Source organism: Perca fluviatilis, chromosome 24, assembly GCF_010015445.1.
Source record: "Perca fluviatilis chromosome 24, GENO_Pfluv_1.0, whole genome shotgun sequence".
Lineage (NCBI taxonomy): Eukaryota > Metazoa > Chordata > Actinopteri > Perciformes > Percidae > Perca > Perca fluviatilis.
The window spans coordinates 16,879,588-16,951,676 of NC_053135.1; the positions used below are offsets into that span (position 1 = coordinate 16,879,588).

The 72,089-nt window shown below is 40.9% G+C and overlaps 2 protein-coding genes, 1 long non-coding RNA gene and 4 other non-coding genes across 9 annotated transcripts; 2 read left to right on the forward strand and 5 right to left on the reverse strand.

Moving 5' to 3' along the window:
* Nucleotides 1-5,721: 5,721 nt before the first annotated feature.
* LOC120553998 (gastrula zinc finger protein XlCGF57.1-like) lies at nucleotides 5,722-24,942 on the reverse strand. Its single transcript, XM_039792547.1, has 4 exons — nucleotides 24,857-24,942; nucleotides 22,622-22,770; nucleotides 22,412-22,483; nucleotides 5,722-8,318 (listed from the first exon to the last, which is right to left on the reverse strand). Exons 1-4 carry the CDS (start codon nucleotides 24,940-24,942, stop codon nucleotides 6,895-6,897), a joined length of 1,731 nt encoding a protein of 576 aa, XP_039648481.1. The 3' UTR covers nucleotides 5,722-6,894.
* Nucleotides 24,943-27,825: 2,883 nt separating this feature from the next.
* Nucleotides 27,826-27,898, reverse strand: trnat-cgu. Its single transcript has one exon. It is a non-coding gene; the product is annotated as a tRNA-Thr (tRNA).
* Nucleotides 27,899-28,162: 264 nt separating this feature from the next.
* Nucleotides 28,163-28,235, reverse strand: trnat-cgu. The gene has a single exon. It is a non-coding gene; the product is annotated as a tRNA-Thr (tRNA).
* Nucleotides 28,236-28,757: 522 nt separating this feature from the next.
* trnat-agu lies at nucleotides 28,758-28,831 on the reverse strand. The gene has a single exon. It is a non-coding gene; the product is annotated as a tRNA-Thr (tRNA).
* Nucleotides 28,832-34,010: 5,179 nt separating this feature from the next.
* Nucleotides 34,011-37,112, reverse strand: LOC120554268. Its single transcript, XR_005638338.1, has 4 exons — nucleotides 36,518-37,112; nucleotides 36,039-36,076; nucleotides 34,554-34,646; nucleotides 34,011-34,195 (listed from the first exon to the last, which is right to left on the reverse strand). It is a non-coding gene; the product is annotated as an uncharacterized LOC120554268 (long non-coding RNA).
* Nucleotides 37,113-38,374: 1,262 nt separating this feature from the next.
* LOC120554243 (zinc finger protein 135-like) lies at nucleotides 38,375-53,019 on the forward strand. 3 transcript variants are annotated; one of them, XM_039793018.1, is made up of 3 exons: nucleotides 38,375-38,607; nucleotides 49,193-49,621; nucleotides 50,772-53,019. In XM_039793018.1, the coding sequence occupies exons 1-3, from the start codon at nucleotides 38,544-38,546 to the stop codon at nucleotides 50,831-50,833; spliced, it is 555 nt and encodes a 184-aa protein (XP_039648952.1). In that variant the 5' UTR covers nucleotides 38,375-38,543; the 3' UTR covers nucleotides 50,834-53,019. The 3 variants fall into 3 exon arrangements, with proteins under 3 accessions (XP_039648952.1, XP_039648953.1, XP_039648951.1); XM_039793019.1 differs by having other exon boundaries at nucleotides 50,775-53,019; XM_039793017.1 differs by having other exon boundaries at nucleotides 38,376-38,607; nucleotides 49,193-53,019.
* A 17,814-nt stretch (nucleotides 53,020-70,833) lies between these two features.
* trnat-agu lies at nucleotides 70,834-70,907 on the forward strand. The gene has a single exon. It is a non-coding gene; the product is annotated as a tRNA-Thr (tRNA).
* The last annotated feature ends 1,182 nt before the right edge of the window (nucleotides 70,908-72,089 follow it).

The following is a 72,089-nucleotide window of genomic DNA, read 5'->3' on the forward strand; positions in this document are numbered from 1 at the left end:
CATTGGTCAACATGTCAGGGATCAGGTCACATGACCAACTGCAGTTAAAGGTTGCTATGACGACTCTTGTCTCAGAGAGGCCTTCTCACAGAAACAAGGCTCTGATGCACCTTTGATAGTCCTGCTCCTAGCTCAAAAACCCTAACTCCTATCTCTTAATGTTTAATACTGTGAGAGACATAACAGCCTGCTGATCATCCTGTCCAAGAATGGTGTGTGGTGTAAGAAATGTGAGGACAGCAGCTGTCTGAAAAGGACCTGTTTCTCTTCTCCTCCTGGCATTTCTGATAGGATTTAGTACAGGAGGCAGTGCGGCAGTTGGTGGAGATGGCTTCACTTGGAAGCTCATTGTGCCTCGTGTGAAAGTCATATTGCCTCCCTGAGCAGAATGTTAGAAAGGGCACAAGATTTCCTACATTTTGATGTAAATTAAATGTATGAGGAGTTAAAACTGTGGATGGTAGTGCAAGGTAAAGAAAATTTAGCTCATGCCTCTTTCCACTCTGTCAGTTGGGCCCTGCCCTCTGAGTCCGAACATTCCATCCCATACACACCAATGTAAAAATGGCAGAAAGACATTAGTTCTAAGCTTCAAAGAAGACAGATTATTTTAAAAAGTACTAATGGGATTTGAAAGTTGAATACCAACGCTGAATGTATGAAAGATGGGGAACGTTTTAAAGTTTGAATGGAGTTTCTCGGTGAATGTATGAATGAGTAGCTAGCAGTTGAAAATGTATGAAAATGTGTAAACTTTGAACATTTTGTCCATCCGCTTTAATGGGGAAAAATGTCCGCTAAACATTGAAAATCTCGGAAATTATAAATGTTATGAATAATACAAATACTAGCACGCCATTCTGAATCAAGCCGAACGTTTTGATGTATGAATGAAGTTTCTATGTTGAAAAATGTGGAAGGAGTTATGAGCAAAAATCCGGCGGAATAGCCGTAGTAGAATAATAGATATGTGAATGCCTCCAGCATTCACACCAATAAATAAATTTTATCGGTGTAGAATATAGATGTGAATGCCTCCAGCATTCACAACAATAAATAAATAAATAAATTTTATCGGTGTAGAATATAGATGTGAATGCCTCCAGCATTCACACCAATAAATAAATTTTATCGGTGTAGAATATAGATGTGAATGCCTCCAGCATTCACAACAATAATAAGTATGAGAAACAATAGTCATTGTGCCGATTGCTGCTATGCAGCACATCGGCACACTGAATAAGTATGAGAAACAATAGTCATTGTGCCGATTGCTGCTATTGCAGCACATCGGCACACTGAATTATCTTTTTGGTTGTAAATGGGAATTAATATTTTGGGGCAAGCTCTTTCTTGCCATAGTTGGGAAATTGAGGAGAGGGTTAAATGAAATGGGTAGAAGAGTTAGAGTGTTGTCGTGGTGGTTTATTTCCATTCCTGGCTGAGTGGTTAGGACGTCGGATTGCAAGACAAGGTAAGGCAGCTTTATTTATATAGCACATTTCAGCAACAGGGCAGTTCAAAGTGCTTTACATAAAACATGAACGAGCAGTTAGAACACAATTAAAAACAATTTAAAAGACAAGAATACATTTTACAGTGCAGTATAAGAATTTAAAGAACTGAGAGATAAAATACTTGAATAAACGCAGATAAAATAGGTTAATTTAAGAAAGGACCAATATGTCAGACATCTCAAGCAGTTCGGTCAGTATTTCTGGTTCATCTCACCAACAATGGGTCCAGATGCTTCACATGGAGGTTTCATTCCCCATAGTTACAGAAGCTTTAGTATACTCTTTTTCTTTTTCAATGCAGTCGTCACCACAAGGCTTAGTTCTTTTCTTCGGCAAATCTTGCAAAACCCGGAACGGTCTTCAGACCGTCTCTAATAGTCAGGAAACGTGCAAGTTTCGTAGACTATTTATTTTATTCTTAATTTAATAGTTTCTCAGACTATTTCTGTTCAATTGTAATTGTTTTGGTCTTCAGACCCTTTTGTTAGTTATCAAACTAACTTTGTTGACAGTCCACAGCCTGTCTCTTCTGTAATCTATTGTCACACCCGTATCAAAGAAATAATCAGAAATATGTCAGTTTCTGCAAAATCTCACTGGAATAATCATAAATTCAATTCTATTAATTGATCTAACTAGAACCCCAAAGAACTGAGGGATAAAATATGTGAATAAAAGTTACAGGGCAGTATAAGAAATTAAACATTGAAGAGCAGTTATAGATTGTCATACAGTGTCAACTTCAGTATAAAAAAAGATAACAATTTAAAGAAAGAGCAGTTATAAAAGCAGATAAAATAGGTTATTTAAAGAAAGGCAACATCAAAAAGATAGGTCTTCAGCCTTGATTTAAAAGAACTGAGAGTTGCAGCGGACCTGCAGTTTTCTGGGAGTTTGTTCCAGATATGTGGAGCATAAAAACTGAACGCTGCTTCCCCCTGTTTAGTTCTGACTCTGGGGACAACAAGTAGACCTGTCCCAGACGACCTGAGAGGTCTGGGTGGGTCATAGTGTAGTAGCAGATCAGAAATGTATTTTGGCCCTAAACCGTTTAGTGATTTATAAACCAGCAAAAGTATTTTGAAATCAATTCTTTGAGGCACTGGAAGCCAGTGTAGAGACTTCAGAACTGGGGTGTTGTGATCCTCTTGGTCTTAGTGAGGACTCGGGCAGCAGCGTTCTGAATCAGCTGCAGCTGTCTGATAGATTTTTTTAGGGAGACCTGTAAAGACACCGTTGCAGTAGTCAAGTCTACTGAAGATAAAAGCATGGACAAGTTTTTCCAAATCCTGCTGAGACATAAGTCCTTTAACCCTTGATATATTTTTAAGGTGATAATAGGCTGATTTTGTAATTGTCTTAATGTAGCTTTTAAAATTCAGGTCTGAGTCCATGACTACATCAAGATTTCTGGCTTTGTCTGTTGTTTTTAACATTGTCGTTTGAAGCTGAGCGCTGACTTTTAATCGTTCCTCTTTAGCTCCAAAAACAACCACTTCAGTTTTTTCTTCATTTAATTTAATAAAGTTCTGGCACATCCAGTTAATTTGTTCAATGCACATATTCAGTGGTTGTATTGGGCTATAGTTCCCTGGCGATAAGGTTATGTAAATTTGTTTCATCCGCATAATTATGGTAACTTATTTTGTTGTTTTCCATAATCTGAGCCAGTGGAAGCATGTAGATAATGAACAGAAGAGGCCCCAGAACTGAGCCTTGGGGAACTCCACACGTCCTATTTGTATGCTCAGATGTATAATTACCTATAGACACAAAGTACTCCCTATTCTTTAAATAGGATTGAAACCACTTTAGTACTGAGCCAGAAAGACCAACCCAGTTTTCCAATCGGTCAAGTAATATGTCATGGTCGACCGTATCAAATGCAGCACTGAGATCAAGTAATACTAAGACTGAAATTTTGCCACTATCTGTGTTTAAGTGGATGTCATTAAAGACTTTAACAAGAGCCTCAGTGCTGTGGTGTGGTCGAAAACCAGACTGAAAACCTGACTGAAAGGCTGGAATCCAATCGGGTCTCTCTGCCTAGGTTTTACCCCTGCTGACAGCGACTAACTTCAACAACATCATACTGTACAGGGCTTGAAATAAGGATTATGATCATCTTTATTCGTAGAGCACTTTTCAAAATCCACGCTGCAAACTGCTTTACAAAACAGCAACATAACGCACGACATGACTGAGAAGTCATAAAAACATCAGGATAAAAAAAAAAAGACTATTAGGTGTATAAAGCCCTGTACAATGTAAGGGAGTGTAGTAAAAACTATTTAAAATAACAAAAATAGACAGTTCAAATCAATAGACTTTATAATCACTAGCAAGAATAAAACCAGACATTTTATTAAGTTTGCTGTAAAAGTTTTCAACTCGATCAAGAGTTTTTTGAATGACTGAAATCTGTTCAAATGAGATCTTGAGTGCAACATGGACACATGTAACATTATGGTACAAAAAAAGCCTGTTCATTAGGATGCTAACCCTTTTAAAACCATACAATGATCCTTAAACTAAATTAACAAAATGTAACTTTGGATTGGCCTAATTTGATTAAACAGGAGTTACCGAGGAGACATGCTGTGCATGCAATGTTGAGATTCATAATAAAATGTTACTTTCTGTATAGATCACACTGTGGTTTTAAACTTCAATTGTTAATAGCCTAATGTTACATACAACTTTTCGGATATGGGAAATCAGGTATGAAGTTTGTTGCCCTTGTTGAAAATAAAGAGGCAAACACTGTGTTTAGATAATTAACCGATAATCAAGCACGGCTGGGATTTGAACCCAGGAGCACTTTAACATAAATTATAGAGTGTGGTCTAGACCTATTCTATGATGCACATGGTAGAGTAGCATACATGCCCCTGTATTGTTAAAGAATACAAAAGAAATAAATCGACTGAAATAACGAAAGGTCTATTGGTCTCTGACCAGTCTGGCATTGTTAGAACCACTATAGAAACACACATGTATAGGACTTTATATATTGCCCTTCATCACGGACTTCATTCAAAACAAAATTTGCAACTTTATCAGCCTTTTTTTAAGCATCTCAACAACTGCCATAATATATTAATCAAACCCCTACAACAATATGAACCGCTATTTTCATACAGCAATATAACAGCAACAATGGCTGTCACATGCATAATTATAAAAAATAATAGAATAGAATTTGCGTGGGAGAAAACTGCTGCTAGAGTAAATGCGTATATTCTAATTTAGTATATATCATATTTAATCATAAGTATAGCCTAATATTACTGGTGAAATGGTATTGAACCTATAATCTATTTTATTTAGGTGCAACACTGCGGGCGAAAAAGTAGGCCTACTAATCCCATTCTGAGGTTGCAGCACCATCATTAACAGAATTATAATTCATAATCTTTTATTTCAAAGGGTTTACATCATTCACCTGCAATACTGTGGCACTCCTTTTTAATGGCTCTTACTGGTTTGTGTCCAGGGAACGCTACAAACACGTTTAAAACACGTTTCAGAGCGAGTCACACTGACGGCGCTTTGCTATAGTGTTTTTACTAATACGCTCCGCATCACCAATGTCGTAAAGAAAACTGCCGTTTGCAAAAAAAACACAATGTGCCCCAAAGAATCTGCTGGGATGTAGAGCATGTCCACGATGGGTGACGTTTGTGATATGAGGACGGATAAGGTTATGTAGGCTACCTGACTCATAGACTGGGAAGAAAAACGATAACGCTCAAATAGGTAGTTCTCTGGAAATTAAAATGTCGGGGTTTCAATATCATCTCCTGAAATATAACACCCTGCGAAGTAAAGCTTCATCAGCGGGATCGTCGACAAAAGGAAATGCCATGTTTTTAGAAAAAAAAAACATTTTATCGTCTGCCTAACATGGTTAATAAACCAACCCTGTTTTTTTTTTATTCATGCAGATAAACTGCACTAAAATGCGCCTGATACTGACTGAATGAATGAATGAATAAATGAAAGAGCAAGGGCGTCAGCGAGCGTCCACAAACCGTAGCTCCTATGGAGCCACTTTTTGCAAACAAGCCAGCATCCCATTGACTGCCATTCATTTTGGCGCAACTTTGACAGCGAATAACTTTAAATCTGAAGCGTTTAAAGACTCCATTTGTCCATTGGTTATTTCTAAAGAAACACAACAATGTATAAAAGGCTCCATTACCTTGTATCTCACGTTATGGCTGTATTACTTCACAGAGAGTTTACTTGGGGAGATGATACGGAGTCCCGACTATAGATGCATCTTCATTTCGAGATAACCAATTTGAGAGGTATTTTCTTCACAGTCGATCAGATATGTAGATACCTTATCCGTCCTCATGTCACTAACATCCACCATTGTGGACATGCTTTTATATCCCAGCAGATTCTATGTGTCGCATTATGTTTTTTTCAAACGGCAGTTTGAAAAAAAATTAAAGGATTAGAAATGATATTTCTGTTAATGATCATGGTGCTGCAGGCTCAGAATGGGATTAGTAGTAGGCTAGTTTACTTTTTCACCTGCAGGATTGCAACTAAATGAAATTATAGGTGTAATACCATTCCAGTTTTCACCAGCAATATTATAGGTTACCGGTGATTAAATATGAAATGAATACACTGTAAGTGTATTGACTGGAGCTGGAATTTTCTCCCACACCAATTCTCTCTCTTTAACTTGCTGTTTTAATTTATACATGTTCAGACTCGCTGTATGTGCGCATGAGTAGTTCCGCCGACCACTTTGTTTGTAGTTGGGAAATCCCGGCTGAATCCCTTATCTTTGTTTTGAAATGATTTATTAGTTATCTCTAACAACAATGTTGCAAAAGAAAACAAAATTAAAACACGTGCAGAATTTATCAAAGAAAAAAAAATGTTCGAAAAGGAGCAGGTGGAAGCATGCAGCTCATTAGGTCGTCCTACATCACAGTATCATGTTATTACAAAACACTGATACAGCATAGAAAATATAAAAATATGGTTTAACAAAAATGGTAAAATAAGCATGTAGTACAGAATATATAGTGTATTCTGGTTCAATATTTATCTAGTTTTGTTCAATATAACAATACTCCTGGCCAACTTCATGCACAGATATTTAATGCGGGGCTTCTAGCACAGTTTGTGGTCAAATACAACAACCAGAAATTAATTTTCATAGGCTCGTTCAATTATTTCATTGTCAATTACTATTTATACATCTGTACTTATAGTACAATATCCAAATATCATGAATTTAGTTCCAAATATCATCTTGGTTTTGTGCCGTACCCCTCAGACCTCAATTCCCCCCCCTTAAATAAATACACTGGTGCACAGCTATTCAGTCTGAAAGAGTCCCCGGCCTTCCTTAAGTACAGGGGGCGGAGCCAACCACTAACACCTGAGTAGACAGACAGACAGGGATAGAGACAGGGAGAATAAAAACAACGGGGGAGCTCGTAACTCTCGTGTGCTGGGTTCTCTTGTGCATCTCTAATTGTTCACTCCGCGCAAAACATTTCTTACAGATTGAGCAGCTAAACGATTCGTCTCCTTTGTGGAATCTCATGTGTTTCTTTAAACTTCTACTCTCTGTAAAATCTTTCTTACAGACTGAGCAGCTAAATGGTTTCTCTCCTGTGTGGGTTCTCATGTGTTGCTTTAAAGTTGAATTCACTGCAAAAGCTTTCTTACAGACAGAGCAGACACATGGTTTCTCTCCTGTGTGGGTTCTCATGTGTGCCCGTAATTCTCCACTCCCTTTAAACGCTTTCTTACAGACTGAGCAGCTAAATGGTTTCTCTCCTGTGTGGATTCTCACGTGTGTCTGAAAATTTCCATAATCTCTAAAAGCTTTATTACAGACAGAGCAGCTAAATGGTTTCTCTCCTGTGTGGATTCTCATGTGTTTCTTTAAATCAGCATTCACTCTAAAAGCTTTCTTACAGACAGAGCAGCTAAATGGTTTCTCTCCTGTATGGATTCTCATGTGTGCCTTTAAATGTCCTCTCTCTGTAAAAACTTTCTTACAGACTGAGCAACTAAATGCCTTCTCTCCTGCGTGGCTTCTCATGTGTGTCTGTAAATGTCCATTCTCTGTAAAGCCTTTCTTACAGACCGAGCAGCTAAATGGTTTCTTTGTATGATATCTCATGTGCCTTGACAAATATCCATCGGTGCCAAATCTTTTCCCACACTCAGAGCAGCTAAATGGTTTCTCGCCTTCATGAGTTCTCATGTGTCTCTTTAGATTTATTCTGGTGCCAAATCTTTCCCCACAAACAGAGCAGCTAAATGCTTTCTCATCAGTAGTACATCTTGAAGCACTAACAGGGAATGTATCATTATTCAGAGAGTTTGAACCTGACTGAGGTTCTCTGGTCTCTTTCCAATCAGCACTGTCATCAGTCTCAGGTTCAGAAGAGTCTCTAGTCTCATCATCAGTATCTGGTTGTGAATGTGTATCTGGATCTGATTTCATGGCTGGTTCTGGTCCTCCACACTCCTCTCCATCAGCTTCTGTTTTTATCTCTTCAGTTTGTCTTTGATGAAGCTGTGAGAACATAGGTTTCTCTTCATCATCTTCACTCTTCACAGGGACAGGAGTGAATGTGATCTTGGTGATATCAGCCTCCTCCGGCCCTTGAAGCTGCTCTTCATCCTGACTGATCCGGAGTTCCTCCTGTTCTTCTTTAATGTGTGGGGGCTTTGTGTCCTCCTGGTCCAGACTGGAGCTCCACTCCTGCTGATGTTCTTCACCAACAATCACTTTCTGGACATCTGAAGGTAAAGCTGAAACATAAAATAGCAGCTATTAATGTAAATATAATATAAATATCAGGATTTTCAATTCAATCTTCAATTGAAAGATTTTTTTTCTAGCACTGACGCTCACAATAACAAGGGGGACATGAATGCAATATGAGTTTACAGAGGGTCAGCTGAATGCACCATGAAGTCCAGTCGGAGCCAACAAGCTTTAACAATTGGTTGTTAACATAACTCACAGGGGAAGGTAAAATGCCGTCACACTGGTAGCTCAAAAGAAGCATGAGGATTGTCCAGGTCTGTTGTTTTCTAGGGATGCAACAATTTTAGACTTTGTTATAATAAAATAATCAGTTTGCCTTTTGAAAGAGAAATAACTAACAGTTTTAAATGTTTTGAAAATGATTATATGATCAACCTTTTTATTTAAATGTATAAGAAAAGATTAGAGACTAGAGGTAAATCAGTCACACCACCACCAAAGGCCAAGTTGGCAACAACAGTGTTGTCCTTAAGAAGAAGTCAGACCTTTTTTATGGCTAGAAATGGCCCTGCTAGCTGGTGTGTCTAAAAGTTGGAGGAGCTGCTAGACAAGATGCACCACTCATGGGGAGATTAGCAGCATGTTGCCAATGCTGGATAAGCAATCATAAGTTTAACGTTATACCTTCGATAATGGCCATACTTTCTGTTCAGCCTAGACTTTAGACATTACCAGGAGTGTAAATGCAGTGAGACCGTTGTTACTTTGTGTTTATTTACATGAGGCATTACAACTAGCGTTACCCTGGGTTAGTTGCTTGCTAATATGCTATAATGTTAAGACCTAACAATAAATGTTTTTTGTGCAAAAGCTTTTTTTGATGTGAGGAGACCCAGGTTGAAGCAGTGGATGTTGAACATAAGGAGTATGAAGCGTTAGAATCACTACTAGGAAATGGTCTTTATTCACAGTTTTAATAAATCAAAACATAATAATGAAGCTAAATAAGAGAGCTGTGTCAAACACATGAAATATGCCAGTGTACAGTATGGGTATGTACAGTATAAATATCTAAGTCTACACACATAAGGGTCCTCCATCCACCTGGTCTGACAAGCTGTTGACACATTGCCATCATTCAAGTTATTAAAGTGTCTTGCTTTAACAGAACGGTATCCTGAGGGTGACAACTTTATGATAGCATACAGTACAAAACCTGATGTGTTGACTCCATCTGCATCCATCTGCACGCGGAGCGAGAGACCATATCGGCATCTTTCTCTGTTCTTAAACCTTATTAATATGATGCTTGGGATTAACAGGGTCTAGATTAGGATAAAGCTCTTACTGGCCAACTAGCTGTTCATTTTTGTGCATCTCTCTTGTAATAGATATGTACTATTGTTACTATGTACATCTTATCCTAGGGTATTTTTGTGAATGTACGTGAGTCAAACTTTAGTTTAAGGCATATTTGACCATTTGACCCAAAAACGAGAATACGGTCAATCTTAAAAGTGGCGATTCGGTCCTAAATATGCTTTTAAACTAAAGTTTGACTCACGTACATTCACAAAAATACCCTAGGATGCATTTTGGTGAGAGTTACGCTTTAAGATTATATCCAGGGTTCGAATTATGATTTCATTATTGTAGGGGTCTCTTAAAAAAAAATGTCTCATTTAAGTGTACACTATATTTAGAATATTTTTACCGCTTTACCTTGCCATCAGACAGCCCTCTCTCTCTTTCAGACGTTCAGTCTCCCGCTGCAAAAGTTATTCTGTATTCCCATGTTCAAAAAAGGTAAACTTCGTCATTGCGGTCATAATTACTAAATTTTTATTGTCTTGTATTTGTTTAAAAGGTCCCATGACATGGTGCTCTTTGAATGCTTCTATATAGACCTTAGTGGTCCCCTAATACTGTATCTGAAGTCTCTTTTATATAGACCTTAGTGGTCCCCTAATGCTGTATCTGAAGTCTCTTTCCCTAAATTCAGCCTTGGTGCAGAATTACAGCCACTAGAGCCAGTCCCACAATGCGCTTTCCTTAGTATGTCATTTCTGTGTCTGTAGCTATTGAGGAGGAGAGAGGGAGGGGCAAGGTGGAGGGTGGGGGTGTGGCCTTGACCAACTGCCATGATGTCTCTCTCTCTCTCTCTCATGGGTAGGCCAAATTCTCTGGGCGGGCAAAGCAGAGAAAGGGGAGGTAACCTTGCTCCTTATGACCTCATAAGGAGAAGATTCCAGATCGGCCCATCTGAGCTTTCATTTTCTCAAAGGCAGAGCAGGATACCCAGGGCTCGGTTTACACCTATCACCATTTCTAGCCACTGGGGGAACTCATATGAATGTTACAAAACCACATAACAGGGCTCCAGACTAACTTTTTGCCTTGGTTGCACTGGTGCACCTAACTTTTTTATTTAGGTGCACCAGGACAAAATTTGGGTGCAGCCAAATTTTTCCTCGCATCGCCGTTAACGCTGAATGGCGATACACGATATATAGCTCTGTATTTTTTTACAAAGTGGGCTAAATGTTCAGTTTTAAGTCAAAGCCACTTTTCAAACTCTTTTATTAAAAGACAATATACAGCTGTGTTAATAACCATTAAAACTGTAGACAAATGTCAGCATGTGGACCGGCGGCGCTGTCTCTCGCCATGTTGCAGGGGAGCTGTGTGTGTGGGTGTGGGTGTGTGTGGGTGTGGGTGTGTGTGGGTTTGTGTGTGTGTGTGAATGGGGGCGGGGCTGCGCCGAGGAGAGATCCAAACACAGGCACGACTTTCCAGAAGGAATGGGTCATGGAACGCAACATTAAACCATATCGATATAAACGACATCGCTTCGTTCGTGGGGAGGCAGCGGATGCGAGGACGTTAGGTGCACCGGTGCGACCTAGGAAAAATCTTAGTCGCACCCTTACAAATTTTGGTCGCATTTGCGACCACATTGGTCGCACTCTAGAGCCCTGCATAAAGTGGTGAAAAAATTACAGATATAGACTACACTTTAAGTGATATTGATTTGCTTAGGTGAGCCTTTTATTAGGTGGCGTAACATTTTTGCTGCTGTTTTGCTCTTGAACCTGTCCACTGCAATTTCCTGCCTGCTTCTCAAAACAAGCGCATTGCTAACAGTCAACTACCGAAGGTAATAAACTGGCTATCGATACCTATAGCATACAAACTCACTTCATAAAGGCGAACTATCCCTTTAAGGCACTTAGCAATACTATGTTAAAATAGCCCAAGTTCCAAACCTTATGTGATGGGGATGTAAAAAGCTGGTACTTAAATAGTGATGAAATGTAGCCATCACACCGGTCACAAACTGGCTGGCCTCGTCTGTCTCGCCTGGACTGGCAGCAGCTGTTCCCTGCATTACTGGGTGAGGCAGGTAATTAAATTAAATTAAATTTTATTTACAGTATCAAATCATAACTAGAAATGCAAGCAGTTTTATGCCAGGGTCCAAGCCCCCGTGCCCAAAGTCGCCTCGATCCCCGAGTGCGCGAGCCGGGGACCCAAACCGCGCGCGTTGGGGAGGCAAACGTCAGTAAATATCAAGAGATGTGAACCGCAAGGTCTGCGGTACATTGCCGTTGCAAATGTAGTGGTTAACAGTTCATCTCCATGCATATACAGACTACCTTTAGCAATTCTCTACAATAAACAAACTTCTTAACCCCCTTCCTGACCACAGGGGACAGCAGAGAGAAATGAGAGAGTGACTGAGAGAGTGGAGGGGGGAAGGCAGGTGTGGTTGAAGGGGCAGGGCAGGTGGTCAAGTTGTTGTAAATGGTGTTGATTTTGGATTGAAAAAGTGAGAGAAAACTCTTTTCTCTCACTTTTTCAATGCATTTGTCCACTGTGAAGGTTTTAGAAACTTTGTCAGGGTGGTTAAGAAGTTTGTTTATTGTAGAGAACCAGGGGGCGCACGCGAAAAGCAAGATGAGGAGGTAAATATTGAGATGTTTGAGCTGCAAGGTCTGTGGTACATTCTCATTGCAAATATCCCATTAACATTGATTGAGTAAAAGGGCCAAAACTCGTCTACGTTGATTATAGCGCTCCCCTAATGGCCGATCTTCGCCAAATTTGGTACAGAGCCTCAGATTGGCATGCCGAACGAGCATCACAATTTTCGCCTTGATAGCAATTACTACGGCAGAGAAAACTACAATAAATCGCAAATGTCCCATTTGCATGCACACTAAGAAATATCTGTATATTAACAGTTGTATGACTGTATATTTCAACAAAAATTGTCCTTAGTATAGGATTCACAGGTGTATTTCTGTTATTTTACACTTCGAATTGCATTATGGGAACTTGACATCTCTGCCAAATCAGTTTCTGGCGCAGTATAGTTTAGCAGAATTAGTTTTGAAATGCTGTATTGTCTGTTTTGGTAGCATTTAATTGTTAATTTTCAATGGTTAATGCTAATAACGTTAGCTAATATTAACGTTGTGTTCACAACGGCATTACCGTGTGCCATTAATCAGCACTTTTGGGATTTGGAGATTAAAAAATTGATTTTTTACAAACTGAGCAGCTTTATAGGAGGTATTTTTTTGTAACGTTAGGTCAAATAAGCACCCATTATGCCCCGCTTCAACATTATTTGTGGGTCCTTATCGTCCGGATTTATTATCCGAGCGGGACTTTTGCGGCTCATGAAACATTAACGTTTCCCTCACTTTGACCCTCCCCCCCGCTCCACTGTGTGTGTCTGTCAACCACTGTGTGAACAAGCAAAAGTTTAACGTTAATCTCCTCCAGCTCCGCTTTGTGTAAAAGGTAATTATTTCATGGAAATTTAGAAGAATATGATTAATTTTGTTGGTATTGTGAGTTTACGTTTTGTTTGGTAGTGGTCAGACAGGCTAACGTTAATGTTAATATATTGCAGCGTGACAGTGGTTCATACTGAATTGTCTAGCTAATCTACAGTTCATTTCGTTAACGCTGTAAGTTACATGGGGTCTGGCTTGTCTCCGTTTGGCAGTTACGTTAACTCTATGAGGAGGCGAGACAGAGCGAGGCTGTTAACGTTACATGACACATTACACATTATCATATAATAGGCACTCATTCTAAATTTAATATCTTGTCTCCCGAGCCCCGATCCTGATGTTGTCTTTGATAGTATTATAACATGTTTAATTTTTTCCGACTGAAATCAGAACAAATATAGCACCTATACCGAGAGAACATTTATATTATCAAGCAAATTCACTTGTCTGTACCCCATTTCCGGTTTAGCATTGTAGCCTTTCAAATAAAAGCTGAGACTCAACGTAAACTTTTGAAGGCTTTTCCGTTACTGTGTTCGCCAGTGCTAATGTTTTGATAGCGCGTCAAGTCGATTGAGTGAGTTCAGGATAAAGACATTTAGTAACGTTTTGAGAGCAAGTAAAAAATGAATATTTTTGGGGATATTTTGTTGACTGAACAGGCTACAGGATTACATGCATATTTTAACATTGGTGTTGGCTAGTTATTTCTTCTGGAGTGAGTTCTAGGCTAGTTCGTGTGACGTTACAGAAGCTAACGTTAGCTAGCCATATTCCCAGCTGTCTGTCTCCTTTGCCCCAGAAATCATTACTCCTCACTTTACTTTTCTTTGCAGACAGGCACAACTTGATAAAATATTTGTGTGTAATAATCGCCTTTAACTCATAAAGTATGTTGTCCACATATGAAGGAAAATATGTTGCAAAATGATTCAATATGCATACACATTTGAGCTGATAAAATGGGAGCTTGTAGAAATTTGCTCTTACCGAAATTTTTACTCACAGAATATATTTACACACCCAAGACCCAAGATTGTGGACATGTTTTAACAGACGGGATAATACATTGCATTTGGTACGGTTTATACAGGGTACCCCCAGGATTCTTCAAGTTAAATTTAAGACTTTTTAAAAGACCCTTTTAATACCACCTAGGATGAAATTTAACACCAACTTCACAGCCATATAATGAAAAATCAGGGTGGATTTTAGGCCTGAGAAAATAATGATTTATCAGGTAAATAACATATTAAAATACTCAACAATCATATTTAGTTCACAATAGCTTTGTAAGGCATGTTTGTAATCTAATAACATCAAATAATAAAGTATTTGTTGCATTTATCGCTCTTATGCTATGAAACGATGATAAAAAATAAAATTTGTGCATTATGGAGATGTCACAATTTGTTCCACCATGGCTAGATAAGACAATATATAATGTAATATAATATGCCAATGTAAATGCCAATTGCTTCAGTGATTGTTTCATCCCGTCCTGCTATGCGTCTAACGTCTGCTGCAGCGGATCGGTTTTTTTTTTTTCTCACCCCGGTGATCGGCACTTCTGGGTGACACTGTCAAATGTGCGTTAGCGTGTTGGCTGCGTTTCAAAACATACCCTACCAAAAGGTGGAGCACCGCCGACACCGTCATCGTCTTATTCGCAACCCTCTCTCCGTTGCTAGCTGATTAGGAACCGGCAGGCGGGTCTTCCAGCTCCCCCCGTTTCATAAGCGCTAGACTGCCTCGCACGCCGATCCGCTTGTTGTGCTAACCTCAGCCCCACTGCTCTCAGCCTCGTCCGCCAGCTGGTCCGCATCTCTGGCCAGACCCTCCGACCCCAACCCCCTCTAACCGGCGAGCTAACGTTAGCTTGTTAGTAGCACAGTGCGAGACGTTTTGTTTTCTGTCTTTGCGCCCGAGCTTAGGGCCAGAGCTTTCTCACCATGTCCAGAGATTTAAGATAAAACACCAAGTAACGCCGTTATTATTCTTATAACCTAGCTACACCCCGCGTCCGCGCCATGATCCGTGCACACTCCATGGTCAAGAGCTTAAAGAGGTGATAGAATGATTATATAGGGTATTTTACACTGTTCCTTAAGGTCTCCTAATAGGGTATGTAACATTGGTTGGGCTGAAAATTGCCCGAATGCTATTTTATTAGGCCCTTAACTACCCTGTGAATATGGCTCTATTTGGAACAAGAGCCTTTCTTCCAAATATGGTATGCTCATTAATATTCCGAATGAGCCCGTTGCGCGATTGGTTTGAGCAAACTACATAGAAACACATGGGAGACTCATATTTCAGACACTGCAAAGTTATACATTGTTTATCGGGCTATTCCATTACAAAATTCACTTCTGAAATTTTTTTAATGCGCGAAATCAACTATGTAAAGCTCAAATATGGGCCGCTTTACAAAAATGGATGGCTAATTGACAAATTTTGTCCGACTGTGTGCGGAAGTTCAGCGCCGGTGCTGCCTGTGTTGCTGCCTCGCTGCCCGGCCTGCCTTCCTTCACAGACCCTGGCCTGCAATGAGGTACTTGGAGCTGGCAGCCCACTGCACTCCATACCCGCGCAAAGTCACCGTCTCTTGGGCTAATGAAAACCAAATGCAGCGAGCTTGTTACGCCAGCAATCTCTTACCACAGGTTTCACTTAATCTTTTAATGTGTGTAATTATAATGTGTCGAGTTATTTAAACAAACGATTGGGGAAATAAACGCCGCTTGTCCGCGAGTCCCATTGATAGAGCCTGCGGCTGGATGTAGATTTGTAGCTACAAATCACGGATAGTTGGCTTCATTTTCGGCGTCATTCCGAGTATATTTACAGTTTGAATTTCGTCACGCCACGTATACAACATCTAGCTACATGTTTTATAAAGTTAACAACGGTGTCCGATTTCGAGTAGGGCTTCCGTTAGCTGCAACTGTCCCTTCAATCCTAGCTACCTGTGTAGCTACAAATCACGGATAGTTAGCTTCATTTTCGGCGTCATTCCGAGTATATTTACAGTTTGAATTTCGTCACGCCACGTATAGAACATCTAACTATGTCTTATAAAGTTAACAACTGTGTCCGATTTTAAATTAATGCATATTTGTGAAGAGAAGGGCTTCCGTTAGCTGCAACTGTCCCTTCAATCCTAGCGACCTGTGTAGCTACAAATCACGGATAGTTAGCTTTATTTTTGGTTGTAATTCGAGTATATCTACAATTTGAATTTCGTCACGCCACGTATTCGACATCTAGCTAAATATCTCATAAAGCTAACAACGGTGTCCGATTTGAAGTTAATGAATATGTGAATTTCAGAGAAATTCTAAGTGGAGGCTAGCTAGCTCTCATTGATAGAGCTGCATCCAGCAGCAGGCTCTATCAATGAGACTTGCGGACAAGCGGCGTTTATTTCCCCTATCGTTTGTTTAAATAACTCAACACATTATAATTACACACATTAAAAGATTAACTGAAACCTGTGGTAAGAGATTGCTGGCGTAACAAGCTCGCTGACCGCGCTCTCACTCACATACACCGGACATTTAGCTAGCAGGAAGAGGGGAGTTGCAGGCCCTGGAGCTCTGTCAGGGCAGGGGCATTTGGTTGTCATTAGCCCAAGAGACGGTGACTTTGCGCGGGTATGGAGTGCTGTGGCCTGCCAGTCGTGACGCAGCTCCAAGTACCTCATAGCAGGCCGGGGTCTGTGAAGGAAGGCAGGCCGGGCGGCGAGGCAGCCACGCAGGCAGCACCGGCGCTGAACTCCGACACACAGTCGGACAAAATTTGCAAGACAAGACATAATTTAAGACCTTTGTAAACAAAATGTGTAACTTTGTGAACGTTATTCAAGACTTAAGAAATTTTCCCAACGCTGACTAGCTACAGGGTGAGTTGTGATTTTTTTTTTTGGTGGAGGTTTTTTTATGTCCCAGGGGTAACGTTACAACAACACTAGTTGTAATGAAAGTGTCGAAATTCAGCATTTTGTCAAGGCTGTTTTAGGCACGCTGCAGCCACAGCTCGTGCCCGGGCATGTCTGGGCATGTCACAGAGTGTGTGTGAGTGTGTGTGTGTGTGTGTGTAGCTCTGTGTCTATGTAGCTCTGTTTGTGTGTAGCTCTGTGTGTGTGTGTGTGTGTGTGTGTGTGTGTGTGTGTGTGTGTGTGTGTGTAGCTCCGTGTCTGTGTGTATTTGCAGGGCTCGACATTAAGGCTTGTCCAGGACAAGTGGATTTTTTGTAGGGCAAGTGGAAGAGAAATTTACTTGCCCCACTGGACAAGTTAAAACTCAAACAAAATAAAATGCCATGTTATTTCATGTTATGTGCCACTCATTACGTCTATGTTACCGATTTGAAACGATAAATTGTTTCCCCCCGCAATCCCGGGCAGCGGACCCAGCAGTAGCCGGTCAACGGGCCGCTAACGTTAGACCCAGCCCGCTGTTCGAATAATTCCCTGCAAGCAGTGCAGCATGAAAGCACGGCGAACCTGCCAGTGTTTGTTAGCTAATGTTAGCTTGCTAACTCCGCCTTAACGTTACCTCCTCGCCACATCGTTGACAGAAAATGAGAGACCCGGTGCCTTAACGACCGTCATCTACCGGACCGAATTGCAACGCAGATTTCAGTGCCTCTAAAATGCCTGCGCTTCTCTCTGATGCTCTGAAAACGGACGTTAGAGGCAACCTAAAAATCGCCACATGTCACGGCAGGTAACGTTAGCCTACCGTTAACTAGCAGCTAGAGTAAACGCGGTGAAAATGCTGACAGCTAAACGGTGTAAAAGTATTTCACTGGAGAGGAACGTATGACAGCGTGCAGCTGCTGTTGTCGGAAAAACACAGATGTTGCGTTCACTTGAAATTGGCCTCGCCATCGTCGTGCTGCATTCAAAGTTGTTGTAAAATACCCTTTTCCCATCTAGTGGTCGTTTTTGCCGTTGTATAATGTCGTTTTATTTGTGCTCCTTTTTGAAACAAATAATATGCGGATTAAATATCAGGTAATAATCAGCTGTAAAGTAGCTACACCTTTTAAAGGATCTCTAAATCAGCCTCTGCTGGGTAGAAATGAGTGAAATTGTATAACTAAAATAAAATAAAAAAAGTTAACACCAACATTTAGTGGCAAAATCCATTGTTATGTCTACAAAATTATTTTAGATATAGTATAAGTTCAAGTTTAAGTCACCACTACCTCTGGTCAAAATATTGACTTACAATCTCAATATATTGACTTAGTAACTCAGAATATAGACTAAGAATCTCAAACCAATGAGAACATTTAAAATATTGACTTACAATCTCAATAAATTGACTCAACATCTCAAAGTAACTTAGAATATTGACTAGGAATCTGAAAGTAATGACAAACTTTAAAATATTGACTTAGAATCTCAATATATTAACTTCTGCACACCGGCGTGCAACATATTACTTTGTATTATGGAGTCTGGAGATCCTTTTTTTCTTGTTGAAGGGGAAATCTATTGTTGGGACAAGTTTGTTTCTACTGTTTCAACTGAATTTTATTAATGCTGATAGTGTTTGGATGCTTTCAACGGTTTGTTCGAATTCTGCATTAGCAAAACAATTTTTTTTATAAAATGATGAATCTTTACCCGGACAAGTGACTTTTGTGCATGGACAAGTGAAACGTAAAAAAGTTAACGTCAAGCCCTGATAGTTGAATAACGACAGTTTGGAGGGTAAATAGGACATACATAGAACCTCTAAATCCCATTGACACCTCTTTCCTCTGCAAATCTCACAATTTGAAATTGCCTCTGAAAACGGGCAAATCTGAACAAAGCTGAAAGTTGACGTCAACTTCTCAAATCCTCCTCATTTGGCTCTACCTTCTATCTTTGTAACGCCCCAAAATTTACATAGGCCACTAACTGATCTGAGGTCAGTTAGTCTTCTAAATCTAGGTCGTGCAGATCTCTGCTATTCCATTACAAAATTCACTTCTGAGACTTTTTTATGCAAGAAATCAACTATGTAAAGCTCAAATATGGTCCGTTTTAGGAAAATTGATGGCTAATTGCAAATTTGGTAAGACAGTGTCGGACTTTACGAGCTCCACAAACTGCCGGGACAGGTAGTGGCTGCCGGCCGGGTTTGCTGCCTTAACTGTCGGCCTCCCCCCCTTCACAGACCCGCTGAACTGGAGCTCTGTCAGGATCTCACACATGAGCTGCACAGTGTACTTTAGAAAAGAAGAAAGTTTGGAGGTTTTGCAAGGATATTGAAAAAGAACCACGGTCGTCAATGCAGTGTTGCAGACTGTACAACGAAATAGCCTACTGGTCCAGGGGAAAAAAGTGTTTAGAATGAGTATATCGGACGAGAAGGAGTTGTGGATCTAACGCAGCGCTGCAGAGGCACTGGCAGAAGACAGGCTTGCAGGGGTTCACTCTCCTCTCCCCACGCTTACTAGCTAAAAAGGTGAGTTGTGATTCTTTGGTGGAGGTTTTTTTTTATGTAGCAAGAGTAACGTTAGAACAACACTAGTTATAATGAAAGTGTCGAAACCTTTTTATTTTGTCTCGGCATGTAACAGACAGTGTGTCTGTGTTTGTGTGTGTGCGCTGTGCAGCGGTGCGTGTGTGCACTGTGCGCAGGGCAGCAGTGTGCGTGTCTGAAATATGAGACCTGCTGTCGCGTCTCTAATGTGTGTGTATGGGGATTCGCTCAACCAAGTGCCAGTGACCCGAAGGACCACACAAGGATTATGTACTTCCCTTTACAAGAAACAGGGTTTAGAGAGCAATTCTCAACAAAGTAAAGTAAGTAAGTAAAGTTTATTTCTGGAACACATTTAAACACAGTTTAAGCTGACCAAAATGCTGTACAAACAAGAACTAAGGTGCTGTATTAACCCTTGTTTAGAGAGCAATTCTCAACAAAGTAAACGGAAGTACATAATCCTTGTAGGGTTAAGGAACAGTGTGAAATATGCTATATAATCATTCTATCACCCCTTTAAAGGTCCCATGACCTTGTGCTCTTTGGATGCTTTTATATAGACCTTAGTGGTCCCCTAATACTGTATCTGAAGTCTCTTTCCCGAAATTCAGCTTTGGTGCAGAATTACAGCCACTAGAGCCAGTCCTAAAATGAGCTTTCCTTAGGATGTGCCATTTCTGTGTCTGAAGCTATTGAGGAGGAGAGTGGGAGTGGCAAGGTGGATGGTGGGGGTGTGGCCTTGACCAACTGCCACTTTTCTCGTTTGAAAGCCATGATGTCTCTCTCTCATGGGTTGGCCAAATTCTCTGGGCGGGCAAAGCAGAGAAAGGGGAGGTAACCTTGCTCATTATGACCTCATAACAAGCAGATTCCTAAACGGCTCATCTGAGCTTTCATTTTCTCAAAGGCAGAGCAGGATACCCAGGGCTCAGTTTACACCTATCACCATTTCTAGCCACTGGGGGACCATAGACAGGCTGGGGGAACTCAAATTAATGTTAAAAAACCTCATAAAGTGAAATTTTCATGCCATGGGACCTTTAAAGGGGAAGGGTCAGGCTGCTAAAAATCAAGTAAAAGGAGAACGGGGAAAGTTTAATTTTCTATCAAGCAGCAAAAAATGTAGACGATGAAGCAAAATATCTAGCTCCAAACTTTACCTATTATATAACTATTATTTTCATGTAGGCCTACTGTATTTCTGCCTCCCTCCTCTCTGTCTTTATTTGTTAACACTGAAATAGCTATCATATCTAACGTGATGAAACTTCCATGGAAAGGGGAGTAGGCTAGAGTTGGGCGATGTCCTCTAAATTGGCAGTTGGGGGTGCTTAACACCCCCAACTGCCTACTTTTTAGTACTATTTTACTATAGCTCTTTACATAAATATTTGTTTCTACTACTATGGGCTAACATTTGACATAGAAACGATCAGGTTAGGTTTGCACTGGATAACGCGATGAACAGATGCGCAATATTAGCTCGCACATAAAATAGCCCCCTCGTGAATAAGCCTACTGTTGCTGACGTACATTCATAAATCCTGCATAACATCGTCCCGTACCTACAGGACATCAGACTTACTTATTGACGACGCACGCACGCACGCACGCGCCGCACACACACACACACACACACACACACACACACACACACACACACTAGTGTCGACAAACTTAGTCCAATGAGAGGAGATAGGAACATGTGATAGCGCTCCACGTTAACGTTTTTTTTCTGCTCGAGACCGCTATGTCCACTAGCAGGTAGAGCGAGCTACAACTGACAGGGAGAGAGAGAGTGAATGTATCACTACCAGTGTTGGGCAAGTTACTGAAAATTAGTAATTAGTTACAGTTACTTCTTTTAAAAGTAATTGAATTACTTTACCAATTACTGTATATCAAAAGTAATTAGTTCCTAGGGTTACTTTTGTGTCTGCTTTTTAAATGTATATAATAATAAAAACCGTGTCTGTGTTTTTCATATTTCTGTAGGATTATCGTTTGCTCTTCTTATGTAAAATATGCGGCTCTGGTAGACTTATCCATGTTTTCGATTGGTTATATGGTGCAAACACCGCCTCTTTTATGTGGACGCGCACGTCGCCAGTTTGGGAAACCCTGGGTTTGACTGAACTAGTTGTTAACGACCGTCGTGACACAGCTTATGCGGGACCGCGGTTGTTAGGTTTGGTGAATTCAGGTAACGGCCATACAATCCAGGACATGCTGATCTTGATTCATAGTACAGGCCTCAGGAGTTTGTGCAACAGCTACTGTTTGGCAAATAACAATACACAGCCACTTTGTCTCTCTTCTTTTTCTCCTCCGTGGAATAAAGCTCCGGTCGGGTCCGCTGAGATCTAAAACAGTAGGCCTCATTGTCAAATATAAAGTTTACTAGTGCTACAGTGAAGGCACTAGTCGACTGGTACATTGCCGATTAAAGATATAACATTGACCTCGACAAAACAAATGTGTTTTGAGCTCTGTCTCTGGCTCAATCATCACTCAATGTTTCCCACACTGGATGCTTAGATACAGTACTCCCCTTTACATGGAGGTTTAATCACATTAGATATGATAGCATTTCAGTGTTGAGGGAAAAAGAGAGGAGGGAGGCAGAAATACAGTACATTGACATCGATTCGACGGCATTCTGCAGTCTGCTCATTCTTGATAACAGACTGTTGCTATGCATAGCAGAGCGTCGCCATGGACGAAGTGTGGTTAATGTATCAGCTGTGGCAAAAAGTGGAGCTCACCCAACAGGGTAACGTTAAGGTTAGCTAAGTAAGAACAAATATAAAAATAATATGTAACATTGTAAACGTCTCCCACCTCTCCACTGGCCAGCTGACAGTTTCCTCTCAGAGTCCATGTTGAAGTGTCTCTCCTCAACTTCTCCCCGAGCTGCATTTGAGGAAAAACACGGAGCTCACAACATATCCAATAACACACGTTAGCAGGAGCTAGCTGCGGCTAACGTTAGCTTAGCAGCTACTTAACAACAGCAGTAAACGTGTTTCCGGTCGGAGAAAGAAAACAGACCTGCTCTTTGTAGCTCCGTTTCAGGTTTTAAAACCTCATGCAGCAGTTTGGGATGTTTCTCTCTGGAAGGACACCAAACACTGGCGCCTTTTACTCCGCCGTCCTCATCACGAGCTAAAATGAAAACAATGGGACGGAGGTCGTAGCGTCTTCCGGGATCCGAAAACACAAACACAACTTCCGCTACACTCCTCTGCCCTTCAAAATAAAATAAAGCGTTTTAAGAGTCGATTTTACCCACTATCCTTTAAAGGGGTGATAGAATGATTATATAGGGTATTTCACACTGTTCCTTAAGGTCTCCTAATAGGGTATGTAACATTGGTTGGGCTGAAAATGTCCCGAGTGCTATTTTTTTTGGCCCTTATGCATCCCTGTGTAATGGCTCTACTTGGAACGACAGCTTTTCTTCCAAATATGGTATGCTCCTGATTTTTTTTTGGCCCCTAATGCCTAACACCCTTTTTTCCTCAGCAGCAGCTTTCCTCACACTGTCTGTTAACGTTCACAGACATGTCCAGGCGCGCCCGCTATGCCGCTGGCTTCAAACTTGATTTCTGCCCCGACATAAACTCATCAACTAATCTTACTGTACAAAGCACCAGATACAGAGTTTCGTTACAGTCTATTCATCCTCCTGTGTGTGTCGCGCGCACACACACACACACACACACACACACACACACACACACACACACACACACACACACCTATGCTTTCGGCACTGTTTCCTGAGGATTAGTGATGGGCATTCCGGCTCTTTTTTGTGAGCCGGCTCGTTTGACTCAGCTCACTGAAAAGAGCCGGCTCTTTTGGCTCACAAACGGCTCTTTAAAAAAATTAATGTTTTGACTATGATAGGTGTGAAAAACAATTCTAATTAAATTATTAAATGAAATCATACTCACAATGTCTCACAATTTCTTTAAAAACGCATTGATTTGTTATGAAAAAAGAATACTATTAAATATTTGCATTTAAATTACAACTTTTTAATGTATAGAAACAACATTCAAAACAAATACAATCTGAATCTGAACAACATAATAGAACCCATATTAAAGAAAAATAAATAACTGAAAGGATTAAAGGTCCCATGACATGGTGCTCTTTGGATGCTTTTATATAGACCTTAGTGGTCCCCTAATACTATATCTGAAGTCTCTTTCCCGAAATTCAGCCTTGGTGCAGAATTACAGCCACTAGAGCCAGTCCCACAATGAGCTTTCCTTAGTATGTGCCATTTCTGTGTCTGTAGCTATTGAGGAGGAGAGAGGGAGGGCAAGGTGGAGGGTGGGGGTGTGGCCTTGACCAACTGCCACTTTGCTCATTTGAAAGCCATGATGTCTCTCTCTCTCTCTCATGGGTGGGCCAAATTCTCTGGGCGGGCAAAGCAGAGAAAGGGGAGGTAATCTTGCTTGTTATGACCTCATAACAAGCAAGATTCCAGAACGGCTCATCTGAGCTTTCATTTTCTCAAAGGCAGAGCAGGATACCCAGGGCTCGGTTTACACCTATCACCATTTCTAGCCAATTGGGGACCATAGGCAGGCTGGGGGAACGCATATTAATGTTAAAAAACCTCATAAAGTGAAATTTTCATGCCATGGGACCTTTAAACTGGTCCCTCTTCTTCTCTCTGTTTTGTTTTCAGAGCTGTTTTTCCTCTCCTCTGTCCTCTCCTCCGAGTTTGACTGTGTGTGTGTGTGTGTGTGTGTGTGTGTGTGTGTGTGTGTGTGTGTGTGTGTGTGTGTGTGTGTGTGTGTGTGTGTGTGTGTGTGTGTGTGATGGCTCGGCCCCTCCCTCATGCCGTATAATTGGTTGACACCTTGTGTATGATTGACAGGAACAGAATGTGAGGCTGATCAGACAGTCGAAACTAATGTGTGCCTCTATAATTATTTTTTTGTTCTTTGAATTAGTCAATTATTTTAAATAAAATAAAATTCACTCATTATTACATAATGATTTAATTTCTATAGGCTATATATATCTTAGAGCTGACTCATTCGCGAACGACCCATCACTACTGAGGATCCATGTTGGGAAAAAAACGTTAACGTACCGTGAGCGGCTGCCGGCAGGCAGCTCCTGCACACCGCCAACTGCGAGTCCACTGCGCCACTGATTTAAATCCACATGTCCCGCTTAATTGTCCAATATCTACTCCCTTTCTCTGGGCCAGTATTCCGAATCTCCTGAGAGAGCTCCAGCCAGCGTGCAGCGGGGTCTGACAGTCCAGGCAGAAAGCCAGCGATCCGGGCGGGCACTGCGCCGCTCTCACGGCGAACTGTGGAGCTCCTGAACTCCGAAACAGTCATACTAAATTTGCAATTAGCCATCAATTTTTGTAAAACGGCCCATATTTGAGCTTTATATAGTTGATTTCTCGCATAAAAAAGTCTCAGAAGTGAATTTAGTAATGCAACAGCAGAGTGTATGTCCTATTTACCCTCCAAACTATTCAACTATGACAGGGTAAAATCGGTTTTGCATTCTATCACCCCTTTATTAAAGGGGTGATAGAATGATTATATGCTGTATTTCACACTCCTAATAGGGTATGTAACATTGGTTGGGCTGAAAATGTCCCGAGTGCTATTTTTTTTGGCCCTTATGCATCCCTGTGTAATGGCTCTACTTGGAACGACAGCTTTTCTTCCAAATATGGTATGCTCATGAATATTTAGATGAGCTGCGTGCTGACTGGTTGAGGAACCACTCACACCATACAGCAGGTCTCATATTTCAGACACACACACACACACCAGACACACACAGCGCTGCGCACACACCCACAGACACACTGTCGGTTACATGCCCAGACATGCCCGCGGCTAGTAAGCACTGGGAGCGGAGAGTGAAGTGAACCTGCAAGCCTGTCCTCTGCAGCGCTGCTTTAGATACACAACTCCCTCTCGTCCGATATACTCGTTCTAAACACTTCCAAACGTCCTTCTTCCTAAAGTACACAGGGCAGCTCGGGTGTGAGATTTTTAGATCGGTCAACAATGATCATTTTAGCCAACGCCTTCATTTTTAATCATTTTGAATTTGCATGTACAGTACTTCCTGGTTTGAAGGCCTAACAAACCGACTTAAAGGGAGGCTGCAAACAGCACAGAATAAATGAATACGAGTATTTCTGAACTTGGGCCATAGGTCTCATGTAGGTAGGTCACAGTTTGTTGAGCTCAATTGGCTTCCTGTTGAGTTTCGTGTTACTATGTCAAGACTGACCATGATCTATAAAATACTGTTTGGTAGTGTCCCATTTTTTTTTTTGTCGTGTCATATAACTAAGGTAAAGGACACACACAATATTTACACGCGTGGCAGCATATCTGACCTGTGTCCTTATAGATTTAAGACAGTGTTAGGGAAAGGAACCTTTGCCTACATAGGGGCAGTTCAGCGGAACAAGTTAGATCGGCAGATTAAAGTCATTTTCCACACTGAACAGTCAAGGCCTGGGTGGTATTTCAGGTAGAAGGCTTAACAAACTCTGAGTGTAACCCTGATGTCTGAGTTGATTTACCCTGAGATGGGAAACTCAGAGTTTTCGGTTTCAGAACAGCTGATATGAGTTGGTTCAATCAACTCGGAGTAGGTTCATGCGCGTGCACCACCACAATAAAAAGGCAGCATGAATGGAGCCATGATTCTACGATTCGCCATGGTAACAACCACAAACAAACGGGCAGATATCTAATGTGAAAGAGAGAATTTGCATGGGAGAAAATTGCTGCTAGAGTAAATGTGTATATTCCAATATAGTGTATATCATATTTAATCATAAGTAGGCCCTATAGCCTAATATTACTGGTGAAATGGTTTTGAACATAATCTATTTCATTTAGGTGCAATCCTGCGGGCGAAAAAGTCCTAGGCCTAGCCTACTAATCTCATTCTGAGGCTGCAGCACCATCATATCAGAATTATAATCCATAATCTTTTATTTCAAAGGGTTTACATCATTCACCTGCGATACTGTATTTTAAAAACGCTGTGTCAGAGGGAGGAGACTGAGAGAAACTCGAGGTTTCTTGAAGAAAACCTGCTGGCGACCAGGTTAGGTTCACAGGCTCAGTTACCATAGTAACTGACTCCGAGGTGAAGTTACCATAGTAACTGACTCTGAGGTGAAGTTACCTCTCTTTCTGAGACAGAAAACCCAGAGTTTCCCTCATCTCAGGGTTAACAAACTCAGAGTTTTCACTAAACCTGCTTTCTGAAATACCACCCTGGTTACTAGATAGGGCTGCGGAATAGAACAGAAGGCAAATTATCGTTTATATTTTTATTTATTTTAGGAAAATGTTTTTATGTCATGTCGGTTTTCATCACACACTCTGTAAGTGTCTTGTCTTGATGTGTTTGAGGACCACAGTGGAAATAAGTCCTGGACTTTATTGTGTTTTTATCCTCGATTGTATTAGATGTCTTTTCATGTTTACATTTATGGCATTCTTGATACAACAAAATCAAATCAAAATTGAAGCCATGGCCGAGAACTGTACCACTCCCTGTGGAAGCTTCTTTTAGGCTGCTCCACGTTGTGTCTTTAAATCAGGCTGCACTGCTGCATCACCTTTGCATTTTGATATATCTAAAAAAAAAGAAAGACCAGAGTGCCAAATATAATTATCTAATGCAATTGAACAGTACATGGACATAGCCAATGCATATCAGTGACATTACATATTATCCTACTGTACGGCAATTTATATGGAAGAAGAATAAAAACATACCATGTGGTCCAGGGGGAATTGCAGGTCTACCCTCTTCCTCTCTGTCATCTTCCTCCTCCTGATCACTCCCTGCCTCTGTCCCTCTCTCTGAATCAGGAGCCTCCTGGTGGTGGCTGGTGACAACACTGAGTTGTTTTGTGATTGTTGCGGGCAAAAATCCATGATTATGCGGCACGTTTTCTAAAAAAATGGCGATGAAATTGCGGGAACTTGCACAAATTTCGGTTTGATGAAACGCAAAATTTTTCAACTTTCTAAGATATTTGTGACTTTTTTGCTACGAAAATGCGGGGATTATGAAATCATGCAAGCCCCGCATATTTTGCGTGGAAATCGGCAATTTATTCGCCAAAAGTGCGGCGTATTTGAAAAAATGCGGCCCCCGCATAAACATGCGAACTTTGGCTGATTACGCAATCGAGTAATCGCATTTTACTGGTGGGACTGATAATCAGGCACTGCTGGGAGTTGAACCCAGGATCTCCTGTTTACGAGACAGGCGCTTTAACCTCTAAGCTACAGCGCCTCTTACACCGATGAAAGTACGGTTTACTCATTTTGTCGGGGCTGAGCGTGGCCCAGGTGTACACCAGGACCTTGTGACATCAGTGGTGTAGCCTATGCAAATGTTGGGGCGTGACAAAGACTAGAGACAAATGTGGAGGAGTTGAGTTGAAATCGGTTTTGCATTCTATCACCCCTTTAACTTTGCTGTCCTTGTTGAAAATAAACAGGTAACTGTATGTAAATGCTGGTGACAACACTGTGTTGAGGTAATCAACTGATAATCAGGCACTGCTGGGATTTGAACCCAGGATCTCCTGTTTACGAGACAGGCGCTTTAACCACTAAGCTACAGCGCCTCTTACACAGTAAATGTACGGTTTACTCATTTCGTCGGGGCTGAACGTGGCCCAGGTGTACACCAGGACCCTGTGACATCACTGCTGGGTGTGGTTTAAGGTGCCTGTGATGCTGGCTGAGGTCAGAGGTGAAATGAATTTTAACGGCCAGGGCATTTAAGGCATCGACTGCCTGATCTGAGCTTCTTCCAGGCTCTTCCTTACAGAGTGGAGGAGAGGTAATAATCAATTTACTAGTTTTTATCAAAACAGCATAATTAGGCCAAATGAACAGAAATCTCTGATGAATAAACTAAGGTGTGTATTGTTGCTTAAACTTGCATTGCTCTGCATCTGATGTGTTTTCATGTACCATCTTAAGTCTGTGTTAATGTAGTGTTTCTGTGTAAATGTAATATGCCAGGGAAAACAGTCTGCCTTCTCAATCCTTTTTCATTTGCTACCAGGGTAGCATAATGGGTAGCATGGGGATTGGGCCCACATGCTGATGGGATGCTAACAGAGGTAATCTCTGCAACAACAAGGTGCTGCTGGGATTTGAACCCAGGATCTCCTGTTTACTAGACAGGCACTTTAACCAACTAAGCCACAGCACCTCCTTGAGTTGCATTGTAATGTTGAGTCTTAATTTCTCTTTTACCTTGTATGAGCTGTATAATATTCAGTTTACTGACTGATTGATAAATTCTTCCATTTACTATAACTGATATTTTGCTGAGGTTTGCACTGTTAAAGTCCCCAAGAACAATGAGCAGGGAGTCTGGATGTTAGAATGTGACATCATTCTCAAAAACCTCTTCTGAATTTCTAGTAGGTAAGAAATGAAGGATATATAGCAGCCTGAACAATATTACAGTAGATATAGGGAAATAATATGAACTATAATAAAGAGTTAAATCAGAAGGATGTGTAAAAGAACAAACCTTCCTCAATATACCAAGCATCTTCCTACACCACTTAACATGCATGTTCAATAAGAAATAAGACTTGTTTTTACTATACATATATGATCCAGATGCTGAAGAGGTGGAGGGAATAACCAGACCAGTTCCTTTTCTTCAGTGTCTCTCTCTCTCTCTCTCTCTCTCTCTCTCTCTCTCAAAAAATTTACTTTGTAAAATCTAAAAATGTATACAGTTAAAAAAAATTCTATTTCACTATGTGTGTAGTCAGAGATGTCCTCCACTCAAAAAAATCATTCATTGTCCTGAATTATGGAGCAATGTCACTTTATTGCACCTCTGATTTCAAGTTATTCTACGAAAGAAATGTGGGACTTTTATTTTGTAAAATATCAAAATTGATACGTTAAAAATGTTTGATTTTCAGTGTGTGTGTAGTCAGAGATGACCTCCACTCAAATACATCATTCATTAGCTGTGCTGGAATCCGTTCCCTATACCTAGCACTATGTAGTGTGATCGCCATTTGGTAGTGGTGTTTGAATTCTCCGCGGTTAATTTCATTCGCTACAGAGTCCGCTATAAAATACCCACAATGCACTGCTAATTTGACTGTACATGCGATGCACCCTACATTTTACATCCGTGTACCACAATGCAACGGAGGAGAAGAAGAAGCCGAATGTCACAGCGAACACTGAAAAAGGAAAAATGGAGCGGACTTTCGTTTCTTAAGAGTGGAAATGTAACGTGCAACATATATAATATACAGCCTTTTACTAGGTAAGTCTACGTAAATATAGGTGGTATTTCGCTGCTTGAAGAAACAGCGACTGGGAGCGTTTTTCAGGGGAGGACAGTCCCGTTAGATCAGAAGGAGACGGTAGCATGAGAGCCGATGCGGGTTGTTGTCCAGAGTCTGGCTCTTGTGTTGTGTGAGCTGTTCTGACTGTGACACAACGCTGACATCACTGCTTTATGAACGATCTGATTGGCTATATCAAATAAGGTCTAACCCATCTACATAAATGTAAAACTAACAGTATATCGACAGATTCATACACAAATAGGGTCCGCCATCATAAAACCATTAAAGGTCCCATGACATGATGCTCTTTGGATGCTTTTATATAGGCCTTAGTGGTCCCCTAATACTGGATCTGAAGTCTCTTTTATATAGACCTTAGTGGTCTCCTAATACTGTATCTGAAGTCTCTTTTATATAGGCCTTAGTGGTCCCCTAATACTGTATCTGAAGTCTCTTTTATATAGGCCTTAGTGGTCTCCTAATACTGTATCTGAAGTCTCTTTTATATAGGCCTTAGTGGTCCCCTAATACTGTATCTGAAGTCTCTTTTATATAGGCCTTAGTGGTCTCCTAATACTGTATCTGAAGTCTCTTTTATATAGGCCTTAGTGGTCCCCTAATACTGTATCTGAAGTCTCTTTTATATAGGCCTTAGTGGTCTCCTAATACTGTATCTGAAGTCTCTTTTATATAGGCCTTAGTGGTCTCCTAATACTGTATCTGAAGTCTCTTTTATATAGGCCTTAGTGGTCCCCTAATACTGGATCTGAAGTCTCTTTTATATAGGCCTTAGTGGTCTCCTAATACTGTATCTGAAGTCTCTTTTATATAGACCTTAGTGGTCCCCTAATACTGTATCTGAAGTCTCTTTTATATAGACCTTAGTGGTCTCCTAATACTGTATCTGAAGTCTCTTTTATATAGACCTTAGTGGTCTCCTAATACTGTATCTGAAGTCTCTTTATATAGGCCTTAGTGGTCCCCTAATACTGTATCTGAAGTCTCTTTTATATAGACCTTAGTGGTCCCCTAATACTGTATCTGAAGTCTCTTTTATATAGGCCTTAGTGGTCCCCTAATACTGGATCTGAAGTCTCTTTTATATAGGCCTTAGTGGTCTCCTAATACTGGATCTGAAGTCTCTTTTATATAGGCCTTAGTGGTCTCCTAATACTGTATCTGAAGTCTCTTTTATATAGGCCTTAGTGGTCTCCTAATACTGTATCTGATGTCTCTTTTATATAGATGGTGGGTATGGGTATATGATAGGTGGAGGGTGGGGGTGTGGCCTTGACCAACTGCCACTTTGCTCGTTTGAAAGCCATGATGTCTCTTTCTCATGGGTGGGCCAAATTCTCTGGGCGGGCAAAGCAGAGAAAGGGGAGGTAAGCTTGCTCCTTATGACCTCATAAGGAGAAGATTCCTGATTGGTCCATCTGAGCTTTCATTTTCTCAAAGGCAGAGCAGGATACCCAGGGCTCAGTTTACACCTATCACCATTTCTAGCCACTGGGGGACCATAGGCAGGCTGGGGGAACTCATATTAATGTTAAAAAAACTCATAAAGTGACATTTTCATGCCATGACCTTTAAATATAAAATCTAAATGTCTCCCGTTTGGTTTCTGATCATTTCTTAAAGGAGAACTTAAACTGACATAGGGCTTTTCCCTGGTTATCTTCCGGGTACAAGAGGGACAAATCCAGAGAGAAATGTCCCAGCAGAGGACAACGTCCCAGCAGAGGACAGGCTGTTGTTAAGTAGGACACAGTTTGTAAACCGAGTATCTGAGCCTGTTCTGAACCAGCAGAAACAAGAAAAACTGTGGAGTGGGATGATGAATCTCTTTTTGTTTTTTATTATTAATTTTTCCACGTAGAATATGCAAATGCTTAGTTTTAATGGTGGCGGTGAGCAGGAGAGCAGCTGAATGTCAATGAGGTGAAAAAGGGGGTGTCAACCTGTGCGGCGACTTGGGGACACTGTGTGTCAGCCACATGTCACGCTACAGTAGCTCCGATCTGGATTCACCTCAGTCAGGCTAAATTATCTGTGCGTGCGTACTATTTGAATTTCTTTTCCCATTTCACCGTTGTCGTGAAGAAACATTTGTGCAGTTCATAATCGCAGGCTCTGATTTTTAATGTGTGGCCTGTTTACACAACCACGTCTCCTACAGTTTGTTCATAATGCAGCTGATTTGCATTCACATCATGTTCTCAAGGAAATGCTGCCATGTTAATATTGTATTCATCTGCAAAATGTTCACGGCTAACATGTTTCCTTATTCCTACATTATAAATCATACAGTACAGTATGTATTCAAACTAAACTGTGGTTGAGGTATGGTCAGGGAACGATCATGGCACTTAATGATGCCTTTTAATCATAATTTTGCAAATTAAATGTAGTTCCATGTAAATATTATGGCCAGGTAGGTGCATTTCCTACGAAACATCATTTATTTATTTTTTTAAACATGTTTTTATTTGAAAAAAGGAGCATTGGTCATGGATATTCAACATACGGGATGATGAATCTCTACAAAAACTCACTAATACACATGACTTGTTGTCATCTTTGAATGAGAAGCTGTTACAGTAAAGTTTTTTTTTGGCTCTGGCTCTGAAATTGATTCAGTCAAGTGAAGAGGGGGAGAAAGGGAGGAGGAAACGTGCTGTTCTGTGTTTCAGCCGCTAGGTGGAGGCAGAACTCCACTGATGGACTAACAGGATGCAGGAGTGAAAACCAGACACACCACTGAGAAAGATTTCTGATTGAAGATCATACCCCTGATGTTTAAAGAGACACTGTTTGGTCATTTTACACATCCTGTCTTAGACATGTACAGCCTCTGTTGTCATCGTTATTTTAGAAAAATAATAAAAAAAGAAAAACAAATTCTGCTAAATGCAGCGCGGCATTTTCAGGCTGGAGGACGTTTTGGCCTCTGGACCGTATTTTTACATTTTGTCTGCAACTTCTCGTGGTGACATCACTCTCCAGTGGTATTCAGAGGAAAGGAACAGTAGCTGTATGGGTGGACTGACGTTTGCCTGTTTTTAATGCTGCATGTTTCAATTGACCGACCATCCTGCGCAAACTGTACAGATCTTCCACTTTAAGAACAGGTGTATTTTAACGTGTTTCTTATATTTCTTTTAGGGCTGCACGATTGATCTAACACACTCTGGGCTAGATTTATCAAGCCGTTAGCGCCTGTTTCCAGGCGCTAATTGGTCGCAAAGACGGACGTAGGCTAACCGATGCGGGCTATTTACAAACAGGGCGCACTTGGGTAAAATCGCAGATTGTCTGCAAAGTGAGCGAGAAGAGACAAGTTGCGCTTTCAATATGCGTTCGTGGGAGGGTCGTGGGGAAAGTGGGAGTTCCACCCAAAAAGGTGGGAGGATAAGTGCAAAGTGCCCCTAATTATATATTCCGTGGTATTTACAAAGACTGTCAGTAAGAGCGCGCCTCTATTCTGCGGGGGGGGGAATTCTCCGCCTCTTAAAAGCAGGTCTAAACCAGCCGCAGTCGAGTTTCCTCGTAGACCTTTATGCCGCTGGTGAAATGGCAACAGTAATTTGAGCAAGACGAAGACACCCAGTTGGCATTTTAACGTCTAGTCACTGTTGAATCAACGTCAGGTTCCAGTGTTGGATAACCATTGGATTTTGTTTTGATTTTGCAAATCTAATCAACGTTGAAATAGCAACATCATTCCAACGTCACGTTTCTCAACATAGGTGAATTTGCCAACGTTGAATCAACATTGATTTTAGTTTAGATTTTGCAAATCCAATCAACGTTGAAATTTCAACGTCACTATAAAGTCCTGCTTTTCAACATAGTTTATTTTGTTAAACTGTTTTCACTAAAGTATTGATGTGCTCAACAGTAACACCAAACACCTTGAAATAGATACATAAACACTAGGAAGAAGCCAATTGGTCAAAGCAAGACCAGGAAGAAGATTAATAAAGACATTTCACTGACGTAGAAACATGATTTATTACATAGCTGCAAGTGTGCCAACATTTCACGCAAGATAATTTTACACGTCGAACTTTAACCTTTAGAAAAATGGCCCAAACATTGGGCAACATTGAACACTGCTGGTTAAATCTTCCCTTCTTGTTACTTCTTTCTGCCACTGCCACCCGTCCTCTCTGGTGCATATATCAAGTATTTGGCCATGTATTTGTCTACTTTTGTTGTAGTTTTATCATATGAGCTCAAGACAGCGTCTGATGAGGGGAAAACAAAAAACAGATCAGTATTAGCAAACGCTAACCTCTCAAATTAAAATATTACAACTTTTGTGGCATTGCCAATGTTTCAAGTATATAAATTAGTATTTATCAACGTGCAAGGTCATTGATAATCATGTGCTTTGGGGCGAGCAACAAAAGGCAGTTGGTAGTAACCAGTGCTGCCGGTAGAGAAGTTAGTCTAGAGCCCAGAATGGAGTATTATATATAATATTAGAGCATGCTCTGTAGAGTCCTCCAACTAAAATGATTTTTCTTATGAATTATTATTCAGCTTACTATATTCAATTATTTAAAACATTTTCCCAAAACGTATATGTTAAAGCAAACTCACCAGATTATCTTGTAGAGATGAGTCTTCATGAAGGCAACCTTCCCACTTCTTCCTCTGAGGCTCATTATGGCCATCATTTTATTTGTCATAGTTCTGCCATGGTAAAACAGATTTATATTAGAATATTATATTGCAATCAAGTTCATTATGAAAATTTTGCAGAGAGTGAGTAAGTGGGTGTGTGGGGGGAGTGCATGACAGTATATGACAGGGAACATAATCACTATAAACTAATACAAAAAAGGAACAAAGTTAGTTACGCAGCCATTGACTTCTTGACATGACAAGCAGGCACATGATGAGGACGAGGAGTTTGTAGTGGTCACCAAGGTGAACAAGCCAACTGTCATAATGAAACTTTGCCAGCACTTTACAAGATTAATTATTTAACCCTTTTGTTGTCTTTGTTTTTTTATAGCACTTGTTGTCCTCCGGGGTGCATTAGCTACTACTAGCATAACACACACACCCAGGGCCTGAAATTAACACCCGACCACCAGCATTTTCACTACTCGCAACAATCCCTGCAGTCCCACGTGCAGCCACTGACCAAGCGGGAGTGAGAACGGGTCAAATTCATTTCCTTGTTTCTGTTATGAAGACGAGACGTGTGTGTGACTCAAACATCTCACATTTACCAACAAAACGTACAGCGAAAGACCGTGCAAAACATTTCAGACCATCCTGCCAACATGTAGACATTTTCAATCAATGTACGCTCTAATAATTTTTCACTGTAAAGTCACTGTTTCAATCCTGTCGGCTCTCTGCAGCGGGCGGGTCTGCTGCTGCCGTTCTCCCCGACTGACACACACACACACACACACACACACACACACACACACACACACACACACACACACACACACACACACACACACACACACACACACAATTAATTAACTAACAATGTCAAGATCAACAAGCCACTGCCAGTGACAGATATGTTCATATTTGATTCATTCAATAAATTATTATTTTTTGTCTTAAATCCACCAGCCATTTTCATATTATACCAACATTTGCAGCATCCTGAGCTTTTTTGGTTCCTAGGAAATCTCAGCCAGAGTAATTAATCAATAGTAATAATTATTATTCACCCCAAAAGTTTCCTTTTTATTTTTAAAAGAACTTTACAAAACAAATGTAAACTTTTTGCAACTTTCACTGTCTATGTGAATCCCTATGCAGTATTATCAAGGCGTGCCCCCCCTACTACAATGTCCATGAGTAGGCTACCATGAATAGGACAGGATCATAGAGACACAGCTACCATGAATAGGACAGGACAGGATCATAGAGACACAGCGAGTCCTGTTTTTCACCTTTATGAGACAAAAAACAACAACAACTGGCTGGTAAAAAGTCACTGTGGCAGGCTGGTGGTCAAAAAGGTTAACTTCAGGCCCTGCACACACCTCAGAAGTGCAGTAAGTTACTTTCAGATTTAAATAGATGGTTGGGTTAGGTATGGGGACAACTCACCGTTGAAGGAGACTTTCAGGTCATGTTCTTCCAAATCTCTGGAAAAGAGAAGGAAGAAGAATTTGAAATCTCAACCTTATTTTTAAAGTTTGTGGATGGAAAGTGTGTCAATGTGCCACGTCGCACACACACACTCCCTAGCATACAACGGCGGTTTGCGCGCGCGCGCACACACACACACACACACACACACACACACACACACACACACACACACACACACACACACACACACACACACACACACACACACACACACACACACACACACACACACACACACACACACACACACACACACAGGCTGTTGGCGGTTAGCTAGCACACAACGGCGGTTCGTGGTTAAACTAGCTAGTCTGCCCATACACACAATATTAATTAACACAATATGTATTAATATATGGGCCAGAGTCAGACACACTCAAAATTTATTTAGGAATTTTCTAGTTATAAAATGTGACTTCAAAAACTTTGCTTACCGTTTGAGCTGTTACCCCCAAATTCAATCCGAACCGGTCCAGGTTAAGCTAGCCTGACGATGACGACACAGACCCACTTTGCGCATGCGCATGCGCAAGCGGGTGTTGTCTGGAACCGTCAGAGCCAATAGAATTCAGTTCTAGTCACCCTCTTTGTCTGACGGACAAACGCCGTCCTCCAATCAAGCCCTTTTATTGAACGACATTCCAAAATGATCAATCGGACTGGAGTTGCTCTCAAAGTACGCTGGGAGATGTAGAAAGCGCTTTTATCACGACCAAAGAAGAAATTCTTTGTCACGACTCAACAAACGTTTAATTTCAGAGTTGGTCTTTCACCGTTGTATCATTATTCATGTATCAACACTTTTTCAACAGTTAATTGATCAGCATTGTTTAGATGTTGGAACAACGTTATTTTTCTACTGATATATTTCAACAAAATGTTTAAAAGTCATGGTCGTAAAAATAATGTTGATTTGACGTAAAACTCAAAAATTGTTGATATTTCTATGTTGAATCCGAAGTGAGTTAACAACACCACTTCAACTATTTGGTGTTCAACGTTGTTTTGACGTTGAATTAATGTTTTTTCATAAACTGACATTATTTCAACAATATTTAAACGTTTAATGTCAGTCGAATGCCAGCTGGGCATAGGCGAGGCTGAAAATATTTTTAACAGAAGAATCACACTTTGTCAGTGAACACAACATCATTTAGCGTTACAGATCAAGCAGCCATGCAATATTAGAGTTACTGGAAGAAATCAAAGATGACATTGAATCTCCCACTCAGCGTTCACATCCCATTCCAGCAGTTGTTAAACTCCTCGCTACATTACAGATACTGGCATCAGGATCATTTCAAACAGTCCTATCATCAGCAGTGGGGATATCACAGTCTGCACTCAGCCATATCATAGCACCAGTACCGCTTTGCTACAGCGCAATTTACGGTATAGTGGGCGGAGAAAGACGCTGATTGCCTGATGGGTGTCACGGTTGATAAATACTACGCAAAATGTGGTAGCATAGCGTGCGCTATTACCGAACTCGCATAAACAGACGCAGCGCAAACTGCGCTAATGTTAGTAAATTAGGCCCTCAGTGCGATTACATTACCACATAAATTGTGTGATTTGGGTAAACAAAAAGGTGGGCTGTGTGCGTGACTCTCTGTGTGCACTGCAGTCTCCACGCTGTTAAAAGCCTTCACTTTACTGACAGTATTAACAGCACATGAAGCCACCGTGGAACTCCCTTCACGTCGCCTTTGCCGTCTCTTTTCCTCTCGTTTTTCCTCTCGCACGCATCCTCCCTCTCACCGATGCCTGATGTAGGCCTACTGTATGGTTCTGTGTTGAATCTACGTACAATCCGCCCTCTGAATTACACTACCCCATGGATGTATAAGTTGTAACAACGTCCACAAAATGCATACATATATTGTGTTTAGGCAGCGCGTGTGTTGTGTACGGGCACGTGAGTATCAGAAGTGTAGAGGGTTTTAGATCATGCAGACAACATATATAGCCCAATACACCCATATTGAATGTCATTGCTCATAAGGGCATACACTATGTATTAATTTAATAAGAATGTTTTTGTCATATAATTTTGTAAATAGTATTTGCAGTATTGCACTTTTTATGTATTTCTTCTCATGCTCGTTTAATTTTGTATCTTCAAGTTGAATAACAGACATTTCACATTTTTAAGTTTCTGTATTTTCCTTGATCATCCAATCCACGGACCTGTTTAGGAAAATAAAGGTCCAGGAGGACCTCTGATGTGGACCGTCCTCATCACCAGCGGGAGGCAGCAATGCGGCAACACTGCCTAGTCTGCCGGGAATGGACAGAAGAAGAAGAAGAACACTACCGGAATTCTACAAGAAGAAGAAGACGACTACCGTTCATATGTCACCGACCTAAACACCGGAGCAGTCAGCGGAGAGGAGACGTTAGCCGGGTCCAAACAACGGCAGAAACCTCCCCCGAGCAGTATTAGTCTGCTGCTCAGACATGGACCGACACCGGAAACAGCTGGAGGAGGTTTTAAAACCGGAGACGAAGCCGCGAGGAGAAGGTTTGTTTTTTAACCGCTGTGCTAATGAGGCTAAGCTAACGTTAGCTGCTGCTAAACCATTCACAGCCTGTTTGGCCGCAGCTAGCTCCCGAAGCTAATGTGTTTTAGAGGAGGATTCACTAAGAGTCTAAGCAGGGTTGAGTGTTTATCTGTTCGTAGGTTTATCAGTGAAAGAGGCAGCTGTGAATGGTTTTTGAATTGAAGTGTCCTCATGTTGCAGTGCTAACTAACTTCATATCAACAACTTAGGCTACTAGTTACTTAATAACAAACTAGGCGGCTGCATATATGAAAAAAACAACACCTAACCCTAAAAAATTCTAACAAAACGTTTCTCAGCTACTATTTGTAGTATATTATGAGGTGTCTTTAATAACGTACAGAAAGTTTTCCCAAAGTTTGACCACTAGAAAGGTGTAATTTTCAAGATGGCGTCTGAGATGGGCAGGAAGCGATATCCCCCACACCAGGACTCCAGACTAACTTTTTAACCAGAAAATGTAGGGGCACACGCCGTAAATCAACATGCTAACCAAATATTCACATTTCTACTAATTTCCACTGTATTACTAATACATACTTTGATAAAAGATGCAGAAATTACAAAGTGGTGTTTCAAATTCCGTGTCCCTTTTTGAAGATGCAACATAGAAGGTAAACTTCAGCCCCATCGCTGTCATGACAGTATTATTGTATTTGTATATTATTTTGAGCCTGTTTTTATTTTCATCATGACCGCTTTTAATTGCTACAACACTTTGATTTGCCTTGTTGCTGAAAGGTGCTGTAGAAATAAAGTTGCCTTACAACCTCAGCCTGTCAGTCAGTCCCCAGGGCACAGAAACCACCGTTGTGCCTGCTCGTCTCCGAGGAAGTGTAACGTCAACAGCACTCGCCATTAATATGATATTGCAGCAAACGCGGTCTGCGTGACGTTATGAAAAACTGTAACCACACTTGAAACTGCGTTATCGGCATTTCCGTGACTCGCTGTGACTTCAATAAAACTGCAGCGCCGACGTACTTTGCACTGTCTGCAGCTCTGCATGTGTGTGTGTTTGGGTCAGAGCTCTGCTCTCTGTCAATTTTCAGAGAGGACACATAAGCGCTCACGTGCTCTCAGGTACCGAAATTTCAATGTTTCACGTGTAAAAAAAAAAATAAAAGGGGACAAATTTACTGGTCGCACATGCGCGACTGGATGTCAAATTCAGTCGCACACTCTCAAATTATGGTCGCAAAATGCGACCATTTGGTCGCAGTCTGGAGCCCTGGCCACGCCCTTCAACAGCATTCAGATACTACTATTGGCCAGGCGTCCATGCTTATATGTAATGGCTGTATCCCGTGATCCATCCCCTAACTACTAACCTTAACCACGCGAGGTGAAATGCCTAACCCCAACCAATCGAGCTGCTTCGTAGGACGGGTCTTGGCGTGGCCATAGTGGGAGTCGTCATTTTTCCAGTCAGGAAGCCCTTAAAATATCCTACCTCCTTCATTATTTGACCTAGCCAGGTAATCGTGGCGTCTAACCCCATGTTTTCTGGGTCTATGAATCCATTGGACTTGTCAAAATTTTGACATTACATACTTATGGAATACATGGTTTTGCGAGATTACTGTAAGGTTTTTATCTTTTTGTTTGGGGGTGAACCAGAGATGTAATCGATTTAGCCTATGTCATGTAACTCCTACTCAGTACGTGTTTTTGGACACATACCCCTTTTTGTTGTTGTTACTAAAACACAGACTTGACATTCAATGTAAAAGGTATTGCACCCAAAAGTAACTTAAATCGGAGTTGTATAACTCTGATCATAAGCAACTCTGAATTAGCATGTGTGTGAATTTCTTGTAAATTTTAAATGGTGTACTATACTAAACCCAACAAAACTCAATTCAAAACCTTCCACGGAGAGGGAATCATAGCAGCAATCACTCCAGAAAAAAAAAAGAGGACCGTATCATTCCAAGGAGACACATTAGGTATATCAAATAAGTCCAACAATAAAACAAATTAACACTCAAGTCACTTTCAGGAGGAATGCAAAAATAAAAACTTAAACAGAGCAAGTGCAAAAAGAATAGCCTGTATTTTGCTTTTTCAAGCTCTGAAATTGATTCAGTCAAGTGAATCAATTCTCTTCTCCTTTTAATCTTACAGTAACACAAAAGTGCAATTTTAGCAACATGAAATGAGGCTATTCTCTCTTGAAATGGAATTTTCTCCAAAATACAAGAGCACCTCATTGCTCACTGCTTCACGGTCTCTGTCTTCTTCCTGGCCGACATCTTCCTCATTGCTGTGCTCCTCGGAATCTGACCCCAACAAAGTGTCCAGCACAGACCTGGAGCGCTTCTTTGGTTGGCACCTGGCTGAGGCATCCAGCACACTCGCCTGTTTGTTGTTCCTTTTTTTTTGATTTGAAGTGCAAGAGTCTGAATTCGGACTTGGACTTTCAGAATCTCATCTGCCGACAGGAACTTCAGTTTGCGGAAGCGGGGGTCCAGAGCAGCAGCAATTATACAGACATTTTGCCTACCGTCTCTGAACCCTGTTTCTCCCTCCCCACCTTGATGTTATCTCCTGTTCCTGCATCCCTCTGGAATGTGTTCACAGCTGCAAACTCCAAAGGAGGATTTCTGGGTGGACTTCAGGAGGCCCTTTAGCAGTGGAGGTAGAGCAGAGCTAGTAATATAAGCCTGGCCACTCAGGAACACAGTGGCCTGCTCAAAAGGCTTGAGCACTTGCTCCAGTTCCTCCAACAGAGTCCATTGGTCACTTCTGAGGTCAAGGTAGTGTTTACCCCTTTGCGTGACCTCTGGATCTGACAGGGCCAAGTCCACTGGCCATCGCTGCTCTAACAGGCGACTCACCATATAGTAAGAGCTGTAACATCTTGAATGAGTTTGTGCTCAGGTGTGCCCCACTGTTTCTGCCTTTGCTTCAGCTTGCTGCTAGCCAGCTCACTCTTCTTGAAATGCTGTACAAGGCCCCTTGTAGCCCCAAGGGTCCTGTTAATCATGGCGTCGCTCTTCAGTGCGTGGTTCACCACCAACTGGAGAGCATGGCCAGCACACCGATGGGAGGCAACTCCATGTCTCTCGTCCAGGATCCTTTAGAGCTGCCACAACATTGGCAGCATTGGACGAAAGCCAAATCTTGTGAAAAAAATCCTCCACACTGCTTTGCCTAACCCTGAAAAGGAGACAAACCTGTAACTCACATAAATAACAATAATAGCAAATCTGACATTTTGTTTGATAATTTACACATCATTGCAGATGGTGATACTGGTATAACATAGCCTACTAGACCCCATTTGTTAGACACATTCAGAAAATATTATTCCTGAATCTCAAAAGGATTGCTGTGTAAGATTGTTCATTTTAAATCACTGTATATCAGAGAATCACTTTTTAATTATATACAAGGCTTACGATTTTAAATGGTTACTAGAACATGGACTTTCATAACTGAAGTAATAGCCTATGTTGTTAAAATAAAATAATCTCTGGCAAATGTATTGCACATAAGGCAAGTTGCAGATAGAGCTGGGCAATATATCAATATTATATTGATATTGTGATATGAGACTAGATATCGTCTTAGATTTTGGATATCGTAATGTCGTAATATGGCATAAGTGTTGTCTTTTACTGGTTTTAAAGGCTGCATTATAGTAAAGTGATGTCATTTTCTGAACTTACCAGACTGTTGTAACTGTTCTTCTATTATTTGCCTTTACCCACTTAGTTATTATATCCACATGGACCTTTTTCCCAGCAGACATGTTGACTTGTCATAGTAGGAAAAGCACAGCTGAGATTGATAACCTTAACGATGGCTCATTTCCATCAAGTGTCCCAGTAAGATATTTCAGTGAGTCAGCATGCACAATACCAGGACCTCTCTTAAGTGGAATGCAGCCATCATTAATGGTTTTGAATACACCTGTGCTTTTCCTACTATGACATGTCAACATGTCTGCTGTGAAAAAGGTCTATTACTGATGATTATTCATAAAAAATCTCATCATGGACATATTTTGTGAAAGCACCAATAGTCAACACTACAATATCGTTGTGGTATCGATATTGAGGTATTTGGTCAAAAATATAGTGTTATTTGATTTTCTCCGTATCGCCCAGCCCTAGTTGCAGATTGTCTAATATTAACAGTCTCAATGGTTTTATTTCAGTTGGCCTAATGGCTGGTTGGTTTTGCATTGAGAGATGATTTTATGGAAAGTACCCCATGCCAATCTCTAGGTATGGTGAAGGGAGTGTGATCAGGCTGCATAGTATCCTGGATCCATGAAATAACTGGCCTTTTAAAAATAATAATCTGCCTGCCTCTATGGGAATGTAACATAGGGGTGTACCTACTTATGCCCCCTGTATTTTAAAGAAGAATATTTATTTATTTACAATACATTATTCATTCACAAAGAAAATTGGTGTCCTTAAAGATTGGATTTTTCCTCCTTTTTTTTTTTTTTTTTTAATAAATTAAGGCATTAAGATCAATTTGCAAAAGATGATTTTTTTTATTCCTCTTTTTAGTTAACTTTAGCATAGGTGTCCTAATTTTCACATGACTGTACGGTCCAACAGTATTCATTTCTCCTCTCCTCTGTTGTTGTTTTTCAGCACTTCAACAGTTCATGTAGGACATTTGCGGGTTTTATTGTAAAGTGTCTCTTCACCCATCCTCCGCTGTGATTGGACGGCTGGGTACAAACTGACAGTGACGAGCACATCTTTTTACCAAAAGTTGAACATTCTTCAACTCTGTGCTAGAGCTGGGCGATTTTTTTTATTTTTTTATTTTTTATTTTTTATTTTCCTAAAAAACTCTGCGATTTTCTTTTTTATTATAAAAACTCGATTTACGATTCGATTCCCCCTTCCATTTAAAACAAAATAACTGTGAACTGTAAATATATTTAAAAATTATATATTTATTGTATTTAATTTAAGTGACCACAGGTCAGTAGTGGCAGCGTAAAAGTCAATTCCCTTCAACTCGCTTATTATCTTTAGCCGAGTGTTGTTATACAGCTGAGGAAGAGAAATACTTGCGGCTAGGTACTGTATGTCGAGCGTCCAAATCTTTCAGCATGTTGTTAAACCCTCTCTTCTCAACAGAGTAAACTGGCAGCGTATCCGTAGCTATGTAGAGGGTAATTGCCTCCGTTATGGCTTTCCACCTTGCTCCACTCTTGTCATACGGTACACTGTTTGAAAAGCTTTGTTGAAGAGTTGTTTGCTTTGCAAACGAGGTGCTAACGCCACTAGAGTGGTTTTCTTTTCGAAGAAGGCAACACTTCTCCCACTCAGCCGCATGTCTTCGCTTTAAATGCTGAAACAGATTTGTCGTACTGCTACCAGCAACAACAACAGCCTTAAGACGTAGTTTGCATCGAGGTGTTTTCTGTTCCTCATCAGATGCCGTAAATCCTAACCAACTCCACACGACTGAAGTCGAAGAGCATTTCTTTGGAAGGAGCTTCTCTCTTTCGCCGGCTGTTTCTGCCAAGTTGTTTGTGTATGCATGCGCTGCCCTCGGGGGAGGGGAGGGGCAGAGGGCTGCGCTGCAGGGAGCGTGCTACAGAAACTCTGAAGGAAGATTTGGCGGATGCAAAATGTATGTACGCTAAACTTTTTTTTTTTTTGATCGGATACGTTTTTGGATCAGCACAAAAAAAGCGGGGAATTTAAAGGGGTGGTTCAGAATTTTGGACATAGGACCTCATTTCCAAGTTAGCCAGTGTGTTATTTATCAGTGGAGACAGTTTTCAACAGTTTTCATCCAGTTGCAGAGTTCACTGGTGCTAGGCTAGCGCAAGTCAACAGTAACTGCTAGCCTGCCATTAAAAACAGTCTAACTTACTTACTTCTTAGCCCAGCCAGATATCTACCAAGAGTGTAGCTATACCGATAGCTAACGTTGTCACTCTCCACAATGCATTGAACAGTAACGTTACCTCCACTAACGTTGTCAGTCTCAATCTATCAGTAGCAGCTAGGCTAACGTTATGAAAGGAGCTAGCTTTATTAGCTAGAGTAGCCTACCAAAAGTTCTTAAATGTTCATCAGTAGCTGTTGGTGCATCTAGAAAGACGGATGGAACCGCATTCGTTGTCAGTGACTTGTGGTCCTTTTTAGATTGCGGGGGTTTTCAAAGTCGTCTGGTCTAATATGATCACTACACATTCACCGCTTGAGTAGAGTCTTGGCTGGTGTCTTGAGGTCCAAGTCAGCAGCAAGAAGCCACAGTTGGTTCCTCGGTGGATCTCGCAATGGAAACTTTGTGGTGCCCATCTGTTTGATTTATTTTTGATTTATCTGTTTGATAATTTCTAAATGCACACTGAATCACCATGCTGCCTAGTCCTTAGTTTCTAATCCAATGCTTCAATACCAATGTACTAGGCTACTACTAAGTTTGTTACTCTGGTAACACCTGGTTGTTGTGAGCGCCATTTAGCATTTGGTTGTGAGGGTCATACACAAAAAAGAGTTAAGGCAGTTCAACGGTTATCTTAAAGTTAAGATCTTGGGAAGTTAGAATGTTTGTGTTGTACACTTTTCCTATATTAAGTTAAGTCTATGGTTGCGGTAGAGATGCATGACCAAAAGATGATAAGGAGAAACGCAGCTACTTTGCCGATCTTTTCAAGAAGCTGGTTGAAGGAATGAAAGAGCGATGCTGTGTTGGCACGGTCGAACTAGTCCACCACCGGTGGATAACTATGGAAAAATGTTATTTTGCATGGCTATATGTAAACTGGAATATTAATGGAATAGTCTCTTTTATTAGCCATGTAAATAGCTTAGTCGGAATATCGTCTTTTTCAAAATAAGGACAAAAATCGGTATATTATGTGCATTTAAACATAGTCAGTGATACCTCACACAAGAGCCTAAGAGAAACGGGTCATTAGTTATGAAAGGAGGCGTGACTAATGTACACGGGGCAGAGCAAACCATGACCAATGAGAAAGGAACTCTCTGCTGAGTTCAATGATACCTCACACAATAGTTGATGTCAAACGGGTCATTAGTTATGATAGGGGGCATGGCTAAAGCAGTGTGGGCGGGTCAAACCATTACCGATGAAAAGGAACTCTACTGAGTTCAATAGTGCTGGGCGCCAAAAAATTGGCATCACGATATTTTCTTTCTTTTGCTTGACTGGGCCTTTTTATATAGGTTTATAATGGCTTATTCTACTGTCAGGAGTACATAGAATATCACAAAAAACATTTTAATGTCCTCATGTTTACTAAAAGCTTTGATTACTAAAGGGTTTGGCTCCACGACATTATACAATAACTTTATATGAAGGAGAATGCATGAAACAGTTACGGAATCTAAACTATTTTTATTGTGCAAACTGCAAAGTAGTAAAATAAACTTAAATCGATTTGAATACACATACAAACAACTTTTCCCTTTCAAAACTAAATGGCTGTAAGATGGTTGTATAAACACTACCTTGGCCACAGGTAAGTTAGGGTGTTGTAGAAAAGTTATTATTAAAATTATTAGTGTTAGAAATTCTTTAAGTCCCAAATTGTTGTGCGCAATGGTGTTTTATCCTGTTAGAGTTTTTGGGTTATTAATTGTTGTGTTATAAAGTTACTACCATGAGTGAGAAGGGTACGCAGTTAACAGGGCTCCCGTTCTCAATTCACTTGCAGATTACCTTGGCCGTAGCGCTCTCTGCGGCAATGCACCGATATTACGGTATATGAAAAATTCATATCATATGGGAAATTAATACCGGTATATTGTAGGGGTGGCCCAGTTCAAAAAAATAACAAGAACCGTACAGAACCGAGAACTGTGACCCTAACCGGCAATTTCCACTGGATGCGCAACGTCAGCGGAACGTCTCCGGAACGTCGACGGAGTCATTAGGTTTCCATTAAAGTCAACGTGTGTATTTCCAAAGACTGCGGAACTACGGTTCGGTTCGTATCACGGTTTTACCGGGGATTTCCACTGGATGCGTAACAGCTGCGGACCGTGTCTGCTGCGTGCTCCGCCGTCCGTCAATACCCACCGGGTCCGGATTTGTTGCGGAACGGCTGTGGCCGTGACTGACAGCTGTAGTCACGAGGACCCACAAGTTCTCGCGAATTCAGGTAGAATAGAACCACCAAACCAACAACAGTTAGTTTCCATCCAGAGGAGTAGAGGGGAAACGACTATGAGCTGTGTTTTCAAGGTGTAGTTCAGGGAAATATGATCCGCCGTGAGCACGATGTATTTTATTTTGAAAATTAACCGGATATTTATTTTCTTTCTGTGCTCGACTTCCTGTCCCGCACTATCTGCCGTGTGCTGAATTGCTGCGGAGCTCTCCGTCGTCCGTCAAAAATAGAAGCTCTGCGTATCGGCTCCGGAGGGCTGCGGACTGACGGAACTGGGACGGAGTCGGGTCGCAGACGTTCCGCAGTCTGTGGAAATACACACGTTGACTTTAATGGAAACCTAATGACTCCGTCAACGTTCCGGAGACGTTCCGCTGACGTTCCGGAGACGTTCCGCTGACGTTGCGCATCCAGTGGAAATTGCCGGTTAGGGTCACAGTTCTCGGTTCTGTACGGTTCTTGTTATTTTTTTCTTTTAATCTTTAACACTCCAGAAATATACTTCAGCATATGATATTTAGCTTAATTATCCACAATGTAGGATACAGTATTAAAAAATACTTATATCACGTAATCACGCACAAACTGAATTTGACTTGACTTTAAGCACATTATTGGGACCATCTCTGAGGAAAGCTAGCGAGCAAGGGAAGAGGATGATTGATGATGAAGATGATTTCAACAAGCTTTTCATTTATTTGGCAAAGAAAGTAGTGTGTATTGCCATCTATAGGAACTTACGTAATTGAAATATTACAGAATATCAAAAGGCTCAGGATGCTGCAAATGTTGGTATAATATGAAAATGGCTGGTGGATTTAAGATATAACATTAATTTATTGGGAGTAAGTTTATTTGATTAGGACAATGCACATTAATCAACATTTTCTGTAAATAATTTTCAACTGTAGTCCTAGTATGCATCTCTTTATGGTGGGAAGAAACCTTAGCACCCGGAGGAAACCCACGGAGAACATGCAAACTCCACACAGAAATGGCCAGAACAACCTGGACTTGAACCCAGAACCTTCTTGCTGTGAGGCAGAAGTGCTAACCACTGAGCCACTGTGCTGCCTTTGAATCAATCAAATTTGAACATGTCTGACAGTGGCTTGTTGATCTTTACATTGTTAGTTAATTTCCTATCCTGGGCTGGGACTCACATTCATACGGTTTGATAAAGGACTTATTGGATTTTAACTTATCATTGCACTTACAATAACGTGTGTAGCTGTCCTCAATTTAGTTGTCGCGTACATCTCATCTGTGTGTGTGTGTGTGTGTGTGACAGGATTGAAACCGCAGCGTCTTTAGAGTGAAAAAACGTTACAGTACATTGATGTTAAAATGTTTACAGGTTGGCAGGACGGTCTGAAATGTTTTTGCACCGTCTTTCACTGTACGTTTTGTTGGTAACTTGTCCACACCTCTTCTTTCGCGTGAAAGGGAAACACACTGTCTGAGGTCACATACGGGCAGCAGGCTACATTGTGCACGCGTCGAACCGTGCGACGCACACGCGCTCCGAACCGAGACAAGCGAACCGAGCGGTTCGGATGGTTTTTCATGAACCGTACCACCCCTAGGATATGGTACAAACCGGTATACCGCCCAGCACTAGAGTTCAAATATACCTCAGACAAGACTCTACGTCAAACGGTTCATGCGTTACAAAAGGGACGTGCACTTCAGGCTCAGAGGCTATTGCTAGTAATAACTTCCTGCTGGTGGTCTTGCCGTGGGATTAATTGTATTAAGAAAACGTTTACATCACTTTTGGATTTCCATTGTAAGCTCCCTGAACGTCATTTCTCAGTCTGGTTGTTAGCCCTGCAATCTCCTCCACTCCATTTGTTTTTAACTGGGCTAACCGGAGCTGACTGGAGCTAACCGCTAATCGTTGGTAACATAGCCTTCAGTTCTCGTTCTTCGTGCCTGAATCCAGTTATTGTATTTATGGACTTGAGCTTGAATAAAACCCCATATTTTATTAAGTTGGCTGTAAAAGTTTGAAGTTACTAACTGAGTTGCAACAACGACATGTATAGTAGCCTACAAAAGGGTGTTTACCATCCCCAAAACACGGATTAAAACATTGAGCTAATTGAGCAGGGCCTCATCCTCTCTGATCTGGTGCAGCAGAGTTTTCCTATTTTCCAGCTCTGTAATTTTCTCAGGCATACTGACAAAAGTTTTACAGCTGGTTGGAGGGCAGGGTATGATTATTTTTTTTTTTTTATTTTTTGGAGTGGAAGTAGGCGACAAACTCGGCAGCGAAAAGAGTTGTGCTCAGACGTTGGGGACCTGGAGTAAAGCAGATTAAGTCATCATGAACCTGTGTCCTTACTGGAGTGAATGTAGCCAATTAGCAAAGTATTGTTAAGATTCACATTAATGTCGGTTTGTTTGTGTTTCAGCTTTACCTTCAGATGTCCAGAAAGTGATTGTTGGTGAAGAACATCAGCAGGAGTGGAGCTCCAGTCTGGACCAGGAGGACCCAAAGCCCCCCCACATTAAAGAAGAACAGGAGGAACTTCGGATCAGTCAGGACGAAGAGCAGCTTCAAGGGCCGGAGGAGGCTGATATCACCAAGTTCCCATTCACTCCTGTCCCTGTGAAGAGTGAGGATGATGAAGATAAACATCAGTTCTCACAGCGTACTCGGAGGCAAACTGAACAGATGGAAACAGAAGCTGATGGAGAGGACTCTGAAGGACCAGAACCAGCCATGAACTCCGATCCAGATACACATTCACAACCAGATACTGATGACGAGCCTGGAGACTCTTCTGAACCTGAGATTGATACCAGTGCTGATTGGAAAGAGACCGGAGAACCTCCGTCAGGTTTGAACGCTATGAATAATGATGAAGTCCTTGTCAGTGATTCAAGATGTACTACTGGTGAGAAAGAGCATGAGAAAAGATTTGGCACCAGTGGACATGGAAAGAGACCATTTAGCTGCTCCGTCTGTAAGAAAGCTTTTAAACAGAGTGGACATTTACAGAAACACATGAGAACCCACACAGGAGAGAAGCCATTTAGCTGCTCAGTCTGTGAGAAAGCGTTTACACTGAGCGAATATTTACAGGCACACATGAGAATCCACACAGGAGAAAAGCAGTTTAGCTGCTCGGTCTGTAAGAAAGCTTTTACAGTGAGTGGAAATTTACGGGCCCACATGAGAATCCACACAGGCGAGAAACCGTTTAGCTGCGCATTCTGTGAGAAGGCTTTCACAGAGAGTGGGCATTTACAGGCACACATGAGAATCCACACCGGAGAGAAACCATTTAGCTGCTCCGTCTGTCAGAAATCTTTTAGAGTGAGTGGAAGTTTACGGATACACATGAGGGTCCACACAGGAGAGAGACCATTTAGCTGCTCCATCTGTATGAAATCTTTTACAGTGAGTGGAAGCTTACAGAAACACATGAGAACACACACAGGAGAGAGACCATTTAGCTGCTCACTCTGTAAGAAAGCTTTCACAGAGAGAGGACATTTACAGCAACACATGAGAACCCACATAAGAGATACCATTTAGCTGTGTGAAGTGGAGCTCTAGTCTGGAAGGAGAGCATAGAACCTCAGTCAGGTTTAAACACTCTAAAAATGAATGAAATTTCTTAAGGTTATATGACATGTAATACTCTGTGGGTCCTTTTTAAAAGTCTGAAATCCGATAATTAGAATTGTAGGCTTTAAAATGTCTTAAGTATGATTTTGATAGGTCAAAAAAAAAAAAATGTATTGGACTATGAAGTTAATGTAACTGTTGATATCCATGGAATGCCAAAGATTACCTTGTTCATTTTTGCAACAAACAGCTAATCCATGCAACCCCAGCCCTCTTCAAAATTGCAGTCCCAACTCAGTCTCCCTTACGTGTGAAGTGCTGTGACAACACCATCTCTATAAAAGCAACAACTGCTATTAGTCTTGGCTCCATCTCTACTCCAGAAGGAGAATAAACAACTTCATTGCATCTCTTAGCAGGGGTCCAGATCATCTCTACTGAAAGTAGCCCAACACAGAAACTCTTCTCTAGCAGATGATGCGAGTGCCTGCTTGGCGTAAACCAGTTAGCATCCCCAACATGGACAACATCTACCAGCTAACCTGAAGAAAGATTGGGATGCAGCCCAACATTGACTGCGTCATTTGACCTCCAAGTCTGGCTTTCACCGGACCAAGCTCAATCTTCTAAGATTAAACATTAGTCTGGGGGGAGTCTGCTCTGTATTTTCTACTGCACAAGATCAACGGGAATAGTTCAAATGATTCTGTACGCAGTTGGATAGTCCTTCAACCAATCACACCAACGATCCGGGTGACGTTAACGGCGACAGCGGCATCAACGTGCGGCTGCGCTTCGGTGCCCGCCGTGCTGAATGTAAACAAAAAAGCTGCTTGGTCGCTTCTCCATCGTCATTGTGGTAAACCCGCCAATAATAGCGCAGCAGGTGGATAAGCCAGTTTGTGATTGGTCCCCCGCAGATTAGTAATGGAAGCAGGATAGATAATTGTACATGTTTCCAGTCTGAGCACCAGGGTGAAATCAAATCACTGGCGGATCGGGCTGGGTTTACCCGGTCTATTCACCCAGCCCGGCTTCCCCACAATGATGGAGCTGCCAGCGAACAGAGGAGTTCTTTCTGTGGTAATGGGACCAACTGGGCTAGCAGTAGAATAGCAACAGCGGCTAAGCAAAGCTGTCAACTGTTTACCTTCTGTTAATGTACATGTATTGATTTGATTTAATGCCATCCAGGCCTACTGTATATTGTTTGTTTGTTTTAGTCAAGTTATTGGGTAGCCAAACTGCTAAGTTGTTAGTTTAGGCTTCACACCGACACTCTTGCACCTCCTCTTTGTGTCTCTCACACAAGTACTCCTTGTGTGTCTGTTTTTAATTCTATTTTACAACTGTCAGCTGGTCGAAATGGCAGCGTCGGAGGCTCAACGGGCGCCCACAGGCCCGCGGCAACGGTACGTGGACGAGCGGGGTAGTGCACTAGCTACTGAAGAGAGCCAAGTGGCATTAAAACAAAGCAGAGAATCAAAGATTCTGCAACTGTATCGAGCATCTCATTATCACCAGCCATATCCCCATTCATATTTAGACGCAACAAATGCTATATATCCATCTACAAAATAACCGGAAAAGTCAAACGTTAGACAGAAGTACAAAGAGTTAATAGCTTTATCAATAATTGTTGATCATTTGGCAGAATAAATTATCTTTGTTGGAGAAACGCTCAATCTTGTGTCAAATTTCACTATGGTTCTTGGGTTATACTGTATGCAAGCCAAACTACACAGCGAAATGACACTGATTAAACCAATCTACAGTGCAGTCACAGTAATTAGTGTAATTAAATGGCATTCTTTGGACAACTTGTATAGAGAGAGGAATTAGAGTATGCTATTACTTTATCACACCTTTACATGAGCAGACAGACGGCATTTAAGTCATTGCTTACAGAAGAACTCATCAGGAGCAAAGTCTGGCCTAAGTAAATTCCCCCCCCATACAGCTTTGATGCGTCTAAAAGCCAACATTACAGTCGTCACTTTTGTTGAACAGAGTAGAAATGGAAGAAGAGGATATGTCCCCCCGTCTTAAAATCCTAGTGACGTCCCTGTGTACAACTAAAACCAGACGCACACATCCTTTTCGTCCTTTAGCTTAGATCTTTTAGTTAAGATGTTTTTTTTAATTTATTTTTTACTTTTTCTTTTATTCATTTTGGGAATAAATGTTCTGGAATATACATGTTGTCTATGTAACTTAGAACAAAAGGGAATTCTGCCTAACAAGTACTCTGAAGAAAAAAAAAAAAAAAAAATATATATATATATATATATATATATATATATATATAAAAACCCACAAATGTTGAACAGGTGGTTGCCAAAAGGGGAAACCAGAGTCCACAAGACTGTTGCCAATTGACTCAAGGGTAACCTTTACAATCCAGCCCTGACATTTAAATGCGCTTTGCCGTTAAATACATGCTTTATTTGAATCCAGTATGTCCAAATCTTAATGCTGAATAAACGACTTCCTCTTGTGTGCACTTCCCTTTTTGAAAGTCTTCACATGTATTGATTTCTGTATCCTGTGGTAGTGTCTCCCTTTGATATCTGTGTCCCACTTCCTCTGCCACGAATCAACACTGTGCGCGCAGCAGGTCTCCTAACTCGTGTTGAATTAAACTTATTGCATTTCCAAAGTTAATTCTTGTTCGTTTTGTTTGTTATGGATCACCGTTTGTTTTTTAATGTATGACGATCCTAATAATCATGCTGTTTCATACTCTTAACGTTACATGTGTCCACGTTGCACTGCACATCTCTTCTGAAGAGATTTGTCATTCAAAACAATTCTGGATTGTAGTTTAAAACTTTTACAGCCAACCTAATAATGTTGGGTTTAATTCGGGCTTGGCTTTATAACTACAAAATACCATACCATAGCATGTCGAAAAGTCATAGTATAGAATGTCAAAGCCATATAATAGCATGGTGAAAAAAGTTATGAAAAAGTCGTCGGAGAAAAGAGAAAAAAGTTGTATTGTAGTATGTAGAAAAAAGGTTACAATCATACTATAGTATATCGAAAAAAGTCATAGTATAGTTTGCAGAAAAAAGTGATTAAGAATGTCAGTATGTCCAAAATTGTCATAGTATGAATGGTAAAAAAAGGCTTCATATAGCATTTTGAAAAAAAAATGAATAAAAACTAATAGTATGTCAAAAAAGTCAAAAAAAATATATAGTATAGTTTGTTGACAGAAAGTCATGAAAAAGTGACAGTATTATGTCAAAAAAGGTCAGAAATTAGTTAAAGTATAGTGTCATATAAAAGTCATAGTTTAGTATATTGAAAAAAAATCACCGTATGTCGAAAAAAGGGAAAACAAAGTCCTAGTATAGTGTGTCGAAAACAGTGACGAAAAGTCACGGTATGGTATATTGGAAAACAAGTAAGTATAGTATGTCGAAAAAAGTGATAAGTCAGTATAGTATGTCATAAAAGTCATAAAAAAGTAATTGTATAGAATGTCAAAGAAAGCCCGGAAGAACATGCAAACTCCACACAAAAAAAGCCAAGCCCGGACTGGGAATCGAACCAAGGGTCAGGGTCTGCAGTCCCTGCTAACCACTGTGCCACCAAAAAAAAAGTATGTTGAAAACAGTCATTAAAGTCATACTATGGTATGTCTTAAAAAGTCATAGTATTGTATGATGAAAAAAGTCATAGTATATGGTAAAAAGTTATTGAAAGTCATAGTATATGTCAAAAACAATCATAGTATAGAATAAAAAAAAAAGAGGGATAAAAAGGGATAAAAAGTCATACTAAATTATGTTGAAAAAAAGTGATAAAAAGACAGTCTAATATGTCTAAAAAGTGATTAAAAAGTCATAATATAGTTTGTCAAAAAAGTCATAGTATAGTATGTCAAACAAAAGTGATGAAAAAGCCACAGTATAGCTTATTAAAAAATGTCATAGAATGTAAAAAAAAGGGATAAAAAGTCAAACTATAGTTTATCAACAAAAACTCATAGTACAGTATTTTGAAAAAATTTAATAAAAAGTCCTTGTATAGTATGTCGAAAAAAGGGATAGAATAGTATGTCGAAAAAAGCCATTTAAAAGTCATAGTATGGTATGTTGAATAAAAACTGCCAAGACTGGGAAGCGAACCTGGGTCAGCAGTGACTACTTGCTGGTTGTCTGTTGGCACAGTTTCAACCACTGAGCCACTGTAACACCAATAATAAATAATGATATCATTGTATGTCGATAAAGCCAATAAGGACTTATAGTATGCTAAGTCGAAAAAATGTCATAGTATAGTATGTCTCAAAAAGTGATAAAACGTCATAGTATAGTATGTAAAAAGAAAAAGTGATGAAAAAGCCACAGTATAAAAAGTCATAGTAAAGTCTATTTAAAAAGTCATAGTATATCATGTCCAAAAAAGTGATAAAAGTCATATTATAGTTTATCAAAAAAATCCTTTTAAAAGCCATAGTATTGTATAATTAATAAAAACTTCATGAAAAGGGCCAGCCAGGCAGGGGCGGATCTAACGGGGCAAGGGGGAGCGTGCCTGTGGGGAGCCTTGCCCCCAGCTGCCCCCTAACTTTGGCATTCAAAAACTTTGCTTGTAAAACAAACTGCCACTATGTGCACAGGCTTCTTAAAACATTGAAACAAACAATTAATTTATATTAATTCATAATAAATAATAATTGTAGATGTAATCTTCACGCGCTCGCCCCTCAAATACTTAGCTACGTCCCTGCATCAAACGTGCAGAGCGGTCGCACAATTCAGGCTCGCACACAGCGAAGTCTGCTGCTTGGTGTCGGGGCCCTGCATCCCGGCAAAGACTGGAGCGACTGGGCTGCCCCCCCTCCCGAGCCTCTCAAAGTGAAGTCTGTTTCCCCAGGTGAAGTTAAAACACACGTTTCATCTAAAGTTAAATTTGTAATAATTATAATGTCTGCTAAAGGCGGAAGCCAGTATCAACAACAGCGCCTCCGTTAGCCAAAAGTCAAATTGCTCCCTCGTGGGTTGTAAGCGCATTCTGCTGTTTGATTAGTTTGATTTCAGTAAAGACAAGAAGAGCATAATACAGAATATTACAAACTGGCATGTTTGAATTCATAACGCGCATAGGGTCGCCCGCTGCGTGCGTTACGTTACAACACACTACACAGTGCTTGCTGAGACCGATCATTTGTATATGATTAGTTAAGGAGTAGGCTACTATAAAATCCACTTCCTCTCACATATCACGGCAATACGGCTGCACAAATTAAACCAGGCAACATACTTTACTGTCAAACTGGGAAAAACAAATACAAAACGGGATTAAGAAGGCTAGTCTAAACATAACTGATGTGTGCATGTAATAAATCTCGTCTGATGTTATGTTTTTAGGCTACTTATTAGCTACAGGGCCATACAGTGTAATGTAATACAAGAATAACAAGAGCTTTTCACATCTTGACTTTTGCAGGCCAGAGTAGCTGGAGATATTAGCTGAAGCCTAAAAGTGGGGATATTGCCAGCCAAGAAAATCCTGAGTAGTGCACAGGAGGAAGAGGAGGAGGGAAATGAAGAAGGAGAAGACAGTAAACTGGAGAGACCAGGCAGGTCAGAGCAGGAGAAGACCACAGAAGGAGATGCAGAAATGAGTGAAAGAGAAGAGGGAAAGGAAGAATTGACAGTGAGGGATGAAGAGGAGGCTGCAGGTTCAGAGAGAGGGACAGAGGCAGAGAGTGATCACGAAGATGAAGATGACAGAGAGGAAGAGGAGGCTGCAGTAACCCCTGGACCATATGGTTGGTTTATATTCTCCTTACATATAAATTGCAGTACAGTAACATAACATGTCCTGTGACATGATGTGTTTTCAGTTTTTGGCTATTTCCATTCTGTTGTATATGTTATAGGGTTAGATATGTAAATATTTACATATACAACAACAGTTCACTCTTCTCAAGACACTTTACAGATAGAGTAGGTCTAGACCACACTCTTTAAGTTACAATGACCCAACAATTCTCCCAAGAGCAAGCATTTGGTGCAACAGAAACATCAGACATATCCAGGGTCTTGGTGGTCGCTGGTTACATACAGATGGATACAGATATAGAGAATTATGATTCATAATAATGGTAATTATAGTAACAAAAAAGATAATGGAACTATTAATAGAAATAATAGTTGTAGCAGTTTAGGGCGTAGCAGTTTAGGGCATAGCAGGGCGTTGCGGGGCGTAGTAGGGCATATCAGTTTATGTATGAGGGTTTCCATGTACCGTCTTCCCCTGCCACCCTACCAAGATCTCTTGCTACCCCTTTGCCCCCCCATGTAGAATTTTCTAGATACGCCACTGCAGCCAGGACTGGGTATCAAACCTGGGTAAGAGTAAGCAGTGACACAGTTTTAACCACTGAGCCACTGTGACACCTAAGAAAGTATATTGAAAAGAATAATGTTGATTAAACGGATAAAAAGTCATAGTATGGTATGTTGAAAAAAAGTCAAAGTATAGAATGTGGAAAAAAGTAATAAAAAAGTCACAGTATAGCATGTCGAAAAAAGTGAGAAAGTATAGTATGTCAAAAAAATTATAAAAAGGTCATAATATAGTATGTTGAAAAAAGTGATAAAATGTCATATCATTGTATGTTTAAAAAGTCAAAGCATATGTCAAAAAAGTGATGAAAGTCATAGTATAGTATTTCCAAAAAAGTGATAAAGTTATAATAGTTCATCCAAAAAGACATAATATAGTATGTCAAAAAAACTGATGAAAAAGTCATAGTATAGCATCTCAAAAAAGTGATAAAAGTCATAGTATAGTTTATCAAAAAAATCATAATATAGTATGCCAAAAAAGTGAAGAAAAATCATAGTATAGTATGTCGAAAAAAATATAAAAAAGTCATAGTATAGTATATCAAATAAAAATGATGAAAAAGTCATAGTATAGCATGTCAAAAATAAAAGTCACAGTATAGTTTATCCAAAAAAGTCATAATATAGTATGCCGAAAAAAGTGATAAAAAGTGATAAAAAAGTGATAGTATAGTATATCAAACAAGTGAAGAAAATGTCACAGTATAGTATGTCAATAAAGGTGCTAAAAAGTCATAGTATAATTTATCAAAAAAGTGATAGTACAGTATGTCGAAAAAAGTGATAAAAAGTCATAGTATAGTTTATCAAAAAAAGTCATAACATGGTATGTCGAAAAAATTTATAAAAAAGTGTTAGAATAATTACATTATCAAATAATAGACAGGACCACTGAAATAGTCAAAGTTCATTTTACTGGAGAACCCAAAAAGGAGGCAGTTACAGTACTCACAGCCAGAGGTGGGTAGAGTAGCCAAACATTTTACTCAAGTAAAAGTACTGTTACTTCAGAATAATATGACTCAAGTAAAAGTAAAAAGTAGACATCCAAATAATTACTTGAGTAAGAGTAAAAAGTACTCGGTGAAAAAACTACTCAAGTACTGAGTAACTGTTGAGTAACGTCTGATTTATTTTTTAACATAAGCATTCAATCAGACGGACAAAAATACTAAATAATCATCTTTCATCCAATCAATAAAGTAAACAAAAATTAATTAATTACAAAATAGCTTACATTAAAATAATCCAGGTAAATTCAAGTACTTAAAAAATAAAATCCATGAAATAATAATACATAAAAATAAATAAGCACAAGTAATACAAATTTCCAAACCTACTTTTTTTTACCAGGCTCCGCAGGCAGAACTAGAACAAGGTAATGGAGCTGCTGTTTGGCACTTTTACTAAGGTAAACATGCTTTCATTATGAGGCCAGAGGCCTGGACTATGAAGCAAGATTTGGGGTTAACGAGCTAACTTCAGGTTCAACCCAGGGTTTTCTTTATCACGAAGGTGGATCACTTGATACCGGGTTCAATCGCCGTGGTAACTCATGCTGGATGCCTAACCTGGTGGGGAGCAGGTTATGTTGGAGATCAGAGATCAACTGGTGTAAAAGCACCGCCTACTGACCAATCAATACTCGATTGATAACGGCATCACCGTTCTTATAGAAGATCAGTCGGAGCTCGGTGCGGAGAGGGAGAGAGAGAGAGAGAGAGAGAGAGAGAGAGAGGGGAAGAGTGCGCTCATAAAAGTTAAAACATTTAGAGACCAACAACGCCGTAAACATTCCCTGATGGGTATATTTATGAAATATATAGATTTGAATGGGGGGGAATTACATATCGGCTATTTCTCTGCTTCTTGAGCCAATACGCTGCGCGGTTTGAATTATGTTTTTATATTTTTATTTGCTCTCACGATCGCTTCCACTGGCAGGATTGCAACTGAAATAATAGGCTAATTACGGCAGTTTATGGAAAGCACAAGTGTAATTATGGTCAGATCTTGGTCCTGACTGATGGGGAAGTGATATTGATAAGTGTTGATTTACGCATCAGCCTATTTTTGTTGCCAGGCTACGCGAGACTGCACAACTACGTTTGATTGGTGAACAGTCACGTACATGGTAGAGCCTTTGCGGAAGTCTTTCTCTCTCTCTCTCTCTTCACAAAATAAAACATTAAAATGAGGCGTACGCGGGGGAATACAAACAATGACACGTAGAATACCAAAGAGGTAAAAAGAAAAGTAACGAGCTCATTGTAGCCTAATGTAGCGGAGTAAGAGTACAGTTTCTTCTTCACAAATCTACTCAAGTAAAAGTAAAAAGTATAGTGATTTAAAACTACTCCTAGAAGTATAATTTTTTCAAAAACTTACTCAAGTAAATGTAACGGAGTAAATGTAACTCGTTACTACCCACCTCTGCTCACAGCATGAATATAGAAGTGACCTAACAAAAAGCTCTCTACAGCTGCTTTTAATAATAGCAAGTGAAAATGTGATAAATCATAATACAGAGTAGATTGTTGTCAATTGCTATCTTGTCAGAGTCGATGATGTCTCCCCTATCTGGTCTGGGAGGGCATGTATGCCCTCAGGATCACACCGGACAAGCAATGGCTCCATGTTATCTTGTTAAGAGTACTCAGTATAATATTGTTCTATGCAAACAGTTTAATAAATAACAAGAGAAAGTATGTATCGTCATTTCCCTAACAAAAAGTCATGTCATGTCGATTAAAGTGATAAAAAGACATAGTATAGTTTATCAATAAAAGTCATAGTATGGTATGTCGAAAAAAGTGATAAAAAATCATAGTATAGTATGTCGAAAAAAGTGATAAAAAATCATAGTATAGTATGTCGAAAAAAGTGACAAAAAAGTAATTGTATGTATGTTGAAAAAAAGTCATAGTAAAGTATAGCCATAAAAAAAATGTCATGAAAAGAGCCAGCCAGGACTTGGAATTAAACCTGGGTCAGAGTGTGAGGTGACTACTTGCTGGTCTTAACCACTAAGCCACTGTGACATCAATTAAATAATGTTGAGTATGTTGAAAAAAGTGATAAAAAGTCATAGTGGAGCATGTAGGAAAAAGTGATAAAAAGTCATACTCTAGTATGTCGACAAAAGTGATGAAAAATCATAGTATAGTATGTTGAAAAAAAGTGATGAAAAAGTCATACTCTAGTATGTCGAAAAAGTCATAGTATGGAAGGTCGAAAAAAGTGATAAAAAAGTTATAGCATAGTATGTCGAAACAAGTCATATTAAAGTATGTTGAAAAAAGCCATTTAAAAGTCATAGTATGATATGTTGAAAAAAAAAGGTCCTCAAAAGGGCCAGCCAGGACTAGGAGTCAAACCTGGGTCAGAGTCTGCTGTGACTACTTGGTGGTTGCTTGTTAGCAAAGTTTTAACCTCTGAACCACTAGCTATGTTGCCATTGAAATGTTTTTATGCAAATTAAGTGATATCGAATGAAAAATGGCTCAAAATTCGATTGAATTTCATGAACATCGACTCAAAGTTTATATGTTCGGTCTCATCGGATTTGCTCTTGATCGATATACGGCTTATGCGATAAACGCTGATTGAAACGTTATTTTCCGAATAAATAATGAATTGCGGTGGTGAAGACCGCGCACCCAATGTACACTACCGGGAGTGCCGACGCAAATGTGCCTTAAGATGCAACGACCGTCTACTACAGCCTGTAGTACGGTTGATGGCCGGCCCTTTCTATTGACAAAATCCCTGCAGCCTTCAGCAGGGGGTCTAATCGCGGGACCTGAGTCCTGTCTATTGTGCCATACACCTGTGGCACAAGGTGCGCTCTGGAGTTACGAAGCGAGATCTCATGCGCCTCATCCGCTCCAGGTAGGTAGTCTATAGCATCATCCTGGTTCCTATGGCATTGCACACGCTGTAAACACACGGTGGTCTTGCTGACCCCAAACGTTTCGCCTACCACTCTGTACTCTGCGCATGTAGCCAGTTTTTTTCGTGCAATTGTAATACGCTTCTCGTTTGGAACTGGAGGGCCATGGCTTATCTGGGTCAAGGGACGGGCCAATAAAATTACACAACAGGTCAAATCCGAAAATGCTTCAACCAAAGGGTTTCCGTGAAGCGTCTCTAAACCACGATCTATCCAGAACAGTTTGGAACGCTCTCGTTCTCACACCACAGGCCGCCTCCGTTGTAGTCGGGCATTTACGTGCATCTGCATCATCATAGGAAAGTATTGACAGCGTCGTTGTTTTCTTATTGTATCTTGATATGTCGCTATCAGCTGGCATATACGCACTATAACAACTTGTGCAATATGAATCATTTGAAGGTTGATGGCGCGATCCATTGTGTCTGGCAAAACTTTGTTCGCAAATGTCAGCTTGGATGTTGTGCAATTAGGTGCGAAAATGAATGAAAACACCATAAAATGTCTCAAATCAATTCCATATACCAATTTGACTGCAAAACGCACAGGTTTTTATTCGCTTTAAAGAAGTTTTCAATTTCCGAGTACAATAAAACGTAGCGTTACCGGCTCTGCCGAGCTCCACCTGGGCAGATGGGGAGAGACCAACTGCTGCTGACTGATGTAAAAAGCTTCACTTACTGTGCGCTGCATTTGAACTTAGAGCGGGAAAGTCACCACAGACAGTCAGATTGTATTACTTGACAAAGCAGCATATCCAAGGGCTTTCATCAGTGGGTCATGTGCTCACTTTTTGATAGATAGGTACTTCTAGACAGTTAACTAGATAAAAATCTTACAGACACTAACTTTTAAGGAAATTCTCCGCATGACAGCGGAGGAATTTGACTTTCTACTGGAGCGGGTGGCAACACTCATTACCAAGAACAGAACCAGGTTTCGGAAGGCGTTCAGTGCCAGAGAACGGTTGTCTGTTGGCCACAGGTGAGTGACACTCCTGTTGTATGCAGGTCAACACCTCCTTCCTTCTTCCCTCCCTCACATTTCACATGGTCAATTTGAGTTGATGGTCACAAGTGAAATAGGTAGTGTCACCACATTTCTATGTATTATTTTCTTTTTGGAGGTAAAACTTTTCAATCCCTGGGGTACCTGTACCGCACTGGCTGCGCAACAGTCTCCCAAATTGTCCTCTCGACATGTGAAGCTCTCTCTGAAGTGATGAGAGAGGACTACCTGAAGGTAAAACATTACTCAAAAACACTGAAAGAAAAGTACATTTTTTAAATTAAAGTTAACAGATTATTGGTTATCTTACATCAGACTACAGCCAGGTATGACACTGGAAACATTGCAATTAGTGAACTGTACCGTATACAGTATGTGTAGCACCTGCCGCAAGAGCTCGGCGCGTTGTTGAAATGTTTTGGGAACCACCATCAGATAAGGTGGTGAAGATAGCCCTAACAACAATTACTTGAGAGAGTGCAGGTCAGAACACACCGCCCGCTATCGACAAACTCAATTGACTACAACGGCGCATGTTTTATGTTAGTTAATATCATTTGCTGGCTACTCAGCATTTAGAGGAGAGTCTGTTCAGCTGTTAGCAGCGAGGCTAGAATAGAGCTAACGGATTAACGGAGCTATACAACAGAGTTTATTTTCCGCTATGAAGCATTCACGGTGAACTGCAGTTTAATGTGATAATGATAACGCATCATAGGCTACAGTAAATAAATGTACTGAGGCTGCTAACGGCTAACTAACGTTAGCTCTACTATCTGTCCAAAGGATAGTCATTTCTTTTCATCATAGCCTTGTTAACGAACGTTAGCAAAGGCTCAAAGAGATGGACATTTTATTGAATGTGAATTCTTCGTCACAAAAATGCAACCCTGCATTTATTTGACACGTGACACTTGAATGTGACATAGTTCTTTACATTTCACTCCCCATACAGTGAGTAGCCAGTGTATGAGTGAGTGATTTCAGTCATGGCACGGACCGAAAACCAGCGCGCAGGGGGGAATCACTTGTGGTGGAAGCCGCTCTTGTCAAATGGATTGATAAAATGTCAATTGCCATAAAAGACTGCAATCTGTACTCATTTTAATACCCTAACAATGTGGGGTGTATTCAGATACATTCTTTATCACAATTCCATCAAGTTAAAGCAATGTAATTATTCGATGGAAAGAGGTTATGATGAGCAGGCAGGCAGAGATTCTATGGCACAGGAGAAGCAGGATAGAAGCAAATCAGACAAAATACACGAGGAAATGAACTGGAATGCACAATTGTAGTGACTGCGCGGTGCCACTACCACTGTAGCTGAGACAAGGATCTGACCAGCAGTGAAGCGTTGATTAGTGGATGGGTTGCAGGTGTGCAGCTGGGAGCAGGTGAACCAGCTTGGCAGCAATCAGGAGCCGGGAGAGGGGGAGGGAAGCTCCAATTACAGCTAAACATTTTAGGGGAGAAAAAGGGCAATTCAGTAACAAAATCTTGAATCATATTAGAACAGAACTGCATAGTTTGATCTGAGTTTGGTGAGCCTGGTGCGTTGCGCTGGACGCAACGCACATGGCTTACTGGCAGCGACGTTTGGTAACTACGTTCGGTAAGCATGACGCTCCTCTGTCAAGCGAGGTTTAGGGTAGCTGTGGTGTTACCGGCGAGAGATGTCACAACAATGACCTCGCAACAGCTGTTGTTTCCAGCGGCGGTGCCTGGTCGTGGCCGCGCACCTCCAAGTTGTAGTAACTATGCGCGCTGCGCTTTCAATTCAACATGGTCGTCTGGGAGGAGCAGGTTCGTCTGTACAAACGTCTGTGTGATTCTTCATGTGAAGGCCACAGAGAGTCAAAGAGCCTTAAGGCTGACTCATGCTTCTGCGTCGAATCGACGGCGTACCACCGCAGACCCCTCTGCGTTGCCGCGAACCCCTCTCCAAGCCCTCCGCCGAAGCTCAAGGTGCACCTCCAAAAATGTGTAACTTCTCGTCGAGGCGACGCAGAGCGCAAGGACTGTGATTGGTCAACTCGGCACAAGTAGCAACATGCTAGTTCAATGACAGGAGCTTTGCAAATAAACTCAGACATATTTTGGTATTTACAATGCCGGGGTTATCCGTTTGTAAAGTCTCTATATGTCTGTAACGTTTTGAAATTAGCCCTTCGCCAGCAAGCGGCACTTTGTGGGCAGTTGTGCTAAAGTTTGCTCGCTAACATAACATAAACTGGTTACAGGCAGACAGTCATTTCGATTTGGAGATGAACGACAGTCACATTAATGAATATTTAGTTTGTACGCCCTCTGGTGTTTCGAAGAGTACTGCAACGAACAATGAGTTGAGCATTAACCTTCTCCGTGCACGCTCGTACCTACGGAGGCCTGCGCAGGGTGTCCTGCGCCAGTATATATGAGGCTGAATGAAACGCAGCTAGTGCGTTCCATTTACCTCGGAACTTGGAAGCCAGAGCTGGGAATGACGTCACACCCGAGTTAAATGCGTTCCATTCCACAATTACCCCAATTCAGATTTTGATTGTTTTCATTAGCTCTAGCCAGGCTAGCCATTGTTGGCAATGCCAGTTGATAACGCATCACGCAGTTTTTTGTGAGAATCTCAATAATGGATTTTTTTACAAAGAAGAGAGAATGATACTAAAATGTCATAATGGTTTAGTTCAACCAATTACTTTTGTCAAGTATATTTGGATATCCCGCTTGCCACTATGCATCTGTTACGTAGCAAATATTTGTTTGCTACTGTATTGACTACAGCGCCTTTAAAATAACACGGCCATGCAAAACTAATTGACACTATTTGATTTGACTACACAGCAGGCTTTGGCTTCACATCATTTGAATTCTGTCCATCTAATGGAGCGAGGCTCATCGAGTTTGTTCTATTATTAATCAAAATCACATCAGATCTGTTGTTGAAACATTTCAAAACTGACAGTACTGTCTGTTCCTACGCCTGTCTCAAATGGGTTGAGATATTATTGCTGGACACAAATGGTATTTAGTTGTGTGTATGCACCAATCAATAATGTAATAATATTATAATACTTGATTTAAATAAAGAAATAAATGTAGGATAATAAGGATATTAATATATTTTGAATGTAATGATGTGTCGCTGTAATTGTTTATCAATAGCTTTATTCATTTGCCAATGCCGCTTGTTTTTTATTCAAATTAAACGAGAGAGACACACACAGATAGACAGACAGAGAGAGAGAGAGAGAGAAGGGGGGGGAGAAAGACGTGAAGTGGGGCTGTCAGATCAGATACTCAGACACAGGAGTCCACAGAGGGAGGAAGACCAGAAACAAATACTGATAAGGTTGGTGTTCTTATTCATTTTTCATGTGCCAAGGGGTCCTTCCATGGGGTCCCCAGAATAAAGGGGAATCATTTATTTCTAACTATAATTCCAGCCAAAAGTAACACAAATACAGAACGTGTCACTATTTTGGTCGTGGGTTTTTGGTCAACACTTTATGTAATGTCACATCTAAAAGCAAAAATCCAGTCAGATTAAACTTCTGAAATGGGGGTCCATGGTCCAATTTTGTGAAAAGGTTCGGGAACCATTGGTGTGGATGACTGAAACGGACAGAAGACAAACTTTATCGTACTGTTTGGACACTTGCATAGTTGATACTGTGTTATATAAAGTTAGTGGTTTTCCTAAAGTTGCTACAGAAACTTCAAAGAGGCACTCCACTGATTTTACAATATCAGAATACTTGAGATGTTTAAGTGGCAGAGTGTTATGGTTTTGGTACTTTGCTTTGTATTTTGGTCTGGTATTTTGGTTTTGTTATTTATGTTTTGTCTTATTGTGATTGTGCACTTTTCTGTCTTTGTATATATTTCTGTTGCCTGTTTGTAGATTTCTGTATGTTTCCTGTTTTGTATATTGTGTGTGTTTCTGTTCCCTGTTGTGTATATTTCTGTTGTGGTTGTTTATATTTTTATACCCTGTTTTATTTTGATAGTCTGTCCTTCCTCCCTTGTCTTGTGTCGTTTTACTTCCAGTGTTTTATTTTGGTAGTCTGGTTTTCTGTCTTGTCCTGTGTAGTTTTACTTCCTGTGTTTTCCCACCTTTTTTTAATTACTCTGCCCACTCCTACGGCCCTATTTTAACGATCTGAAACGCAAGTATCAAACGTGAAATGCAAGTAGCTTTGTGGGCAGATCTCGGGCGCTGTTGCTATTATACCGGCGGGATAAGTGACTCTTGCGCCTGATGCAAATCTTAAATGGGTTGGTCTGAAGTAGCTAGGTCTGGTTTGGGTGTAACGTTCAATAAACCAATCAGAGCGTCATCTCTCATTCCCTTTAAGAGAAGGTGCGCTTGTTCCATTGCGGATTGCTATTATGACGGCGGATTTGCCTGGCGCAAGCCAGCGGGAGCTGTCCGGGATGCGGCAAAGTAATAAATGCCCGTCTTGACCGGGTGGCGATGTTGCTGCGGCCTCTCGGGCGCATCTCCTCAACTCTGGAGAGGATTGCTGCAGACATGGAGCGTGGGCCTCCAAACACACCACCTCCTACTGTTGTGCCCCTTCCTCCTCCCCCCACTCCATCTCCGTCCACCTGCTCCACCAGGAGCGCATCGCGCATTGCCACTCCCGGACCAGATCACGCTGGAGTGTCCAATCCCGCCGTAGTTCAACATCACGTCTCCTTAAGTCCTCTAATATTTCCTCATTTATGTCATCAACACATCCATGATTCATGGAAATGTTGTGTAAAACACAACAAGCCACAAAGAATGCTGGGACTTTTTGAGGATTGTACTGTAAAGTGCCTCCTGATCTATCCAAGCACCTGAAGCGCATTTTCAGTAATATTTTTCTTTGTAATTATGCATGGTTTGCAAAAATGGGAACTACTGCGTCCGTGTAGATGAGAGAAGCAAGATGTATGCGCGTTGTGCACACGCTACATTATGGCCAAGCATGCGCCCCTAAAATAGCACCTGAATAACACGCCACTGACTTTAGACCAGGTTTTTCCTGGTCAGTGGCGGAATTGTTTTCTGAAACTGCAATATAGCACCAGGGAACGTTTGCGCCTGAACACGCCTCCTCTTTTCACTGAACCGCCCCCGGGAGCGCAAATACATTCCCTAATTTACCAACGTGCGTCTGTGGAGGGAAAAGTCCGCTGTGCGTCGGGTGCAAAATAGGAATGATACATGCGTCGGTGTACAAAGGCAATTGCGCTGAGTGCAAGATAGGGCCCTTAATGTGTTTCACCTGTTCCCCAGCCCTAGTGTCAGATACTTCCCTGTTTGCTAAAGGCCGTACTAAAGGGCCCTCGTACGGGTCAGGGAACCCGGAGACGAGGCAAGAGGCTTTGATTACCACCCTAGACGTCCCCTACTCACGGGCTCTTATCCCCCTGTGTATTAAAAGCACTGCCCGAGGGGATCTTCACAACCAAATGAGTTTTCTTAAGTACTCACAGTTTAAGGCCACTCCTCCCAGGATCACCGAAGGTCCCTTCCTTCCGAGGTACGCCCGCTAGCCTTCCTTGGTCGCTGCGCCGAGAGAGGCCAAGCGCTCGGGGGCTCTGACCAGCCGAGCGGGTAGGGAAATGCACTCCCGCTGGGAGATAACACAAGGTCTGACTGTCAAGATCGGTCCCCGCCGGGTCGCAACTCGCACTCCCCTAACCGCAGCATGTCTTCATGTCCTTATAGGGTGACACAGAAGGCACTTACAAGAAATTTCGCATGTGAACATGTTCCATCCCTATGCATTATACAAGCTAATGCAAATACAGCTCTATGCATTACACAAGTTAATGCAAATACAGCTCTATGCATTACACATGCTAATGCAAGTACAGCTCAATCATGTATGACTGCCCGCCTCCCTTTCCCAAGCTATTGTAAATACAAGTCGGTTATTTATGACTGCATGTATGTCCCACGGATTTAAGCAAATATAGCTCTGTTTTATATTCGGCCTTCATCCTCCTCTCTCATCGCCACACACATGCATCCGTGACCCTCACATGAACTCTCCTCTTTCAGCAGCAGCCTCCTACTCCGGCCGAATGCAACATTCGAAAGCAGACAGTCAAAATCATGATCCTTTTTATAATGCAATACATACCAATAGTTTTATAGCAGTAATATACGTTTTAGCTGTTTTTTGGGTTAATACATTTCTAAGCAGTAATATAGTTTTAGCTGTTTGGGGGTTTTCAACAGAAATAAACCTTCAAACAACAAATCGTCAGCCTGCTCTCTGCGTTTGGGTCCTCTAATTCCCTGCACTGCAACACAGAGAAGTGCAGCACAGGATGACTCCCTCTTCTAGGATTGATACAGATGCAAAATATGTTATGTTATTATTGTTATTCTTTTCCAGATATGGCAGTAAACTCTTCCTCCTCCAATGACTCCCTTCTTCATCCTATCACTTTCTACATGTATTGCCTTATGACCAGACCAAGCTCCTTCATCTTTACTGCATTCTACATCACCAACCTCCTCCTCATCCTCCCTCTCTGCATCCTCGTCGTCTACCTGGGTCTCCAACGATGGCGACGACATCGCTCCACCTCCGCAGCAGCAATGACGAGTCACTCAGACAGCTTCACCTACCACATGGTCGCCATGGAGCTGATTGGTGTCTTTGGGTGCACCCTCTGCTTCTGTAGTATCTTTGGGAATCATGTTGATATATATTCTGTGGGTTACTATCTTTGGGAATCAACCTGGTATGGAGAGATGTTCTTTCACATCCTGACCTGTGTGGAGCGCTACCTGGCTGTCGTTCGTCCCGTCACCTACCTGAGCCTGAGGAAAGAGAGAGGGATCAGAATCAGAAATATCACTATCGGTTGTGTTTGGCTGCTTTCCTTTGTGACCAAAGGACTGACGACTTCAAAAGACCTCTCTGTAATCGTGCAGTTCTGCGTCTTGATTTTCTCCTTATTAGTCATTTTCTTCTGCAGTCTTTCTGTTCTCTGTGTTCTGATTCGCCCAGGGCCAGGGGAACAGGGCGGGGCCAGGGAAAGAGCTGACCGATCAAAGCAGAAGGCTTTCTACACCATCGTGGCCATACTGGTAGTGCTTTTGTTGAGATGCTCTTCAAGTGTGGTTTGGGCTGTTTTTAATTCGTTGAGGGAGGGTATTGACTGTGTGGCGACAGTGGCTGAGAACTGGTTAAATATCCCCAGCAGTCTGGTGTTACCTCTGCTGTTTCTACACAGAGCAGGAACATTAGCATGTTCCAAGAACAATGCCCAATGAAGATAAGGATTCAATTTCAATAAATTCACTTTAGTTACAAGCAAACCAATACCTAATTAAACATCTTCTGGTTTGGTCTCCCCATGCTCATGAGTTTTTGTTATGTCTTTCTGGTAACTTAACGTATTCTCTTTAATTAATTCAACTGTCTGTATATCTTGTTACATTTGTTTAAGTAAATACTATTGATTAAACAACCAATACGTGTGATTTAAATGGTTACAGGAGAGGGCCGAATAAATATAGTAGGGATAATGTAACAAGTTACTTTAATAATAATGATAATTGTATTTGTAGAGCACTTTTGAAAACCAAGTTACAAAGTGCTGTACAGTAGAAACAATATATATAAAACAAGATCCATTATTAAAATATAAATACAATAATTCAAATTTAACAATAAATAATACAACAATAATAGCAATAAACACAATGGTTATGAAGAAAGCCATACGATAAAAGTGAGTCTTAAGAAGGGATTTAAAGGAGTCCACTGACTTTGCCTGCCTGAGATCTCCAGGCAGGGAGTTCCACAGCTGAGGGGCCCGAACAGCAAAGGGACATACAACTGGGTGTCATCAGCATAGAAATGGAAATTAATATTACAACTTTTGAATGATGAGAGGAGGCTTGTCCAAGGATCACGGAGAAAGACCTAATTGACAGAGAAGAGATACACCAATCCAGGGCTACATCACTGATACCCACACAGTTTTTCAGACGGCTTATTAAAACGTCATGGTCCACGGCGTCAAAAAGCTGAGCTGAGGTCAAATAGAATTAAAACAGAGCACAGGCCTGAGTCGGCTGCAGGCAAAACATCCCAAATCACTTTGGTAAGTTCATGTGCAGCATATGTGCACAGTATTTACAGCATATATGTACTTTATTAAAATGCTGTACATGCATGTATATGGTATATAAGTATAGTAGATGCTTTGGTATTAGAGTGCTACTGCACAGGATTTCTTTAGATTAGATTTTTTTTTAGATTCAATCAAGTGTGATGCTTCCTGTGGAGAGGCTCAACTTACTACACACATACGCGGAATACAGGAGCCATATGAGATGTGTTTAAAATAACACAACCATGCAAAACAGCAATTTGATTTGAATACACAGCAGGCTTTGACTTCACATCATTTGAATTCTGTCAACTGTCCATGTAATGGGCCGATATTGATGTTGTGGTGGAAATTTATAAGGCATGTAGGAATGTTTGTTTTATTCAATATTTATAATTGTAACATAGAATTTGTCTGATGGTGTGTTTATACAAGAATATAGGTACCATATAAAGCTGAGTGAAATGTAAGTTTTTGGTATGACTTTGTCCATGCATACATGCTGTACCAAGATCTTCTCTGACGTCAGAGCCGTGTTGTAATATTGTAATAAACCTATATTCAAGACAACTGAGGCTCATCGAGTATGTTCTATAAATGATCAAAATTAAGATCGACAACAAATGCAACCTTTTTCATATCAGATGGGTTGCTGAAAGATTTAAAGCGTCCATATTGTAAAAAGTGAGATTACCATGTCTTTTTTCATCATAAAGCAGGTTGAGGTGCAGTATACATACTGCAAAAGTATCAAAACGCTCAATCCACAGACACATGCACACAGTCTGTATTCAGAAATGGTGCATTTAAACAAGCTGTCAGGACGTCCCTACAGTTGTGATGTCACAACTAAACAATATATAGGTCGCTTTTATCAGAATACAACATTAGAAAATCTGTTTAGAAATATCGGAAATATTGGATAGATCAATCAGTGAGTATATTATGCAACTTATACATGATGAAAGAGAATTGAAGTTTTAATATTACTACCATATTTAATACCACTGCACTTACGGTGGTGCTGTGGCTTAGTTGGTTAAAGTGCCTGTCTAGTAAACAGGAGATCCAGGGTTCAAATCCCAGCAGCACCTTGTTGTTGCATACATTACCTCTGTTAGCATTTCATCCACATGTTTACCCAATCCCCATGCTACACATTACGCTACCCTGATTGCAAATGAAAAAGGTAAAAATGAATGACGTTAAAACACATGAAATCAGAGCAAGGCAAGTAGAGGCTTTAACACACAGTTTATTCATCAACCATTTCCGTTAATTTGGGTTAATGATGCTGATTATTTGATAATTATTTCTTGTCTACTCTATGAGGAAGAGCCTGGAAGATGCTAAAATCAGGCCGTCTGCCCCTAAAGTGCCTTGGCCGGTTTAGTTCACCTCTGACCTCAGTCAGCATCACATACCACCTTTAACCACACCCAACAGTGATGTCACAGGGTCCTTGTGTACACCTGGGCCACGTTCAGCCCCGACAAAACAAGCAAACCGTGTGTTGAAACTGAAACGGGTGTCGTAGCTCCAAAACGGTCTCAAAAAATGGTGTGCATCATTTTGAGATTGAACGTGCCCCTATATATCGCTGCATCAAAGTGAAAGGTTAAATGTGTCCTGTGGAGTTGTCTTGTTAAAGGGGAACAATGCAGTTTTTTTAGCTTAATTTACCTTAACTGAACAGCTTCGGAGTCATTGGAATGGTTATATGACTTTTTTCAAGTTGAATGGTGGTCGTCTCGCTTCCCCCTAGCGCCTGTGAGCGGAAAAACCACCCTTGCAACTTTCGGCTGGCGGCTCGCACTGCATACTTACGCCTATTCAGGAACCGGCTAACAAGGTAGCGATGGAGTTTTTCACACTATGGTCATGGCTGAGCCGGCAGAAAAGAAGCAGACAGCTAGGAAAGCACTGTCGGAGGAACAGAGAAAGAGGAAACAGCAGACTGACCGAGCGAGGAGTCACACACAAGTAAACGTAGGGGCTGCCAAATATCTATTCCGAAGCTGTAAGGGGAGTTCTGTAGAGAAAGCTGCGAGCAAAAAGCGAAAAAAACAGCGAAGAAATCGCCACAACTGCATAGCGCCCCTTTAACTAACAAAAGATATGTTTGCATTCAGGGTTTCTCACTAAAATCGTTTAAAAGCATTAACAAATGTGTTCAACTCATTTCCCTTCTGAAAAAAACATTTGCAAAGCAGTGTGTTTTTTTCACCATCCATTATCGGTCACATCCCTGTTCATTAGCTCATTGTATTCTTGTA

What these genes read in the sequence shown, in the direction of transcription:
- LOC120553998 (XM_039792547.1), bottom strand. Translation starts at nt 24,942, where the DNA reads ATGACTGTTTCGGAGTTCAGGAGCTCCACAGTTCGCCGTGAGAGCGGC. An exon ending in GCTGGCTTTCTGCCTGGACT is followed by an intron (nt 22,771 to 24,856) that starts GTCAGACCCCGC and finishes GGATCCCGGAAG; the next exon opens with ACGCTACGACCTCCGTCCCA. An exon ending in GTCAGCTGGCCAGTGGAGAG is followed by an intron (nt 8,319 to 22,411) that starts GTGGGAGACGTT and finishes TTTATGTTTCAG; the next exon opens with CTTTACCTTCAGATGTCCAG.
- LOC120554243 (XM_039793017.1), top strand. Translation starts at nt 38,544, where the DNA reads ATGGACCGACACCGGAAACAGCTGGAGGAGGTTTTAAAACCGGAGACG. An exon ending in GACGAAGCCGCGAGGAGAAG is followed by an intron (nt 38,608 to 49,192) that starts GTTTGTTTTTTA and finishes TTTGTGTTTCAG; the next exon opens with CTTTACCTTCAGATGTCCAG.